At 56.8% G+C, this 60,543-nt stretch overlaps 1 protein-coding gene and 1 long non-coding RNA gene across 5 annotated transcripts; one reads left to right on the plus strand and one right to left on the minus strand.

Annotated features, from left to right (window-relative positions):
- Window positions 1–9,478: 9,478 nt before the first annotated feature.
- On the minus strand, window positions 9,479–23,516 carry LOC123827962. Of its 2 annotated transcripts, XR_006787386.1 has the most exons (4): window positions 23,382–23,516; window positions 22,518–22,647; window positions 20,726–20,873; window positions 9,479–9,936 (listed from the first exon to the last, which is right to left on the minus strand). It is a non-coding gene; the product is annotated as an uncharacterized LOC123827962 (long non-coding RNA). The 2 variants fall into 2 exon arrangements; XR_006787385.1 differs by lacking the exon at window positions 9,479–9,936 and having other exon boundaries at window positions 18,986–20,873.
- On the plus strand, window positions 23,404–58,008 carry TMPRSS2 (transmembrane serine protease 2). Of its 3 annotated transcripts, none has more exons than XM_045852407.1 (14): window positions 23,404–23,556; window positions 32,336–32,406; window positions 34,652–34,874; window positions 39,329–39,415; window positions 40,159–40,278; window positions 44,470–44,596; window positions 46,008–46,118; window positions 49,246–49,289; window positions 50,158–50,329; window positions 51,396–51,571; window positions 51,999–52,094; window positions 54,087–54,229; window positions 54,734–54,886; window positions 56,427–58,008. In XM_045852407.1, the coding sequence occupies exons 2-14, from the start codon at window positions 32,392–32,394 to the stop codon at window positions 56,436–56,438; spliced, it is 1,479 nt and encodes a 492-aa protein (XP_045708363.1). In that variant the 5' UTR covers window positions 23,404–23,556; window positions 32,336–32,391; the 3' UTR covers window positions 56,439–58,008. The 3 variants fall into 3 exon arrangements, with proteins under 3 accessions (XP_045708363.1, XP_045708364.1, XP_045708365.1); XM_045852408.1 differs by lacking the exon at window positions 23,404–23,556 and adding an exon at window positions 27,061–27,081; XM_045852409.1 differs by lacking the exon at window positions 23,404–23,556 and adding an exon at window positions 28,970–28,990.
- Window positions 58,009–60,543: the final 2,535 nt, after the last annotated feature.

Consider the following 60,543-nt stretch of genomic DNA (forward strand, 5'->3'; position numbering starts at 1 on the left):
ACGGGGTGACCACTGTGGCGGTGGAGTTCGAATGCAACGGCTTCATCGAACGGCAGTACGGAACCAGGAATTTTTCTGTGTGACATCGGATTTTTTTACTGTGTGCAGTACAATGAACACATTTTATACCTTTAAGTGCAGATTGGACAGTTTAATCCGAGTCATTAAACCTTTTATAGCTTTTTCTTATATGAAAATGCCTTTGACGGCCACTGTCCATGGTCTTTAGGGACACCCGGCATTGTCGTGAGTGGAGGCAAGTCGCAGACACTCTAGGCCTCGGGGGTTCGGGATGAGTCCCCCCGTGTGCCTCGGTGGGGTACAGATTGTTTCGAGCTACAGGCGATGTTAGCTTCCGGCTTGAGAGGAATGTCTGCCCTCCCTCTATTTCTTTAAAAATTTTTTTTAAAGGGAAGCATTTTTTTTTAAGATTTTATTTATTTATGTTTGGAGAGGGAAGGGAGGGAGATAGAGAGAGAGAGAGAAACATCAATGTGCGGTTGCTGGGGGCCGTGGCCTGTAACCCAGGCATGTGCCCTGACTGGGAATTGAACCTGCAACACTTTGGTTCGCAGCCCGCGCTCAATCCACTGAGCTACGCCAGCCAGGGCCTTTTTAAATTTTTTAAAACTGAATGTATCGAGGTGACATTAGATAATCGGATCATATAGGTTTCGAGTGTCCACGCCTGTGATACAGGGTCTGTGCATTGCACTGTGCGCCCACCGCCCCGAGGTCTGTGATGGCCTGGGGGCGGGAGCCCTTGTTACGGAGCCTGTGGCGCCAGGGCCCACTCGGCGCGGCCCACCCACCCCTCTGCTCCACGTCCGCCCCACGGAGGCCGCGCGCGGGTCTGTCTTCAGCCCGCGTCTTTCTGTTCTCTCTTTGTGCGTGGGGTGGCTCATCGCTGTGTGTTTCCAGACAATGAAAAACTTCAAGCTACCGCACCTTGCAGCAACCTCTACGTTCCTCTTTATGTTTTCTGCAACATTTGAACTCCTTATACGCACGTATCTGCTGTGTATTACCAGAAAAAGATCTCAGAACACAGATCGGGAAGGAGGGACATCGTCTGCTGTCGCCTGACGCGACCCGTAGAGGCAGAGGACGCAATGATCATGATGGACCCCGGCCACCGTCCGGGACGCACCCTTTCTCCTGGGCTCCCAGCACCGCCCCTGTCGCGGGCTGCTCAGGCTGCTGTGACCCAGAGCCGCAGACCGAGCCTCTGAACAACGGAACCGTGCTCTGTTGCAGCCCTGGAGGCTGGGAGTCAGAGTCGGAGGTGTCGGCCGAGTTGGTTCTCCTGCAGCCTCTCTCCATGTCGGGCCGATGGCCACCCTGTCCCCATACGGGGTGGGTACAGGGTCTGTGCACGGGCAACCCGGGGGTCACTCTCTTGGGCCCACTTCTCCTCTTCTTATCAGGACACCAGCAGGTAGGACTAGGGCCTGCAGCCCCGAGCTCCCTCCCTGCTCCGGACCCTACTGTCCCCTCCCAGGTGTTGGGCACGCACCGCAGATCTACCTTGTCCACAGCTGAGCTGATGCTCTCCCCCCCTCCCCAGACCTGCCCCATCTCACCTCTGTTGAGGACAGCGCCATCCTTCTGCTCGGTCAGGCCGAAACCCCGGAGCGTAGCCCCGTGCGCTGTTCCTGTGCAGCAATAAGGGGGGTTTCCTCTAAGTAACCGAGCCAGGCGGCGGGTAAATCAAGGCACGGACAGCTGTAATCCTGTAAGGTGCTCTCGGACTGCGGGTCTGTTCTTGCTCCTGGCTCCTCTGGCTCCTGCAGCAGCAGAGGCCGGGCGGGCTTGACGGGGTCCAGGTGACGCCTTCCCAGCAGGTTCCCGCTGGCTCGGTGGGCAGCGGAGCCGGTCGGTCCCGGCAGCAGCCCTGCAGGGGTTCCGGCGCCTGCGGAGGAGCACAGAGCGGGGTTTACTCGGCAGCCAAGGCAGCGGCAGCCTTGGAGCCCTGGGAGGGCGCTCCCGTGACATAACGTTTTGCAAACGCTGCAAAAGGAAGATGCTATTTCAGCTGCAGTCATAAGGACCGCTGTCTTTCAGCTGGTGCGCCCCCTCTACTCCGGCCCTGCTGGAGATGCTGCAGTCGCCACGGGCCTATTGGGGTGGGTGCTAAGCAGGGCTGAGTTGGGGATACCTGTCGGTAGGGATGACTAAGTTTCTGTTGTCTGCCATCGTGCACAGGTAATTTGTTGTTTACTGTGAGGTGTGGAAGTGGCTTCCAGAATGTTCCTACCACCCCCTGCCAGCAAGGGTGGGAGGGTGCAGGGCAGGCGTCTCCCCATGGTGCCCCGCACCCTACCTTGGTGGGGAGGGGAGAGTGTGTGGAGGTAGAAGCTACCACATTCGCCACACTACCCTCTCGACAGAAAATGCTGTCAGAGAATGGTAGTTACAAGAAGTAAAAAGTATGCACCCCAAAAGTGTAGTTACAGAGTTGTTATAAAGTTAGTAAAACCCTTATCTTATTTTCCCTGGATTTGTGATATTGTGATCCTGTGAACGTTTTACAATTGGTCATTTTTTCGTGGTGGCTTTTCTCGTTCTGAACAGCTGTCTGCTTTCGATGCGCTCTGGTGTGTACAGTTCTGTATCCTGCTTCTTCACGAAGGTTCCCCCAAACCGTAGACGCTCCAGCCCCCACATGGTATGGGTCTGGCTCCTGGCACTGCGTGCAGGTCTCGTGTGAACAGCCAATCTGTTTGGCCACTGTTGACCCAGGGAAGGGCTGGAAGGAGCCGGTTCCAAGGAAGTCCGTCCCTCCCGCCAGCCCCTGGTTTCCCGTTCCTGCGGGCTGGGGCTGTGGTTTCAGGTTTGGGTCTGTGCATTGTTCAGTGCTTTCTTCTCTTCTCAGCGCCCCTCCAGAGGCCTCGTGGGGGAGGACACCTCACCAAGTGCCTGCACGGAGAGGAGGCGGCCACCAGCCAAGGCTGGGGCCACATCCTCGGCAGGTGGACCCCCTGCTGGAAACTGGGGGGCTGGAACCCAAACCCAGGTTTCCTGGACACTTCAGCCCTTGCCCGCGTGCAGACGGGTCTGGAGAGGGAGGTATTCTGAAATCTCCCCTGTGAACCCCAGGGGTGAACGCGCCTCTGCCCACATTTCTGGTCCGACTGGAAAAACCGGCCGGCGGGGCTCTGGGCGACTGCAGACTGCCAGGGGGGAAAGGAGAGAAGTTTCCTGAGGGAAGCAGTGAGAAAAGGAAAGGAAAGAAGTGGAATCATTCCTATACGCAAACACAGACCACCCGGATTCCCTCCCGCAGGTGCGGGGGCCAGCGGGGTGCCCCTGCGTCCTTCAACCGGACTGCGGCCAGCCGCGGCCACACAGGCCCCGGTTGGGAAGGGCCCGGGCTCACTGTGAGTTTCTGTCTCTCTGCTCCCTCGCCGAGTCCCTGATTTCTGCCAGCTCCCCGTCTCCTCCCTCTGCCGTGTCCCAGCTCCCAGCAAACTCCTAGACAGGACAGGTGACCATGCGCACCTTCCAAGGACCTGACCTGTGTGGCCTGTGTCTCCACGGCCTGGACATCACCTGGGAACCGCAAGAGCCCGATCGCCCTCCACGCTGGGTCACGTGGGTGCAGAGGGACGGAAGTCCGAGGGTCGCGCCTGGACGTGACTTCCCTGCCACCACTTCCAGGTCACGGGGTGCCGGCCTGGAGACCTCCCCAGTCTCCCTCACCTGGAGCACAGCACCCCTGGCCACGTGGGTGCCCACCCCGACTCCCCAGCTACGCTGAGGGACATGCGGTGGGCATGGGCCCCGTGCCCTCCCCTCGCTTGAATCCTGGCCCAGCCCTGACCACTGTGCAGCTCTGAATAACGTGGGTAAACTCCACCTCGTCCGTAAAACAGGGCTGATGACACCTCACTCTCAGCACCGTTCCCCAAATCCAAGGAGACCACATTCGGGAAGCACGACTCGAGTACCAAGCCCATTGGCAGATACCCTCTTCAAGCTGGAGAAAAAAAAAGAAGAAAATCAGACCGATATTCTCAGTCCATTCCAGCTGCTATAGCAAAGATACCACAGCCTGGGGGGTCAAAGAGCAAACATTTCGCTCCTGCAGCCCTGGAGGCTGGAAGTCCAAGGTCAGGGCGCGGGCAGACTCCCTGTCAGGTGGGGTCCTGCCTCCCGGTTCACAGGTGGACGTCTGTTCCCTGCGACCTCACGGGGCGGAAAGGAGGAGGCAGCCCCTTGGGGTCCCCTTTGTGAAGACACAAACCCCATCCTTGAGGGCTCCACTCTCACGACCTAGTCACCTCCCGAGGGCTTCCCTGCAAACACGGGTGCCTTAGGAGTCACGATTTCAATATATAAGATTGTGGGGAAGCCCTGGCTGGCAAAGCTCAGTGGATTGAGCATGGGCTGCAAACCAAAGATTGAGGGGGGGGGGCGGCAAACACTCAGCAGCACCTATTTAATTAAATTCCATCACAAATAATACGAATTTTAAATTTAAGTGTTTGTTGCAATTACACAATATAATTGGCACAAAGATTATATGTTCTGAAAGTGTTGACCGTGAACTCTCCCTTCTGCAATGTCTTTTTCAGTTGCTTTGGGCGCGCGTGCTGCCCCTGAGTGAGAACCAGCACAGCACCGTGGAGTCCCGCTACCCTCTCCAGCCCCTTCCCGATGCCCGGTGCTCGGTCAGTTTCTTCCTACAGGAAGTGACGTCAGGCTGGGATCTGTGAAACCCAGGGAGGCGTGCGGTTTCCTCTCCCCGCCTCTTCGTTACAGGTCAGGAGGAGGGAAGGCACGTGCACAGAGAGGTCAAGCTACCATCGGGTAGGGGTCAAGCTCTAGGTCAACATCGCCAGTGCCACGGACGGAAGTGTGAGTCTGGGCCGTACGGACAACCGGACCCGAACGCCCAGGTTCTGCGAACTGGTCCACAGGCTTCTTTCCCGGGACCTGGCCCTCGGGGATTCGATCCCTTGGGCGGGTTCCCCTCGCTGTTCCCTTGGCTTCTGCGTCCAGCTGTCCTCACCGTTCTCCTCTTAAAGCAGGAAGACTCCTTGCCTCTCCACCTTCCTGGGTGACTTGGGGCCTGGAGAGCCCCTGTTCGCGAGTCTGGACAATTGGCAGATGCTGTCCAAGGATGATGACAGCAGGCTGCCCGTGTTCAGCACCTAGCAGGCACGGCGCTGTGGTCCTTACACACCCCGCGTCCTTTCGTCTTCCCAGCAGCCTGAGGGGCGACACTCTTTGTCCCCCGTTGTGGAGGACGGTGAGAGAATGTACATAACAGCGCCAGGGCTGGACTTGAAAAATCCACATTTGACCAACTTGACATGCCCACGCTGGTTGGCCAGGCCCTCCTTAGTGGGCACCCACCCCTTGTTTCAGTACGGAGGTAACTGTGGGTCAGAGGTGTCCAAGGGGCATGTCCTCACGGGGGGAGCTCCAGCAAAGCCATCTGCTGAGTTAAGAGTATTGTGAACGGCCGGGAGTCAACCCGATCATTTGCTTCTCTCTCTGCCTCTCTTCCCGCCTCACGCTCTTCTAGCCAACACGCCCTCCTGCTCCTGCGCTGGGAGGCTCCGAGATGGGTTCTGCTCCCTTCCCTCCCCCAGATGCTCTCCCCTGCCCACCACCTGCCAGTCCCCTTAAGCTTGCTGCCCCTTCCCCTGACATGCCACCCAGGCACCTGGCCCAGGTGAGCCCTCTCGGACTCCCCACTCAATGGTTCTGTTGCCCATCCACCACATGTAGAAGGAGAGTCCAGCTGGCTTTCGCCACGACTTGGAAAATACAGATGTGACCCTTTGACCACTGGTCACAGGACGGAACTTAAATCTACTCCTCCCTTCATCTCCACGCCGAGGGCACTGCAGGGACGGCAGGCTGAAGGCCAAGTGGGGAGCTTTGTCACAATACTGTGGCACCACTCCAACTTCAAACTCACTGTCACAGCGTCAGTGTCACCGCCAAACTGCAAATGAATGGCTGTGAATATGTCACTTCTTTCCCGATGGTTTTAAAATGTGACTTAGTAAAAGGCAGCCAGCAAGACGGCGAGCTCTGGAGCATGGATTATCCAGGTGCGGCCCCCGGAGGCCAGGGGGACAGACACCCCTGGTGAAGTCGCCTCGCAGAGCTGACCCTGTCCCTACAGATGGGGCCCCACTAGAGGTGACCCCCCTCAAGGGGGGGTCCCCATGCCCAGAGACTACTGGAGGGAGGGACAGATGTGTCTTGGACCTTGGGACCACTGAAGCAGGCTCTCTGAGGCAGGGCCCAGAAATGTGAGAATGACTGGAGACGTCTCACACACACACACACACACACACACACACACACACACACACACTCACGTGAGCACGTGCATGAGAGGTCTGTCCAGAAGGCATCCAGTCATGTACTATGAAAAATAGAAACATTTATTAAAGAAGACACAAGATATAAGACACATTGTACATGGGACAATGATGCCTCAGTCCCCTTCAAAGTAGGCACCTTGTCACCTCACACTGTTCTCCCAATCGCTGTCAGCTGCCCCGTCATATTTTCCTGCATCTCATCGATGGTCTGAAATCTCTGCCCTTTCAAAGGTGATTTCGGTTTTGGAGAAAAGCCAGAAGTCACAGGACACCAAATCTGGGCTGTAGGGGGGCTGAGTCACCTGGGCGATTTGATGTTTCACCAAAAAACTCTGCACGAGACGTGATGCATGAGTGGGCACGTTGTCGTGATGAAGCTGCCAATCACCAGTTGCCTGTAGCTGTGGCCTTCTGAATTACTCGAATAGTATCCGTGGAGGAATGTTCAAGCTTAACACTAAATTTGATGTGGATTCATTGCTGTACTCGCTCATTTTGAATGCGATGGCCACACAGTACACACGCTCACTCAACAGCATCTACTGCCCCCACTGACTGGTACAGAGAAGTCGTCATTGTTCACACATGCGCATTCCAGTCCACTCTCCTCGGTTGCCAGGTTACCTTGATGTCGCACAAACAGTTCTTTTTGCAGTAACAATGGCTGGAATTTTTCCGGCCCGACCTCATACGCGCATATGACCTCTGTGATGGCATTTTTTCTAATCTTCCAGGGCGGACCGACCCCTCCTCTGAGTGGCGCATTCTCCTGTTCTGTGTGTGTCAGCTGTTTTCCTGCGTTCCCTCGGACGAAGGTGAGGTCTTGCTGGTGCCGAACTGTCTTCTCTGCAAACGTGGCGCTGAATTCCTGTGCTCCGGTGCGTTGTGCATCGACTTCCACCGTTTCCCTGTCACAAAGCAATTGTGTCATGATCTTCACGTTCTCGGGTCACCTCCCTGTCATTCCCGGTGAGGCCACAAATGCTGTTACCGCTAAAATTCCGATGTCTCACTCGGTCTCACTGACCTGAGCACGTCGGCACGGCCACCTACTCCCGTGCGGTGGTGTTATTCACGGCTTCTTGCGTGGCTGGACAGTTAGATATGGATCCGTATATTGTCTTACAGTTTCATGGCCCCTTCCTCGTTCCGAGGGGAGCTGGCCATGGAGGTGACACGTGGAGGGAACTGACCGGAAGGGGCTCTCTGTGGCTTCGTTTATCCACCAGCTCTAGAAGAGCCTTTTAGCCAGTGCCGTGTATTTGTAAAGGCTAGGCAGTGAAGGGAGGGAAGGATTTGCTCAGAGGGCAGGGACCTTCCCTTTTCAGGGAGAAAGGGAAGAGAGAGAGGGCGGGGAGGTGGCGGCGAGGGTTTGCCGTGCACACTAAGTGGAGACTAATTAGTTTCAACTTCCTCTTGTAGAGACGGCTGATCGCCCGCACCCGAGGGGATGTAAGTCTGCTGGGCACATGGCCACTCCACCGGTGTCCTGAGTGGTGAGACCCCTCTATCAGCGTGTGGTGTCCTCTGTCACAGCTCGGCCCACGGACGCAGCTTCCGCCCCATCCGAATGGTGAGCCCATGGTCAGCCCCGTCTCCCGGGCTTTCCAGAGAAGCTGGAAAACTGGATTTTACATGAAATCTCCCAATTGTGAAATGTCAGTTTCGATGTGTTTAGAATTTGCTGCGTTTCTGTAGTAAGATACATCATGCCTGGTTTGGCCCACGGCGACCAGTGAGATCAATCTGACATTGCCCGACACATTTTTGGAACGGGGCCCATGCTCTTTCTTCTGACCTCTGGTCATGCATGTAAGTCGAAGAACAATTAAAGTCCAAAACTGTGACTGAACTCCACACACCGTCTCCAGGAGAGTGCTGCGTTAGGGTTAGTCCCTCCCATTCTACAAACGGTCCCTGAGCGGGACGGTGCCTGGATGAGGAGTCTCCGTGTGAGTTCGTTTGGTGGTTCCGCCTGAATTAGAATAAATCATCCTTTCCCCATGGCATTGGCTGGCGTCTGCTGGGAAACCGTCAGGGAAGAATCCACATCCCCGGTGACAACCCGAGTGGAAAGCATCCCCTCGGGGTGGGTGGTTCACAGCCCGCACAGCACACAGGATGGCTCGGGTGCGGCTGCACCTCCCCAGCCCGCGCCAGCCCTGGGTTCGTCTGATCTGCCTCAATCTCTGCCATTCTGAATAGGTTGGCGTGATCTGTCTCCGCTCGTTGCGACAGATGAACACCTCGTATTTGCCCAGCTCTCCACATTCACAGACTCTCCTCACGTGCTGGCCAATCTAACCCGCCGTGGTCCGGAAATCTGTGGTTTCGCCGAATTCTCGGAGGACCTGGTTCTCAGAGAGATTCAGCTCTCTGCCTGGGAGACTGCAGGAGTTAACCCCTTCCGAACTCCAAGACTCTGACCTCAGGGCGCCCTGGAGGTCGGGGTGTCTCACCCCGTGTGACTCTGGCCGTGTGCCCCCTCTCCCTCTCCACAGGTGGGCGCCCTCACGCCCACCCCAGCACCCACAACCCACGCCGCGGCCCCTCTCCAGCCCCGCCCACGACATCGCCAGCGGGTCCCTGGCAGAGGGGTTCAGAATGAGTCACCTCAAAGCGTACCTCCTCCGTGCTATGTGGAACAGTTCAAGGTAAAAGCAACAAAGACCCTGCAGGCTCGAGAGGAATTTCTGCTGCCCCATGTACTACTAAATACTGGAAGAATTTAAATGAGGGGCTTGGCCCGTGATACACGTATCCACAGAAAGGACGTTTTACCTATCTACGCGGCGGGGCAAACTACTAATCACTGAACTGTGCTCCCCCTGCAGCGACCTCCCGAAGCCCCAGGTGCCTTCCCTCATCCTTAGCTCAGCACGCTCCCCCGTCCCCACACCCCCTTCCGTCTCCGACCCCCTCCTGCACGCGGGGCTCCAGGCACGTGCCTGTGGTTAAGTCGGGTCATTTTCTCTTGCCGATCTGTCTCCCGTCTTTCTGATGGTTGGTTAGAGCAGCCGGAAGAACCGAGAGGGTGGAGGAACCGCCTCCCCAACCCTGGGGACCACGGCTCCCCCCATCATGGGCAGTCCTTTTCCAAGGCCGTGGCCGGTAGAGGAGAAAGTGGATTTTTGTGCTCTTCCTTCCTGACAGCAGAATGACCTACTGTTTCACCACAGACGTTTTGAACCCAGCGCCGCAGGCATTACCAACGGGAACGTGACCACTGTTTAATTTCTTTATTAGCTTTGTTGAGTGATCGGTCACTGTCTAGCTACACGACACTGGTGCATTAATTGTCAAGAGCAGGCTCTGTGGTGAACGACTGAGACAACAAGACCAAGCCCAGGTCATTAGTCACAGTGACAAGGCAGAACCCGTAGTGACGGGGCAGGGAAGGCAGGCGAGGTCTTTGGAGAACTGGGGTTCAGGTGAAGTCACGGCTTGTGGGGTGGAGGAAGGGCAGGGCAGGCTGCAGTGGTGCTGCAACAGCCGAACGTGGTGGAAACAGCCAGGCTCGGAGTCTGAGGCAGTGATTCAGAGACGCTTCACGCCCTGACTCGTGTGGCTCCATGGGCTGGGCATCGTCCTGCAAACAGAAAGGTCACTGGTTTGATTCCCGGTCAAGGCACGTGCCTGGGTTGTGGGTTTGGTCCCCGGTTGGGGCGCGTACAAGAGGCAGCTGGCCCACGTTTCTCTCGCACATCGATGTTTCTCTTCCTCTCTTTCTCCCTCCCTTCCCTTCTCTCTAAAAAATAAAAATGAGAAAGACAGTGTCTGGCAGAAGTAAGGCCTCCTTGAGTGTGGTTGGTAGGGTAATAATATGGGTGTAATGATTGATAGTTTAACTTGAACATTTCACCTAAAATGTCGTATGGTGTACTTGAGTGTCATATTGTGTTACAGAATTACATGCTTTTGATTTTGCAATAAAAGAGTTTGTAATAAGCCCTGACTGGCGTAGCTCAGTGGATTGAGCACCAAACTGCGAACCAAAGGTCGCAGGTTCAATTCCCAGTCAAGGCACGTGCCTGGGTTGCGGAACAGGTCCCCAGTAGGGGGTGTTTGAGAGGCAGCCACACATTGATGTTTCCCTCCCTTCCCCTCTCTAAAAATAAAGAAATACAATCCTAAAAAAAAGAGTTTGTAATAAAAAAAAAAGAGGGGTGTTATTTGTGCCGGACTCTGTATACACATATACTTATTATCATATGTATGGGGTGGGGCAAAAGTAGGTGTGCAGCTGTGAGCATGCAAAACACTGAGTTTATTCTTGTATTACTATTTCATTATTGTGTTATTTTCCATACAAACAACTGTAAACCCACTTTTGCCCCACCCTATGTGTCTATAGGTGTGTGTGTGTGTGTGTGTGTGTGCACACATGAAAATGTGTATGTGCACACACAACATATATATCATGCAAATATGTGTGTATGCATGCACATATGTATACACATGCATTTATATTTAAATTGCGCTCTGCATGTCACGTATTCAAAATCAATCAAACTAGAGGCATTCGAGTCCAAACGAACTGTGCCACTTTTTGATCAGTTGTGGTTTGTTTCTATCGCCATCCCTTTGTCTCTGCTCATAAATGGTGACAGCTGAGGACAGTTGCCACCGGCGCATCCTCGTGCCCCGGGACATGGAAGGAGGGCCACGTGGTCACTGCAAGCTGGCGGCCACCTAGAGAGTCCCGGTCAGCTCTGGGCACATGGCCCCCATCCCGAAGGCCTCATGCCACCGCGCACCAGCCCTCACGGGCGGGACGTGGTGTGTCTCTGGGCGACAGGGACTCGAGGGTTTTCTGAACCTGGCCGTGACCACGAAAACAAGGATGACGACAGAAAACAGGTGCAGCTCCCTGAACTGCCTTCCGGGCTCAGAGCGGCAGCAGTGGGTGGGAGGGGCCTGGCGAGGGCTGATACATTCAACAGCGGCGACTAGAATGATCCCGGCTGGCTTCATTGTTTTTCAAAATTATCCGTGTGCTCTTTAGCCAGAATAAAGAAATCATACATAAGCAGAGAAATAAGCATGTTTTATGATGAGAGAAACTTGTGGGGGGAAAAAACTTTAAGTTTTAGAGTTTTAAGAACTTGTTATGAATGAAAAAATTATTTTTAATACTTCTCTTTTCAAAGAAAGCAATGATTCAGATCGTTGGTATGCCAGAAAAAGCGGCTGTGTGGGGTGGGCGGGAGAGGGTGCAGGAGGGTGCAGACCCGGGACTCACATCCGGGGCCCCGTGTGGCCTATTCCATGAATGAATTTTCTGGAAATACAGTTGCATTTGATACTATATTTTAATTTCACTTGAAAGACCTAAGTAATATATATTCTGAAATGAATAACAACTGTACTCTTATTTAGAAACACATTTTCATAAAATTCTTTTTAAAAAGGAGGGTGGAAGATGATTTTTGGTGCAACTAAGGCTTAAAACTCCTCCCCTGGGTTTCAGTGAGCCCCACACAGAGCACACCCCGCCCCCCCACACTCACCGAGACCCTCACAGGCCCTTCCCCTTCCCCTGGGTGGGCGGGGCAGGGCAAGCAGGCGAGCCACGCAGGTGTGAAGTCACCTTATCTCTGCTCCGACACCCTCACAGATGCCCCTGCTCCGAGGTCGAGCCAGCCCTTTGGATGGATGGCACCTGGAGGCCCCAAAGTCTGACCCAGGCTGCCCCAGGTTTTCCAGCTGCTGCACAGGTTCTTCGGGGGAAATCTGGCACCTGCTCTGCAAAGCAGCCCCATGCAGAGGGGGACAAGGACGGCGCTCAGACCCGGGGTGCTCTTCCCACCGTGGTCCCCACCCCAAGCATCCACTCCATGGTCCTGTGGCACCCGCCCTGGCCCAAACGTCTCCGAGCACCTGTAGAATTAGCGTGTGTGTGTGTGTGTGTGTGTTCACTGGGGGGACAGGAGGGAGACGCAGCTCCTTCTGTCCACCCTGTGGCCACTCACGGCCGCCCTCTCCCCTGCCCCCTCGCCGAGACCGCCAGCGGGGCTTTAGTCTTCGGCCTCCCCCCGCCCGCCCCCGGAAATCGCGTTGCTTCAAAGAAAAGGATCCCTATCAGCGGTCTCCCCTTCACGCCTCACCCGTCCTGGCTTATCTGACTTGGCATTCGAGGCAGTGCTTTTCAGAGAGCCCAGGATGTGGGCTTGAAATAAAAGGGCCGAGGCTGACCTTTAACGAAGTTTGCTTAACAACCGGCCGTGGCTGCTAGAGCCAGCGCCGCGGCCTGTGCGGGAGGCAGCGCCGCGAAGGGCGCACCAGGCACCCAGGCGGGCTCAGCTCCCACGCTGTGCCTAGGCGTGTGCACTTACACCAGCGACTGCCCAAAATGCCAGCATGCAACAGTGTGATGAGAATATTCGTCCTGACATGATGAAAAAAAACTTGTTTACTCCACAAGGCAGAAAGGACAGACTCCAAGGCTTGCCGAGGGTGGGGAGGTGCGGGGCTCTGGCAGCCACAGAGCCTGCAAGGGTCCCGGGTGGAAACAATGTTGGAGACCACATGGAGCTGGACACGCCCCAGGCTGAGGCCGATGGGTCCTCCATCGGGAGTTCATTCCAGAACAGGGTAGTGAAGAATGGATGCATGCACGTGATGGAAGGAAGTGAATCCCTTTGATTTATGCCTCTTAGAGCCCAGGGAGCCACCTTGAAGGTCTAGACTACGTCACAGGAATGAAGCAGGTCCCAGTAAGGGAGGCACTTTGCTAAAAGCTACCACTGGTCGTGTTTTAGAGGAAGGTGATGCGTCCTGGGTACTAGTAGCAGCAGCAGCAGCAGCAGCAGCAGTATCACTACTAGTAGTAGTAGTAACAACACTCCTAGTAGGAACAGCAGCAGCAGTAGCTGTAGCAGCAGTAATAGTAGCAGTGGTAGCTGTAGTAGCCACAGTAACAATAGTAGTAGTGGTAGTAACAGTCCTACGAATAGCAGCAGCAGCAGTAATAGTAGCAATAGCATTAGTAGCAGCGGCATTGATAGTAGTAACAGTAGCAACATTGCTACTAGCGGTAACAGAAGCAGTAGCAGTAATGGCAGCCGTAGCGGAGGCAGTAACTGGGTGTTCAGGAGGTGCCAGCTACCCTTTTAAGCCTTTTAGATATTGTCACTCATGTCAACCTAACTACATGGCTATGAGGAGGAAACTGAGGCACCAAGAGGTTCTGTCCTGTGCCCGGATTCCTGGGAGGCAGGAGGTTTCCTGAGGGGTGTGTTGGGGGCACCCCTCTGGGGACCGGAGGAAGCAGAGTTGGGCAGAGGAGAGCATTGCGCTGAGGTGTAGTCACCGCAAGGGCCTCAGCCACCACCTGGGGGGCGTGGGGGTCCCGGTCTGCAGCCACTGGGTGCAGACCGCCCGTAGAGAGGGGCAGCGGTCCCCAGCTAGGTGGTGGCTCTCTTCGGGGCAGCGTGTGTGTAGGGTGGGGTGGGAGAGGGTGGGGATGGGATTAGGGTCAGGGTGGGTGCTGGCGATGGGCATTTGGGCACAGGCAGCCAGGAGCCACCCAGCGTGGAATCCAAGAGTCCGTACCCTTGGAGGTGCCAGACTGTGTCACTTGTCCCCACATCCGGGGCAGGCCTGTTAGCTCAGGAACTTACTATCCATAGAAGAGAAACCGCACAGCCGCATGCAAGGAGCGAGTCACAAAGTCACGTGAGAGGCCAGAGCGTGGTGTGTCAGTCCACCTGGTCCCCCGCTGGGACAGGGGAGGTCTACAGGGGGGCGGTGGGACCTCCACCCAAAACCCTTTGCTGTGTCACAGGACACCAGCCGGTGAGGGCTGGCCAGGCCAAGCCGAGTCCAGCTCCGAGGAGCTTGTCCGACCAGAACTCTGGCGGACGGGGACCAACCCCCTGGGAAGCCTGCCACCGGCCCAAGGCCAGAGAAGCCAGTTCCGGCCGAGGGAGGCCTGTGGCCTCGCGGTGGCCCTGGGTCACTGCCGGGCACAGTGGGGATGGCCCTCCCACCTGAGGAAGTCCCCCAGGGGCAGAGCTGGGCCACCAGCATGTCTCAGGACTGCAGCGCAGTGAGTCCTGGTCCATCCTGCTGGACCAGGGGAACAAAAGGGCAGGTGGCCACCAAATGCCACCTCTCCTCCTCTTTCTGAGTGGGATTTTTTTGTTTGTCTTGCAAGGATCCCATTTTCCCTCCATCTTTAGGAGTTGGGTGCGCTGGGGACAAAGTTATACATAACTTGGCCCCCAGAGCCAGGCTTAAGGGGGCATGCCAATCTCAGTGAGCGCCTATTAGCTAGCACCCAGATGTGGGGAGTCTCCTTGTGGAGGAGAGGGCACTAGGGCGTCAGGGGGGACCAAGGTCAGACACTGGGACTCCGGGCACTGGAGGAGGCCGTGGAAAGGGGGGTGGCGGCTGCCGTTGGCCCTCCCCACACCTGTGCACACCCTTTCCCCTACGACTATCTCCCTCTGGCTCTTCAGCCAAGGGGCCTCTGGGCTTTGGGGTCCCTGGGGACAGTCAGGGGGCAGGGGCCCTTCCCAAGTCCTGGTGACAAGAGTCCAGGCCTCGGACAGCCGCCCATGAGCCAGTGGTTCCCACAGACCCACCCCTGGCCTCAGCCCAGTCCACCTGTGGGACAGGTGCAGGTCAGGTGCTGTCCCTGAGCCCGTGTCCTCAGCTGCAGAGCGAAGAAATCAAAGTACCTCTCTCTCCACGAGTGTGGGGACGGGCGCAGTAAATGTTTAATAGAAGGTAATTGTTCTTTTATAGGCCGGAGGCCCAGGACGTGCTGAGCCTGGGGCCAAGCCTTAGAATATGCTTCCACCATGACGAACGACAAACACCAAAACCTGTTCTTGTCTGAACCGCTGGGATCTGCATTCCTCCCGAGAACCTGCCAAAAGCACGTGGCTGTGCCCGTAGGCCCCCGGGGGGGGGGAGTGGGCGAGGGGCCTCCACCCCCTCTTAGGGGCACGCCGGAGGGCCCGGGCTCACCAAGAGGTGGCTTCACGGGGCTTCTGAAAACACAGTGCGAACCCCCTCTTGCATTGTTGTCCCTAGGAGCACATTCTCTGGGTCCTGCACCCTGTCTCTCAAGGGACTAGTTAATTCTTTTTTGCTCACCCGACCATGGGTACCCACGAGACTCCTGCAGCCGGTTAACCTCCGACCTCACAGAATTACTGTCCCTGTCTTAAGCAGCATGGGACCAAAGAACAATAGTTCCATTGTTCCTACCCCGGGATTCATTTCCTGGCACAGACCCTTTAAAAACAGTTCGTCCATGATTATGCATACATCGCTTGTAAAATAATGAAATAGTCCATACGCACGACAGAATGTGGTTCTTGCAAAGAGGTATAAAAAAATAAAGCGACCACCTATGGCATCCCTGTGCAGGCTGAGAAACGGATCGTCACCAATACCATCACGCCCAGAACCCAGTTCCCGGCCCCGTCCGCTCCTGCGAGGGGAAACCGCTACGCTGAATCGCGTGTCCGTCCGTTTCTTTCTCTTTCAGTTTCACCGTGTAGGCGTGTGCCTCTGAGCACGTTGTCATGTGGTGGCGAATATTTACAGGGAGGCTCAGTGTTGGCGGGACTCGTCTGTGGCGGGGGCAGCTGGGGCATCCCCGCCTTCCTTGCCGTACGGAACCCCACTGTGTGAATGTACCACCGACGCCTGTCGGTATTTGGGTGGTCTCCAGGTTTTTTTGCAGGAGAAACAGTATTTCTGCGAGCATTCCCGTGGGAGTTCCTGAGCACGCTGCAAGAATCTTCAGGGCACGGACTTAGCAGTGGAATTTCTGGGAGAAATGTTGCATCTCTTCGACACGACTGCATGAGACTGGGCAGCTTTCCACAGCGTCTGGGTCAGTCCAGACCCTCCTTCTTTCTCTTGCCTGTCCCCGCACCTCCCCCCCCACCCTGACTAAATTTTGGCCATGCACGGTGTGGAATAACTTTACTTATTTTCGCCAGTTTAGCCCTTCTTTGTGTTTGGAGTGAAATAGACACTACGTGAAGTTTACTATTCCAACCGTTTCTAAGTGCACAGCTCAGCGGCATTAACAACATTCCCTGTGCAACCATCACCACCGCCCGCGTCCAGAACTTTCCACCCTCCCGAACTGAAACACTGTCCCCAGTGAACGCTCACTCCCCGTCCCCCACCCCCAGCCCCGGGCACCACCACCTGCTTTCTGGCTCCACGGGGTTGACTGCTCGGGGACCTCGCCTAAGCGGACCGGCGGTGTCTGTCCTTCCTCGTCTGGCTCACCTCGCTCAGCCGGATGTCCTCCTTGCTGTTTTCCCCGTCCCGCGTACTGTAATGAGGTGTGTCCGGGTGTCGTTAGAAGGAGTTGGCTGGAGGATTTGACCTCTTGCCGCAGAGGGAGCTGACTAGCCAGTCTCAGTAGGATTCTGAGGCCGACGCTTGAAGATCACAGGGCAGGGGACAGAGGCTGTCTCAGGCGGCTCAGGCTGGCTGGTGAAATGCCATGGGGTGGGTGGCCGAACCAACGGACATTTATTTTCTCGCAGTTCTGGAGGCTGGAAGTCCAAGGTCAGGGTGCCAGCTCGTTCCGTACCTGGTGAGGGGGGCTCTTCCTGGCTTGTAGGTGGATGTCTCCTTGCGGCGTCCTCACATGGCCTTTCCTCGCAGTGTGGACGTGGAGAGAGAGGCGGACACACACACACACACACACACACACACACAGATCTATTTTTCCTATAAGGGCCATCAACCCTATCGTATCACCCACCAACCCACCCTACGACCTTGTTGAACTTTAATTCCCTAAAAGCTCTATCACTATATAGATCCCCATATAGTGATACCTTAGGGTTAGGACTTCAACATATGACCTGGGGCAGGGGGGTTATTATTTAGTCCGCAGCACATATAAAATCAGGGAAACCAGACAAGCTGGGACCCATACACATGAGCTGAAGCCCGCAAGGCCAGACTGTAGCCCTGACCTTGAGGGTTTCCTGCAGAAGCGGGGGGTGGGGGGTGGGGGGTGGAGGGAGGGAGGTGGTGGCGGGCTTATCATCGAAAGAGCTAAACACACAGCCGGCCCAGGAGCTGGGCAAGCTGGGCAAGCTGGGGATCTGGGGGAAAGGGGGCCGTGCAGGCCTGACCACGGCCTCGTGGGAGGAGGTGAGCCTGCTGACCGGCATCAAGGTGTGGGAGTGAAAACTGGCCCTGGTTCACTTCTGCCCTCCAAATCTCCCAAGATCTCTCTCGGTCCAGCCTAACCAGAAATGCGTCCTGGTGAAGCTGTCCCCGCGCAAAACCACCGCATCTCCTAAAAGTTCCGACACTGTGTTTTCACATACGGTCTTCCACTCACCCGCGCTGATTTACACGTGTGATGGGACGTGGGATGCTGACTCCGTGTTTTCCCATTTGGACGATGGGTTCTCCCATGGGACCTCTGCACTGATCTGCATGCCCCGCCCCCCCGCCCCGTGCCCTGCTTGTCTCCACAGACTCCTGAGTCTGTTTCTGGGTGCTCTGTTCGTTCCCTCACTGCTCTTTGCCCTACACGAACACCCTTTCATAGTTTCCACAACGACGTTGTCACACTCGGTCTCTTACATTCGATTTTCTGAATGGGATGGCTTAGTTGGGAATAATCCCGCCAAGTCTTTGCTGCTCTTCCACTGTGTCTTGGTGATTCTTGGCCCCTTATTCTGTCTCGCTCTGGCACATTTATTTTAGGCTAAGCTCATCAATGCACTCCAAGACACATGTATTTGGTTGTAATGATATTAAACCCATTATGTCGATGTAAAGAGACAGTTGCTACAACATTGTAGGTTCTATAACATTGTACCTTCTACACACGATTGCCTATCTCTCCATTTATTCAGTCTTCGATGCCTCTCAGTGAAGGCTTATACTTTGCTCCATAGTAGTTTTCACGTACTTTGGTAGATCTACTGAACTAAGGTAACACATTTCCTGTTGCCATTTAAGTGGTATACCTTTGCAGTTTTTCTCAGTTTTTTATCACACACTTGAAAGATGCAGACAATGAGGAGATTGGTACAGGGAAAACCTGTACCCTCTCCTCCCAGACCCAACAGTTATCAGCATTTTTGCACATGTGGCTTTTTCTTTTTCTTCTTTTTTATTTTTTAGATTTTATTTATTTATTTTTAGAGAGGGGAAGGGAGGGAGAAAGAGAGAGAGAGAGAGAGAGAATCAATGTATGGTTGCCTCTCACATGGCCCCCACTGGGGACCTGGCCTGCAACCCAGGCATGTACCCTGACTGGGAATCGAACCTGCGATGCTTTGGTTTGCAGCCCGTGCTCAATCCACTGAGCTACACCAGCCAGGGCTTCACTTGTGGCTTTTTCTTGATGAACCATTTGAGGTTAAGAGGCAGACAGTGTGACGTGTCTCTTCAGAGTGGCATTCTCCTACCAGCTCACACAGCCATTTGCACAGTGAGTGGTACATTTAATATGTGCATTCCTAACGCTTAGTTGGTGGTATGGAAGAGTGCAGGTTATTTTTGTGTATTTCCTTGGTACTCATCTGATATGGGCAGCTAAACTTTCTTAATGCTCATGATTTTCTCTTGATTCTTTGAGGTTTGTGTGGGTATACAATGATATCTTCAAATAATGACAAAATTGTCTCTTCTTTTGTAATTCTCACTAGTTTAATTTCCTTTTCCTCATTGGCTACCAAGGCTTAAACCTTCAGTACAATGCTGAGCTGAGTGTTTCTAGAAGTAATCTTTTTCTTTTTCTTTTTTAAAGATTTTATTTATTTATTTTTAGAGGGGGGAGAGAGAAAGAGAGGGAAACATCAGTGTGTGGTTGCCTCTCAAGCGTCCCCTACTGGAGACCTGGCCCACAACCCAGGCATGTGCCCTGACTGGGAATCGAACCCACAGCCCTTTGGTTGGTAGGCCAGCGCTCAATCCACTGAGCCACACCAGCCAAGGCATCATCTTTTTCATATTATCAATAAGGGTATTTTGTGGGATTTATACAGATGTCTTTCATCAGGTAAGAAAGTTTTCTTTTACTTCACTTTTGCAAAGGACTTTTTGCAAAGTCCTTCTGGACATGTGTTGAATTTTATTAAATGTTCGTTCTAAATATGTTAAGATAACTTTATAATTTTCCTGTTTGAATGTGTTACTGTGTCGGGCTATACCGAAAGCTGCTTTTCTAAGTTAAAGCAATATCACAATCCTAACATAATCCAACTTGGTCATAATCTTTTTAGCACATGGTTAGATACATTTTCCTAATATTCGTTTGGGATTTTACATTTACATTTATGAGTTAGGCTGGCTTGTAATTTTCCTTGAACTGTCCTTCCTGGTTGAGGCATTGATGAGTTGAACAGTATTTTCGATATTTCTATTCCTTTGAAGAATTTTTGAAACCCTGCAATAGCGTGGTTCTCAATTGTTTCTGAGAAATAACCTGGAAAACCGGCTGGCTGATTACTTCATGAAGGTGCCCATCACTAAACTTGCTCATGGCGTTCTTCGAATCTTCTACATTTTTACTGTCTTGTTCTGTTTGTTTTGGTGGTTGGTTGGTTGACTTGACCTTTCATGACCACGAGGGAGGACGGTGAATTTATGAAGGTCTTGTCGTTCTAGACATTTTTTCTTCAAATAGTTTGGAGACTACGTTATCAGGTATGCACAAGCTCATGACTGTTACATTGCCCCAGTGACTTGTTTATCTTATCATTGTAAGGTGATTCTCCTTACTCTTAATGCAACTTTTTATTCTAAAGTCTGTTTTGTCTACTCTGAGCAGGGCCAAACCAGCTTTCTTTTACATGTGCCCTTTCTACCTATGTCTCATAAACTTACAGCTGTCTTAAAAAGTAGGTACTCTGATCATTTATGTTAAAAAAAAATTCTGTTCATATAAACTGGGCCGTCTGGAGTGCTTGCATGTATTATGATCATCGACCTGTTTGTATATAGTTCTACATCTCCCTTCATCTCGTTTTCCTGGGTTCCGTTTCACCCTTCCTCCCCCGCCCCAACCTTCTTCTTTGCTTTACTGCCCTCGGTGTCATTGACTTTCCCCCTTTATCCCATTGTTTCTGCGTTAGGTTCAGACACAATCAATATGCACTCTATTTTCATCCTTTCGTAGTCATCCTTTTAACAAAACATTCTACAAAGTCTAAAGTTAACCAGTATGTTTCTTCTTCTCCAGAATAATACAACCATTGAAATGCTTTAATTTTGTTCATCCAGCTAGGGGTGATACTACGTTTTCATGCTGTTATCTTCCAGCATTTCACTTCTAGTTTCTGTTGCTGTCATTGTCTCCTTACCTTTACAAATTAAACATCTTCGATGGTGTTAGTTTGTACTGTCCATATTTGGTTAGACTTACCCACCTTTTTACCATTTTCTTGGTCACCATTTCCTCTGGCATTCCCTTCTGGGATTATTTCATGTTTTACTGAACTTTTCAGGTTTCTTTATTGTGGTCAGCACTGTCTCGATTTGTCTGGAAATGTCTCTTCCCTCCTTCCTGAAGGATACCTGTTGTATAGGATGTAAAATTCTAGGTTGACAATCACTTTTCCCCAACAGTTTAAATATTTTATTCTACCATATTCTGCCTTCTTTTGGGGGATATTTTGTTTCAGGAGTTGTTTAGATCTCGTCTTTATTTTGGGGGGTTCTGCAATTTCACTATGTTATGTTTAACTGTGGATTCCTCTTTTTTTTCCTGCTTGGGATTTGTTTTGCTTCAATAATCTAAAAATTCATGACTTTCATCAATTTTAGAAAGTTCTTAATCATTATTACTTCAAATATTGTTTCTACCATGTCCACTTTATTATCACATTTAGAGACCTAATTAGACATATTTTAGATTATTATATCTATTCTTCATACCACTAGGCTTCTATGGCTTCGTCCCTGTACATGAGTATCTTGGGGTTTATATTTCATGTCATTGATTCCTTCTTCAGCTATTGAAAATGTGCATTTTTTAATTTCTAGAAGTTCTCTTTAGTATTCTCTCCCCATTTCTGCCAGGTAATTTCAAACAATCTTTTCTTCATATTCATTTTTTTAGATTCTCCCTTTTACTTTATTTAAATAGCAAACATGCTTACTTTCTCATCTGTGTCTAACAATGGCAATATCTATTATTATATTGCTTGCTGGTTTTGCCTACTTTTATGTCTCATTTTAATTGCTTTTAACTAAATCTCACTGTGATTGTGGCTGGTGTGGGGATTTCTCCTGGGTGAAAGGGTGTATTAGTTAGGGTCCTCCAAAGGAAGCAGAACTGATGGGTGTGTGTGTGTGTGTGTGTGTGTGTGTGTGTGTTACAGGGATTGATGCACGTGACTGTGAAGACCCAGAAGGCCCATGACCTGTGATCTGCAAGCTGGAGAACCAGGAAAGCTGGTGAGCCCAAAGACCCGAGGACTGGGGTGCCGATGGCTGAGGGCAGAGGAGCAAATGCCCCCTTCCCCTGCCCCTTTGGTCTATGTAGCCCCTCAAAGGATTGGGAGACGCCCACCCCATTGGGGAGGATGGATCCTCCTCACTCAGTGTACTGACTCCATTGTTAACCCCCTTCCTAGCACAACCTCGCAGACGTGCCCCGAAAGGACAGTTGACCAGCTGTCTGGCCGTCCCTTAGCGCAGTTGATTGGCATGTGAAGTTAGCCGTGCCCGGCAGTGTTCCACTAGAGAGGACACCATGAGTTTGCTTCTGCCGTGTGCCCCGGGCACCGCCAGTCTAGGACCACTGGGTGGGTGGAGGTGGCTCCCCGAGCTGGTGGTCTGCTCCTGGGGGGCTGTGGGTACCCCAGCAAAAATTCCAGAATGTTGCCAAAAGCAAGGGAGACGAATGTTGAAGAAACAACCACCGCAGGAGGGTGAATGGAGAGACCCACACAGACTCCCCCGTGTGTAGCGGGCTTTGGGGCTTTGGGGGAGCAATGGTGTCCTTCACTCCTAGGGGGCTCCAAGGCCACTAGTCAAAACAGATGAGAGAACTGCCACCACAAGAGGGTATGACCTGTTTGGTCTGGAGGGTCTTCTACTTGGGACAAGCTGGACACCGGTGAAGTAGGAGAGGAGGGTAGGACTGGGGGGACCGCAGGACAATCCCCGATTGTGCATCTCCGGGGGAGGGCCCAGGGGCCGGGTGGAAGAACTCACTAGGGAAGTCCAGCTCGCAGGGAGGCCAGGCCAGGAAGGAGCGCTGAGCCACGGCAGCACGTGACTTGGAATGAGGTCGGTTTTCTTGTGTTTCCGCCTTATTCTGAAGCAATCCACATTATTTGGCGTACTGCAAACAGTGTTGGAAGGAGTCTTTTAGTGGGGGCTGCTGGGTGGCGGGCAGCCATGCCTTCTGGGCTAGCTAAGGTTGATCTCTCTCGCTCCCTTTCCTCGCCCGCTGTCCCCTTGTCCTTGGTGGGCGGGATGTCCCAGAGCCACTTCTGGGGGCGTTCCGAGGTCGGGGGGGGGGGGAAGGGTCTTAAGACGTGAGGGCAGAGGAAGGCGGCTCAGGAGGACCACAGAGGGTCCTGCGCACGCGGCGCCGCGCCCTCCGGCGCTAGTGCCCGGGTCGTCGGTCCCCAGCGGCCGACTCTTGGGGTCCTCGCCGCCGGCGCAAAGGGCAGGCGGGGCTCGGGGACCTGGCTCGGGCCGGCCGTCTACAGGAGCTCGAGAAGCAGCAGCTCCTGGTTTTACCAGGGGTCTGGCCAGCGCTGGCCGGAACCCCTTTCTTTCCTCAACCCAAACGGAGTCCTAGGGCTGGAAGCGCCCGCGACAGACTAGGTCCTACGGACTTGGGGAGGGAAACGCGCTCCTCTCCAGCCCTAAACCGCGGGCGGGGAAACGAGGCCCAGGGGGCATCCCGGAGCTCCCTCTAGGTCCGGCCGCAGGCCAGGGCCAGGAGCCCGTCCCGGGGCTTTCCGTGGGGGAACGCCTCCTCCCGCCGCCGCCCGCGCCCCGCCCGGACCGGCCCAGCGGGAGCCGCAGCTCCGGCCCGCCCCTCCCTGCGCCAGAGGTGACCGGTACCTGCACGGGGCGGGGGGTTGTCGTCCTGGGCACTCGGACACCGCCTCCTGGGATTAAAGCGAGAGCCGGGGAGGGTCGGAGACTCCCTCGCGGGACCGAGGAGGCCAGGAGCTCTGTAGGAGGCGGAGGAGGAGGAAGGACCAGGGGCGGGAGTGCCGCGTCCGGAGAGCTGCAGGTAAGCGTCTCTGCGCCGGGTGCGGGGTGAGGGCTCCCGGGGGGCAGGCGGAGGACCTGGGCGCCGAGCGTGACCCCGCACTCGGTGGGGGTGTGGGAGGTGAGGCCAGGTGCGCGCAGCGCGCGCGCGGCAGGTGCCGGACACGAGGAGCTGAGCGGGGCGAGGCGCCCTCCGTGGAGCCTGGGACGGCCGCCGCGTGCCTGGGACCCCTTGGCGCGCCGCTCGGAGGCCCCTGGCATCACGCGTCCGGGGCAGGTGGTTCTGCGAGTCCCTGGCCAACTGGTCGAAGGAGAGGGTGCCTCGGGGGTCCCTTGGGCGGGTCATTTCGGTCCGGACCGGCTGCTGCGCCACTTGCTCTCCGTGGCCCCGAGATGGGGACCAGGGGTGCACATTTCTCCTTCGGGAACGAGGAAGAGGAGGGGATTGTGGATCCTTTTCTTTGTTTCGGGAAAATCTCTGCAGCCCTGGAGTGTTACCTGAACTCCTGTTTCTTGGTTCCCTCCCGAGGTGGGGAGAAACTGGAAACCCGCAGAGATGCCCCGAGCGATACGGCCGGCGCGGCGGGGGACGGTGGGGAAAGGCTCCTGCAGGGTTCCCGCGCGAGGCACGAGCGGCTGGGCCGCCCCCGGGGAGGGACTGCCCTTAGCCCGAGCCCATGGCCGCGCCCCGGCAGCGGCGATCACAGCCGTCTACCTGGGCACCGGGCGCCCGCCGGAACCGGTCGGGCGGAGCAGTCCTGGACTTGAGGCGCGCGCTCCCTGCACGGGAAGTTGGGGCACGGGGAGCGTCGGTGCACCGCCTGTCCAGGCAGGACTCCGGACAGTGGCCCGGCGGCAGCCAAGCGCACCAGCCAGGCTAGTGGGCAACTTGCTCGCGGCTCCGCGGTCCCTGCGGGAGAATTGCTTTACAGCCTAAAAGTCTGGGCGTCCGCTCCAAGGGGCCCTGTTTGCGGGTGGCCCCCGGGCACTGGCTCCTGCCCAGGCATTTGCGTGTTCGAAGTCACGAGCGGGTGGGGCACCGGGCCGCCCCGCCTGAGGGTGCGACGCCGTGGTCCCGAATCCGGTTTGGGATGCACGGACGACAGACCTGGTGGGGGTTGGGGTGCCCGAGGTCGGCCTGCTCGGCTTGGTTCCCCAGGGCTCTGCCTCCAGGCTGCGGCACCCCTCGATTCAAACACGCTCGGTATTCCTGGGGCTAAGGTCAGGGGCGCCCACAGGCGCGCTGAACCTTGTGTTCCTGGTGCTGGCAGCTGTGGAGAGCTACTCAGAGAATGGAAAATTACAGAGACAGCAAAGAGGAGTTCCAAGACGTTTAGGAAGTCTGAAGTGAGGGGAGGGTTGTTGACTTTGCCTGGGAGGTGGGAACCTTCACCAGGAAGTGAGAATGAAGCCAACCTCCCCCACCCCGGACGAAGGGTGAGGACAGGGAATGTGGCTCCAAGGACAGGGGACCTAAGTGTGCAGGCACCGAAGTAACCCGGGCTCCTGGGCCATCCCTGCTGCTGAGGTGGGGGGGGTGGTTCTGATAGGCCAGGGGATGGGGAGCCCCCTCCCCCAGGGATTCACCAGAGCTTGGGCCCTGCTCCCCCAGCTTTCCCACAGGTGAGGTCTGCCTCCACCCCCCACCCCAGCAGACCCTACTGGGCAGGTGAGGTTAGAGCCGCAGGCAAGGGCCCCACTGAGCGAGCAAACACTCAGCGCCGGGCCCCCTGCAGATGGGCCATTGAAAACTCTCTGTTTGTCCAAAATAGCAACAGGGGAGCAGCAGGGTCCCTGGCTCTTGGTCTGCACATTTGTTTTGTTCCCGGGCGACTTCCTTTGTGTGGGTGTCCCCAAGGTCAACCTTGTAATGAGGTCGGGCTCTGTTGTTCCTGGAGTGCCTTGGAGCTTGGCCCCTCACGCCCTGGCTGCCCTGCCCTGCCCTGCCCTGCCCTGCCCCGCCCCGGGGTGGGGGGGAGGGGCGCCTTGGTTGTAGGAGCAAATTGGGCCGCACTGATATTAGGATAACAGCCCATATGGACGCGGCACTTTCTTTCAGGCGGGCGTTATTCCTTCCCTATGTAACGCCGTGGGGAGGAAGCTGGCAGAGAGGCCGGCCGACGTGTCCAAGCTCCCCTAGGGCACCTGGGGATGAGGGCTGGCCATCTGGCTCTTGCCTCCCTTAAGGAAGGGGGGGCGGTGAGCGCATGAAAGCCTGTGGAGAGGAGGAGGAAGGGATGCTGAGAACAAGGCCTGGGGATCCTCACGGGAAAGGGGCTCGCTTGTGGGCTGGGCTAATGTCCCCCTAAAACCAGCCCCCCCTGGGCCGTGTGCTGACCCCTTCCAGTGTCTCCCGGCAGTGTGTCTGGGGCTCCTCAGTGGGCCCGACCATCCTGGGGGAGGAGGCATCCCGGGACAAGATGCTGGTGACATGTCTAGTAGAGAGAGAAACCTAGACGCCCACAGGACATCGTGCCAGGAACAGTCGTCATCTTATAAGTGTGCTGACTGTCCTGCTGGGCCCAACCTGGGGGTGACGGGCAGTCCGCCAGGAAGCACAGACCAGCCAGCACCCGGCTGGCTGGTGATTCTGACTTTTTTCCTCCTAAACCTGCTGCAGGAGTCCTGGGGGCCAGGCAGGGGTGGGGGGAGGGCTTTGTAATAATGTGGGGTCATTGTCCTGGTTCCAGCTGCTGCTGCAGACTCTGGGAGTGAGGAGTCTATTCTTCTAAATCTTCCTGAAACTCCCCCTCCTCTCTAAGCCTGGGGTGTGGAAGCAGAAAGGGAAGACAATTTATCGACTGGTTGGTTTGGGTTACTGAAGGATCGGAAGCTGTCCCAGCCGGGGAGGGGTGCGGAGGAGGGTCTGGAGGGGCGTTGCTCCCTGCCCTTCTCTCCCGCTGCTCTGGGTTCCTCCAGGGCGGCCCCACCTCCCGCAGTTGCTGAGCCACTGGTGCTCTCCATGGCCCTTCCCTGCTTTCCAGGGATCCCTGAGATTGAGTGTGGCCCAGGACCAGTTAGGTGGCTGCTGGGCATGGGCCTAAGAGATGAGATAGGTACTGGGCTGGCTGTACATAGCCAGGGGAGCTCTGGCTGGCGAGTCCTCAGGGCAAGTGAACGCTGGTATAAGGGGAGGGGACACGGTGCCCCCGTGACCCCCACTACAGGGGAAGCCCCTGAGGCTAGCAGAGGGCTGGGCTGCTTGCGCAGGTGACCTGGGGACCGTTTGGAGCAGGAGTCTGAGGTCGGGAGGAAGAAGAGCCCAGCCGGCCTGGGACCCGGCTTGCCCCGGCCACCAGGATGTGGTCAGGAGATGAGGAACTGGGACGTGGGCGGCGGGGGGGTGTCGTGGGCAGCCGCAGAAGCACCTCGGGAGGGAGGAGGACACTGATATTCAGGAGGGGGAGTGTGAAGAAGGGAGGTGACCCCGAGACACGCTTCTGCTCTTATTAGAGGTGAGTCAGGGAGGAGCAGGAGGGAGGAGGAAAGGACTTGTTCCAGGGGACAGTGGCAGGCGTGTTTGGTTTCGGCGTCCGGACAGACGGAGGTAAGGCCTCAGACATCAATGCGGGGGGAGGCGGGGGGCAGCGTTGGGCGGAATGGAAGAGGGGGTGCGGACGCAGAGATGTGGTGAGGAAGACAGAATGTTCGGAGGCACCAGGTGCGTGCAGGTGCGCCTGCTGCAGCCTGGAAGGGCACGCAAGGGCAGAGCCGGTGGAAGAAGGAGGGGCACGCGGGCAGGCCGAGAAGACAGGGTGCGGGGCTGGCGGTTTGGGGGACACTGCTGGAAACGGGTTTCCAGGTGAGAGCCGGACCCGGAGGCGAAACAAAGCCCAGTCTTCATTGTCGCCGGTTCGTTCGCTCGCGGCGCGAGACCCAGTGTCGGGTTCCCTTCGGGTCACTGCCGTCCAAGGGGCCTTCCTGGCCGGGCGCCGCCCCGACCTCATTTCAGCCGGCGGCCTGGGTTTTCTAGGGACGGGGGGCTTCGCTCTGCGAGTTTCTGACCACACAGAAAGCAAGGGCGTCCCGTCCGGCCTCCCAGCGGAAGCCCCATTCTGGTCTAGAATATTCTTGAGAAGTGATCGTTCCAGTATGAAATCGGACATTTTTCGGATCGATAAGGTGACATTTGAACTTTCTCCTGATTGAAACATGGTTTCCCTGGACTGAATTCAACTCGCCTTCTTGATACTTCTGACCATTTCGGTCCTGGCCTCGTCCTTTGGGGTCACCCAGAGTCAGTGGGGCCCCTCAGGTACAGGAAGGTGGGTCCCAGCGGCCCACACCGTGTCGGGACCGAGCGCTGCCCCCCTCTGTGGGGCGTGTCCTTGTTTATGATGTGATCCCCATTTCCCAGACCGACAGGGGCGAGGTCTTTAGCCAGTGGCCTTTGCACACATGCCCCCCCGCCCGAGAGACCCGGGGCTCCATCCCGTCAGGGGCGCACTCCGTTCCGGGCCCCTGGACCTGTGGGCTTTGTCCGGGTGCGGAAGCTTTCCAGCTGCTCTCACGTGGCATCTGACTCATTTTGCCTTTACAAAACACACACACACACAAAACAAAACACTGGAACCGTTTCTTTGTAGGATACTAGCTAGACTTAAAACAAATAAAAATAAAAAGGGACCGCACCCAGTGCCTGCCCTAAAGCATGTGTGGGGACAGTGAGGCCCTCATCAGAAAAGGCCTTGGGATGTTGCAGGCAATGCCTCTCCCGGGGTGACGTCCGTCTGCGTCTCTCGTCACTGTGTCTGTGCCACTTGCCGACGTCCCCTGCACACGTGTGTGTGTGGGGGGGGGGACTGTTGCGTAAACCCACCGCTGCTGCTACCTTGAACCGTGTGTGACGTCCCCACAGGCCCGAGAGCGTCACTTTGTGGAATGTGGTTTTGCTCCACACTGGAGACCTAAGGGACTCTCGTGGGCCATTTGCTCACTGGGTAGGGGGGGACCTGCTGCGGTCGCTGGCTTTGGAGTTTGAAGAAGGGACATAGAATCTGAGGCCCCGGGAAGGTGGGGCTTGTCGGCCTGTCACCCCTTGTCACCCCGGCCGCCCCTTGAAGGTGCCCAGTGGGGCTCCGTGCCGGAGCGGATGCATGCGGGGGGTGAGTGGTGACACCGGCACAGCCTGGGTCATAGGGAGCACCCCCGAGCCCCTGTGTGGGAACCGGCGTCTGGGAGGCCGGGTTTGCTTGTATCAGTTCGGGGGTTCCAGAGAAGGCTCTAGCAGACCGTGTGCTGGGCTGTCCAGAGCGAAGACACCCCGAGAAGAGACTGCTCTGGTTTGGCAACAGCTCTGTCGGGTCACGGGGTGCAGCTGGTGGGAGTCCACGGCACGATCGCAGGTGACTCAGGCGTGACTGGGCTCCCGGGAAGGGAGGCCCACAGCGGACCGAAACGAGACCTGTTCTGTGGTGTGACTCACCTGGAGGACGGTGGAGCTGGCGGACAACAAGGTGCGGTTGGGACCTTCGAGGCACGTTTGCTTCTTTTGTCACTTAAAGGAGAAGTGCTTTATTGTGGCTGGCATTTGGAAGGAAGAACAATCGCCCGTGTCCTTTAAATGGCAGCAAAGCACAATCGTGGCCCGGTGTTCTCTCTCCCCCCCTCCCACCCTCCTGGGTCCAGGTGGCCTGGTTCCTTGCAGGCACCAGTTGGAGATTTGCTGTCTCGTGTGGGCGTGGACATGCCCTTTGGAGAGAGGAGCCGGACCCCAGGGGCTCTCTCTCCGGGTCTTCTGTCAGACCCAGTCCCGTTGTGAGAAGCGCCCCCGTGCCTGCTGCTTGGCCAGAGAACGTTATAGGCAGCCCAAGTCTGGAGCCCCGTCGCCTTCTATCCCACAGTCTGGGGAGCTTCACTGGGCACGCTCCGGGTTTGGGGTTCCAAGTTCCGTGGGCCGTGGGATCGTGGGGTGAGACAGAGCGTCCTGCCGTTCCTCCGGGTCCCCGGGATTTCACCGGACAATTCGTGGCCTTGGCTGCCTGGGTGCCTTCCTCTCTGCTAGCGGCTTCCTGGTCCCACCGTTAGGGATCCTGAATGAATAGGAAGCCTGGATTCAGAGCACCGATTCCTTTCAGAGGGCTCCTCGCCTGGGAAAGCCGCCAGTGGGATCGAATTTTCGTTTCCTGAAACTTCATCCCGACCTCTAGCGGGTGAGACAGCTCAGAGGCCCCGGCGGTGACTGCCGCCCCAGAGCAGGCGAACCAGAGGGGCGAGAAAGTTTGCTCGGCCAGGGCTCTTTTGAAAGTAATCCCAGGAAGATGACGCGTTTACTCCTGCTCCGACCAGAGGGGAGGAGTGGAGCTTCTGCGTGGGTGTGGAGTCTTAGCAGGCTCTCTCTCCTCAAGGGGCAGAGGCCGGACAGGTGTACTCCTGTGTGATAGTCACGCCATTGAAAGGCTTACGTGTTCAATGTGTATTCTAAATGGGGACCCCTCCCTCTTGCCTACTGATCAGTCCTCTTCCCTCTCACCCAGAAAGCCACTGACATTGAAAAAAAAAAAAACCTTCCGGCCCTGGCTGGTGTAGCTCAGTGGATTGAGCGCGGGCTGCGAACCAAAGTGTCGCAGGTTCGATTCCCAGCCAGGGTACGTGCCTGGGTTGCAGGCCATGACCCCCAGAAACCACACATTGATGTTTCTCTCTCTCTCTCTATCTCCCTCCCTTCCCTCTCTAAAAATAAATAAATAAAAACTTTTTAGAAAGTAGTTTAAAAAAAAAAACCTTCCAAGACCTCAGCGCTGTCTATATGCCCTTGTTCTTATGTTTTACCTATGTGAAGAGTAAATCAGTGATCTGGTGCACTTGGGGGGATCCATTCAGCGAGGTTTCCCAAAATGAAAAAAAAACATCCTCGTATTTTTTTTTCGTGTTATTTTTAGATTAATGAATCAGATGATGAGTTTGCTAAGGAGATGGCAAGGCAAGCTGTTGGCCTTGGGCTTGGCTGGGTTCTCAGAGTGGGTTGATGACACCGGTCGCTCTGGAGCGCTTACCAGAAGCAAATCTCCAAACGCCACGATCAGCCCCCTCCCCTCCCCCTGCCCCTAGCAAGCTGCAACGTCATCAGCCTTTCAGTCACTTTTGTTTAGAGGAGAAACGGTCCTGGCTGGTGTGGTTCAGTGGACTGAGTGCCCCGCTCTGAACCAAAGGGTTGCCGGTTCAATCCCGGGTCGGGGCACATGCCTGGGTTGCAGGCCACTCGCGAGGCAACCACACACTGATGTTTCTCTCCTTCTCTTTCTCCCTTCCTCCCCCTCTCTTAAAATAAATAAATAAATACAATCTTAATAACTCAGTAAAAAAGAAACATATTTCATTGTGTGTCAGGCACTGAGAGCTACACCAGCATCCATCCAGCTCCCGGCACCCACTGATGCCCCCGTAGCGGGTGTTACTATCATCGCCTTTTGCCGGCGAGGTAACGGAGGCCGAGAAGCGTTCCCTGACTTGCCCACCCAGGTCACAGCTAGTGAGGGACTGAGCTGGGGTCTGGATCCAGAGGCCAGTAGTCCCAGAGGTCGTGGGCTTAACCACATGCTGCGCTGCCGCCTGCTGCTGTCTGAGCACCTACTGTGTGCCAGGCACTTCACAGGCGGAAACTAGACAGACCTGGTCTGGCCAGCTTCCCAGTCCAGCGCGCTCTCGTTGGAATGCGGTCTCGTGGACGGGCGGTCGGTCGCCGAGGCCCTTCCTGGAAATGTTCTCTGGTCGTGGCCTGAAAGCAGGGAAGGGGCCCCGTTTGGTCCCGGGAGGGAGAGGGACGTCTGCGGGGCTTTCCTGTAGGGCTGCTCACCTTGGCGGTCTTTCCAGGTGCCACTGCGAACTATTCCCAGACGTCGGCACGCAGACGGCCCAGGGCTTTCTCTGCCCTCGAACCCGTCCCAGGGGCTAGTTCTGAATTTCTTTCGATTCTGGATTTAGGCCGGTAGATGGAGGAGTGGGTGGGTGTGGATGTGTTTTATCTTATTTTTTAAGTATGTGTTTATTAAGAAACGGGAGATTTTGTATGGCTTCTTTAAAAAATAGCCCTGGCTGGCTTAGCTCAGTGGATTGAGCGTGAGCTGTGAACCAAAGCATCGCAGGTTTGATTCCCAGTCAGGGCACATGCCTGGGTTGCAGGCCACGGCCCCCAGCAACTGCACATTGATGTTTCTCTCTCTCTCTCTCTCTCTCTCTTTCTCCCTCCCTTCCCTCTCTAAAAATAAATAAATAAAATCTTTAAAAAATTAAAAAAAAAAGTTAGGTGTGGCCTCTACCTGGTCCTAAGTCGTAGGCCACCTGCTCAGGGTGCTCGGCCCCTTCCTCACCTCGCGCCCATGGGTGCTCTCTGTGCGTCCGATGGCACCTGCTGTCACTCGGCGCCTGGCACTGCCTGCACGCGCTCGCTGAATCCTCAACGGCACACGGCAGTGCCGGTGACTGCGCCCGTCCTGTCCGAGACTCAGAGGGGTTCAGCCACTGCCCAGTGGCACCTTCAGGAAGTGGCCCCGCCAGGAGTTGGCCTCAGGTGTTTGCCTCTCAGGTGTTTGCCTCCCAGGTGCAGCCTCTGCAGAGCCTGAGGCTTTGAGTCACCTACTGTGTGCATCACCTACTGCGTGTGTCTAGTCCCCAGCTTCTCCTTTAGGCAGAGGTCACCCACGGGAGGGCGTGGCCGCACCCCCAGACTTCTGCAGCGACTAGCTGTTGGGAGGACTAGGCTGTTTGTTCTGGACAGAGGTAACTCTCACCTAGGCAGTCTGCTAGTTCTTTCTAGACGGAAACTGGTATGGAAATTACAGTCTTATCATTCTTCCTTCTAGGTCATCTTGAACGTTCCAAATACCTACCCGTACCTGATGCTGCTGATAAAGTCGGAATGGCTTTAAACTCAGTAAGTGATTAACTGCTATCTTCCTGGACTTTTCTTTGTTCTCCTCTGTTATTTCCCGGGGCGTGTGTTGCTCCGCCCGTTCACAGCTGTTTGCTGGGCCTGCACGTGATCTGGGGTGTTGGGGAAGGTCTTCTGTGTGTCACAGGTGCGCAGGAGCCAGGCTGTGGCTGCACAGCGGCTGCACGGACGGGAGTCTCAACGCCGTGGGTGGGTGTGGGGAGGTGCAGGCCCTTGCCTCGGCCCGTCGCCTCCCTGCTCTGACGTGGGGATGGGACAGAGGACTGTGTCGGCGTGGGGACAGACGGGGGCAGGACGGTGCTGAGGGCAGGCAAGTGCAGGGGCAGGAAGCGTGCAGGGCTCAGGGGCCAGCAGACCGTTGTGCAGCCTGGCTTCCTGACACACTGGGGCAGGGCAAGACGGACTGGGGTGTCGGGCTGGCACCCCGCCCCGCGTCGGAGACAAGGGCCCTCTCCTTGTCCACCGTCTGATCTCACCTGTTCATTTTACCGCTCGTGTACCTGGGAATAAGCACACTTAGTAAAGAGATGTGGTGGACAACAATTTTCTAGATCCTGTAGCTGGAAAATACACCCGCCATCCCCCCCGCCCCGACCCCACACACACCCCTTTACGTGTCACTGGTATATCTATTCCCTGGGCCCATTTTAAATGTCCAACCCCCTGCTCGGGAATCCACCAGGACGAAAACCGCGCTCGCTGCTCACGGCAGCCTTTCCCGGGTGGACGGCGTGTTCTCAGATGCTGCGGATAGAGGCGAGCACACGCACCGCCTGTTTTTTTGCCTCGGGCGCCCCAGTGAGACGGGAGATTGCATCTCGTGTGCTCTTCCGGTCTGTGCTCTGGTGGAGACGCGTAGTATTCGCACTTCCGAAGGGGAGCGTGGGTGAGCCACTCAGCCGGGAGCCTGCACGTGGCTCGTTTCTTTAAAATCGCCCTTCCCCAGAGGCTCCGTTGAAAATTCTCAGCGCTGGGTTGCCTCTGTTCAGAGTAGCCGTCCTCTCTGAGATCGCGATCAGCAATCAATAACTGGAGAAATTAGTGAGTGGGAAGAAGGTCCGTGTGGGGATCTCGGACGCTGATAGAGGGGCCAGTGTGGCCTCCCAGCCGGCGGGTGACAGAGGGGGGCTGACACGGGGAAGGTGGAAGGCCGGTGCTGTCTGGACTTGGGGACCCAGAGATTCCACCCGCAGCAGGGAGAGAGCTGCGGGAGTCTACACATTCTCCAAAAAAAAAAAAAGGCATGTGCTGCACAAGGGGATTGTGTTAGGCAGAGCTGCTGAGCGGCCCCAGCTGTAAACCAGGTGCACTCCCACTAAGAGATGGTGAGGAAACAGGATACATTTTTATAAGACAAGAGGAGCTAGCAAAGGGATTTGCAGATAACATGCATACGGAAATGTCTTAGCCTCCGTCACTCACGCGTCTCTCTGCAAAATGGGTGCGTTGATAATTCTGGCATCGCCGGCTGGTAACTCGCACCCCATTCTCCAGGTGTTGACTCATTCCCAGACGTCCATGCTTTTTCTTAACACCTGGGTGTATGGAATGGGGGAACAGGGCCCAAAAGGTACACACTGCCCGTTGTACGATACACAGACTGGGGCGCCGATGTACAGCGCGGTGACTGTCGTTAACGATACTGGATCCCGAGTTTGAAAGCCGCTAAGGAAACAAATCCTTAAAAGGTCTCGTCATAAGAGAAACAGTTGTAACTGTGTGTGGTGATGAAAGCTAACTAGATTTATAGTGGCAGTCATTTCCTAAGTTGTACAGACATCGAATTATTGTGCCACACACCAGAAACTCATACATTACACGTCCATTATACCTCAATACAAAAATGACTAGTGAACAAAGAAAACTAAAACCCATTGACAGTGAACTAAAACTTCTGGTTAGCTTTCACTCGAGGTAAGTTTAGCTTTCGGCATCACTATAGACGCCCTAAAAGAATCTGCTGACCGAGTCCAGTGTGCAACGGGACATACGGGGTCCGGCGGAAGTAACGCCTGCTCGAGTGTGCTTGGAAGGGTAGTAACGTGGGTGTAATAGTTGATAGTTTTAATTTGAACCGGTCACCTAAAATGTCACAGGGTGTGCCTGAGTGTGATATGGTAAGAAAAGCTTTTGTAATAAAAAAGGGACGTTATTTGTGCCCGACCCTGTGTTTAACCTTTAGGGTCATTGGAGTTTCATCTTACTCATCTTCTTTTTCATTGTCTAGGGATTACCATCCGGCGTCGGACCGTACTACGAAAACCATGGCTACCAGCCCGAGAGCCTGTACCCGCCGCAGCCCGCCAGGGCCCCCAGCGCCTTCTCGGTGTACCCTGCTCACTACTACCCCCCCGCGGTGCCGCACTACACCGTGCGGGTGCTGACCAACGCGTCCACACCCGCCGTGCGCACGCAGCCCAAGTCTTCCTCGGGGACACCGTGCACCTCAAGTAGGACCGTGTTCGCGTTTCTTTCCTGTGCCGGAGCCCAAGTTTGGGGTCCCTCATCTTCTCGGGTGGGCTCGCCGCTCCCCCCAGCTCTAGGGCCAGCTCTCCTGCGCCGCTGGGGCTGGTCTGTTTAACGTGCCTTTCCCCTCCCTTCCCCTGCCCCCCGCCCCCGCCCACGGCTGTGTCAAGGCTGTCTGCTGCCAGGTGCCCCCCACCCACCCCGGGGCCTTCCTCGGGAGTCTCTGGGCTGCAGAGATCTTGGCGCTCCTGGAACTCCCCTGTCCCAGCTTTGCCTCCCAGGATGGTCTTTCAGGGTGGGCCTCTCTCACTGCTCCTCGCCTGGGTGGTTTATCTTAAATAAATACAAGGTGAGCTCGGGACGCGGGAATCCGCTCTCTAGCCTTTCCTCGTGGCGCAGTTCCCTAGACACAGCCCGCGGTGGCTGCGATGCACGATAAGGATTTTGTGTTTAGGGAGTGAGGGGGCCGGTGTGGTCGTTGTGACGGGAGGCTGTCTGGGCCTTAACAACCCGGGACGGACGGACGGACCACGGACGGGCCGGCGAGGGCTGCGGGGACCAGCGCGGAGGGATCCACCGCTCTGTGTCCTCGGCTCGTCGCTGGGTCGAGCGCCTCTTGTTCTCTTGCATTCATCTGCCCACTTCGCCTTTGACTTTGACCCCTTCCTCCCGGGCCCCTTTCTCTTCTTCGCTTCTGTGCAGGGCTGCCCAGGGCGGCCGTGGACCGGAACAGGCCGCCCCCTCCTGGAGCCAGTCCAGTGGCTGCCCCGACTAGCTAGCGCTCGCACTGGCGGTGTTTTTATTCACCTGGGGAGATGTGCGCACGGGCGCGTGCGGCGCATGCTTGTGCTGTTCCCGGTGAACGGTAAAGCGGGTCTCCGTGGGCTCACCGCAGCATGCGTCCTCGGAATGCACACTGCCTGTGTTCCTGGGGGCCCGTATCCCCTGCCTGACCTCCCCCGCTGTCAGCCAGCGCCGGCCCTCACTCCCGTGTTTCTGCGTCCCTCCCCCTCCACGGGGCTCATTCCAGCGTTTGCTGCCCCCTCCCTGGTTCCTCCCCTCGGTCTTCTCTTCTCCTTGCCTGCAAGCTTCTCCGTCTCTGCTCAAGGAAATGCTGTCTCTGCGCTGATGTCTTTCTGGTGGTCGGGGTAGGTTGAGACCCCAGGTTCTCAATCAGGCAGGGGTGATTTGGACCCCCAGGGATATTTGTCTGGAGACAGTTTTGGTTGTTAGAACTGGGGTGGGGGGCGGTTGCTGCTGGCCTGTCCCGAGTAGGTGCCAGGGATGCTGCTAAACATCCTTCTGTGCACAGGATGCCCCCAAACCGAGCAGGGTGCAGCTGAGATGCCAGTTGGAGAGCTTCCTCGGACAGGGTGGTGGGAAGGAAGCCGCGGGGGAGGGGTTAAGGAAGCCCGCACAGCAGTGCCTGCCTCGCAGAGAGAGGACAGGGCTCGGAAACCAGGGGTCCCTCTCTGAGGTCAGCACCTTTAGCCGGCGGTGTTCATACCAGTGACCGAACCCCAGGCCCGCTAGGAGAGCCCACGCCTGTTTGCACTTTTCTGGGGTGGGGGCGGGGAAACTTGGTAGCTCAGCGGCTGGATAGGGATGTGAACCTCCTGTCAGTTCCTGTGATAAGAGAAGATGATGAGCCTACATGTAAGACTTCTGCATTCCAAAATTCTCCTTTAAACTCTAAAATAGCTTACTGGACTTACCTGGGCATTATTTTTTAGAACACCGTTGGGTTATAGCATATAAAACCTGCAGGGTTTGGCACCAGTAACACCCTGTTCTTATGACAAAATCTTCTATTATAAAATCACCAGCGTGTAATTCTGTAACATGACACTATCACACTCAAGCACACCATGCGGCATTTCAGGTGACATGTTCAAATTAAAACTATCAACTATTACACCCCTATTGTTACCCTGCCAACCACACTCCAGCAGGCCTTACTTTGGGCTGACCTTGTATATTCTATAAGTGGAGTGTTAGGTCTTGGAAGTATTGTTTTTTTCAATAATACACTGTTACAGTTAGTGCAGTTGCAGGCTTACAGAGAAACTGAGTGAGTGTAGACAAAGAGTTACACTTGACCCCAGAGGCTAATCTCACAGTGTGGGTTCGTAGAAGGAGGCTCAAACAGCCTGTGCTGCTGTTTCTCGTGAACCCTAGAATCCGTGGGGCCGAATCAATGATAGGCTCAATGGATAAGGACGAAGGTGAATGAACAGTAAGTCATCATGAAACTCAGCAGCAGACGCAGCTGCAAACCAGCCCTGAGGCAAGTCTGGGCTGAGCAGACACCGAGGGTGCAATGCTTGCCCACCGCAGGTAGCCCGGGGGCGCCCGCTGCCCGCTGCTCCTCGTGGGAGCTGGGCGGATTGCGTGCCCCACACCTGAGAGGATACGACCACCTAATTTAATACCCCTCAACTCTCCAGGCAAGCTGGGGTTTTCTTTCCTCCTAAATAAAATGGCATACACGGAAGTCGTACAAAGGAAACGACCATCCTTGGCCAATGGGTAGCAGAGAGAGGCCCCTTTGACTCCATTCTGCCAGCCTAAGACGGGGTCACGGTAGGCCAAGTTCTGATCATGTGGCAGGCTGGCACCTCGCATTCCTCAGACCAGTGGCCTTGACCTCGCCTGTGAGCCTGGCAGAGCCGCAGGTTCATGCCTCCCTCGCCCCCATCTGAATCCGAATCTCTGGTGGTGGGCCCCAGCCAGGAAACTGGCCAGCCGGCTCCCCAGGTGTGCTGGAGCCTGCTGCAGGCCGGAACAGACTGGAATTCGGAGAATGTGTTAGCGCAGAGAGGCGTGGCTTTGAGCCCCAACCACGTGGGTCAGCTCTGGCCTCTCCACTGCGCAGGCTAGCCCTGCCTGACTCCCAGCAGCACAAGTGTGTACTCACTTGTGCTTGCACCAGGCCTCCCCACACCGACTTCCTCTCCCGCCTGGTGTCCTCCTGTGTAAACTGAGGCAGCTGGGGGGTCTGTTTGCATGCCTTCTCCCCCGTTCCCCCGTAGCTCTCCACCTTCCTTCCCAGGAAGGCCGCCAGGAGGACCTGGGCCCGGGGGGCCGCCCTCCACGGGGGAATGGCTGGGTGTGAGGGCGCCTGGCGCTGCCCTCTGAACCCTGATACAACTTGTGGCTTACGTTCTGACCCACGACGGCATGTCAGTTAGTTTTGACTAGCGGACCCTGGTTACCTTTTCCAGAGTCTTCGCTCTTAGCAGAAAACGTTCCTGCGCTCAGACCAAAGCGCCGGTGTCAGCGCTGCCCGGCAGAGCTTGCCCCAGCGGCAGCATGGTAGCCAGTGGCCGCAGCGACCCCTGAGCACCTGAATTTACGGAACTCTGTGGTCATGGAGCCGCTGGTAGTGGAAGTGCAAACACCCACCCGTGGCTCGTGGCTGGAGCAGGCCGGCGTGGGTCTGCAGCGACCTTCACCCACAGCCCTGGGGGAGGCAGCTCTTCACCTGGACTACCACTGCCCGGGGCGGGGGATAGTTTTGGGGACTTTATTATTGTGTTGCTTATGCTTCTTGTAATTACTGAAACAAGGTACTTTTCCTCTTTCAGGCAATTTTTTACATTAATCGGTAACAATTTTACGACCATACTTTTTTTTCTTTAAACAAATTTTTTTTAGTTGTTGTTCAGTTACAGTTGTCCCCATTCCCCGCCCCGCTTGCTCTCCTCTGTCCTGCCATCCCCCCCAACATTCAGTCCCGTTTCCCTTGTCCTTGGGTCCTTTATATGCCTGTTCCTCGACTTGGCCCTTTTCCTTCTTTCCCCTGTTAAAGGCCACACTTTAAAATGGTAAAAAAAAAATTATTGATTGATCTGAGAGAGAGACACTGATTTTGTTGTTCCACGTATTGATGTATTCATTCATTGATTCTTGCATGTGCCCCGATCAGGGATTGAACCTGCAACCTTGGCACATGCAGATGACACTGTCATCAGTTGAGAATACCCAGCCAGGGTGTGACCCTACTTTTTAAAAGAGCCTAACTTTATTTCACGCTGCTTCATATCGTGGCTTCCTGCTTTTAGTCTCCAAAAAGCATTAAGTTTACTTTAATGGAACAATGAAGACGTCCTAGGTTATGTCCTTAAAAGTCACATTTTTAAGTAAAAAAGAAATGATTATTTCTTGATATGCTATATGATAAAGGTAGTGGATAAAATTTGAGAGTGTGACTTCAGAAAAAACGTTACAGAACATCTATAAAGGACACGTGGACAAAACCCAAGGGGGGTAGGGTCAAGGGTGGGAAGTGGGGATGGCTGGGGTGGGGGGATTGGTAGGGGGGAGATGGAGACAATGGTACTTGAACAACAATAAAAAATGTGGAAAAAATAAAAAATAATTTATAAAGCACCTGCAGAACTTTGCAATGAATTGTAAGCTTGTGTCTTTTCCTCAGAGACTAAGAAGGCGCTGTGCATCACCTTCTCCCTGGTGACCGTCCTCGCTGGAGCCGTGGTAGCCTCGGTCTTGCTCTGGAAGTTCAGTAAGTGTGGAACTGCCCTGAAGCTGGAGAGGGCGAGACTCCGGGCTGGGGATGGGTGCTCAGGCTGCCGCAGGGTGCTGACCCTTCCATGGCCCTGCTCTCTGGGCTGGGGTCCCTCCCACAGCCCTTCCTGACGTTTCTCTCGCTGCCTTCCCTTTGCTTCTGTTTAGTCACGGTGATACATGAGTAGCCACTCTTGGAAGCTGGCAAACCTTTGTCCGGGTCGCATGCTTCTTCCTCATCCTGTGCTGTTTGTGTGGTGTTGACACATGGGGGGAGAAGTATTTCAAGTTTACCCAGCGCTTTGGGGCACTCGGTGCCACCTGGCACTCTGAGCGCAGGCTCCCCGCCTCGGGGCCATACCTGGTCCCCTGCACCCCAGTGTGCGGCAGTGGCCACTGCTGGCTCCGCGTGCCCTCCCGCTGCCACCAGCCCTTTTCCATCAGCCTAGGGCCACGCAGACCCCCGGGGATCCCCGTGGGGCAGAGAAGAGGAGGAGCCTGTTGAAGGCCACGGTCCTTCCCTCTCCCTGAAAGGAGGGCACCCTCAGGGCTCTGCCCCGTTGGCCTGTGGTCCCGTTTCCTTCAGTATGCAGCAGCGAGGACATGTCCCTCCTTGTTCAAGTTCAGGGGGAAGTTTCTTCCCCCTTGTTTTGTGGGGTGGATGACAGAACTCTAGTGGGCGTGGGGCAGTTTCCTTGGTTTCTGAGCCTAATGGGTGTCTCCCTCCCATCTCTCTGCCAGCGGAGAGCAAGTGCACGGTGTCGGGGATGGAGTGTGGCTCCTCGGGGACCTGTGTCAGCGCCTTTCAGTGGTGCGACGGGATCCTTCACTGTCCCAGCGGGGAGGATGAGAACCAGTGCGGTGAGTGGGGGAGCGCACGCAGCGGGGGTGGGGGCGGGTTAGGGGCAGGGGGCTGGGACTGGGGGGCGCCACGACCGGCACTTGATGGTGCAGGCCCATATCCTGCATGTCAGTCCATTCCGTCATGAGTCCCTGCCTGGAGCCTTGGGTTAGCCCCAATTTTCAGAGGAGGAGATAGGCTCAGAGAGGCTGTGCTCCTCGCCCTGCATCACACAGCAGTGGGAGGGACAAGACAGGGCCAGTCCCTGGGACGTGCGCGCTCCCGTCTGCCACAGGACAGACAACGAGCAGGCAGTGTGAGGTGTGAAGTGGGGAGCACACCAGGTGTTTGTGGCTGTAACAGGGGAGGTGATGCTTGTGGGCTGGGGTTGGGCTGCTGCCACCCACACCACACCTGCGAGCTGATAGTGCCTCCCACAGTGGGCCCTGGGGAAAGACGGTCCGCTGCGTGGTCATCTTCCTTCCCCTGTGGTCGTCCTCGGCGAGCTCCCCCTTCCTGCACATCCTCGCTTCCAGGTCGGACACCTGTGTGGGGTGCACCATCTGTCCCGGCATGTGGATTCCTCCCTGAGGAGCCTGTGCCCCAGGCGGGCCTCTGCCACCTGCATGGCCACCTGTGTCCCCAGTGAATGCCTCGGACTCTGTGCCAAGAGCTCCCGGTTGGGAGTGTTTGTATTTGCAAGTGACTCACTCTTCAAACTTTCGGCACACTTTATTTTAGCGATGATAGGTAATATTTGTCTCCCTTTTCTTACATGGAGTGGGGAGTTTTGGAGGCTATACACAAACACACATGTAAAGTACATACTCGTACACACGCAGACACACCACATGTACAAACACACACTGTCATGTCCACATAGCATGTATACAAACACATTCTCATGCAGACACACCAGGTGTGTTATACACACACACACACACACACACACACAAGCCTGTTCACCAGCCACTAACGGTTTATCTTCGAGGCAACTAATAGGAGTTTTTGCTTCTCGTTCAAGCGAGATTTTGCACAAAAAAGCAAATATTGTTTGCATGTTAACGCCATTTCCCAACGGTGACCATCCTGCTGCCTCCGCGGCTCATGGCGACGAGCATCCGGGAATCGGGACAAGGGTTCCTCTCCCTTTCCCTCTGCTGCCCGAGCTCTGCGTGTGGACACGCCCCCCTCATCGTTCCCTTCCCGGGGGGGGGGGGGGTCAGTTCTGCCCGCATCTGCCGCTGGCACACGCTCACGCTGAGCCCCGGAGCGCGTGGCAGGAAACGTTCCCGGAAGTGAGCCGCCGCGTCGGAGGGTCGTGCATCTGTGATGCGCCAGGTCCGCCTCAGGGGGGCGCTAGTTTCCCTGTCGATCATTCCTGTGAAACACATTGGACAAACGTGACGTGGGCGATCTCTAGTAGCACAGACCGTGCGCATGATGTGCCTCCAGTCTGTCCTGCAGAGTGGAAATACTTTTCCACGGGGCGTTCGTCTTCAGACATAGAAGAACGCCACCCAGCCCGTGGAGAACATTCCAGAATGTGCAGAGATTTCTTTCCGAGGGCTTATATGTATAAATATATAGTATATATATATGTTCTTAACGTGAATTCCACTTCCTACGTCTATCGCTGTGCTTTCTGGGAGTGTCGAAGTGTCAGCAGCGGACGGAAGGACCCTCGAGGTGACACAGCTAACATGCTGTGTGGACGCCTGAGGTCTGCCAAAGGGCAGATCTGAGTGCTCTCCCTGGGAAGGCAGGCAGGCAGGCAGGCAGGCGGGCAGGAGGCGAGGAAACAAAGAAACAAGTTGAAGTGATGCTATGTTAATTAGCTCGACTCTGGTGATTATTTCACAATGCGCATGTCCATCGAAACACCAAGTTGGACACCTCAAATATCTACAGATTGTATTTGTCCATTATATGTCAGTAAAACTGAAAAAAATCATGATAATTAAAAAAAAAATCCTGCCTGAGACCAGCACAGGCTCTCTGGTGCATCAGCTGTCCTCCTAGTTAGCATTGGAATGCACATAGTTGGAAGGGGGGTGGAATCTCCCAAATTATCCACAAGTCAAAAATGAAATGTCTCCTCCACTTTCTTCTAAAAAATATTTTTTTAATTTATTTTTTTTTTAGAGAGAGGGGAAGGGAGGGAGAAAGAGAGGGAGAGAAACATCAATGTGTGGTTGCCTCTTGTGCGCCCCCTACTGGGGACCTGGCCTGCAATGCAGGCACGTGCCCCAGACTGGGAATCGAACCAGGGACCCTTTGGTTCACAGTCTGGCACCGAATCCACAGAGCCACACCAGCCAGGGCTGTCTCCCCTACTGTCTACCATGCTGGTTTAAGTTTTATTTTCAATTTTGGAAGTATATTTAATTCTCGTTACTTTCAAAAAGTGCGTAGACTTTATTTTTCAGAGCAGTGTTAGCTGTACAGAAGTTGAGCCGAGTACAGAGTTCCCATGCGCCCTCACAGCTGCCTTGATTTCTGATACCTTGGGTTGGTGTGGTCCATGCCTTACAATCGATGAGCCAATATCGATACATTATTATTGACTCAAGTCCTGCGGTCACGGAAGGGCTTGCTCTCGACATTGCCGACAAATGTATAATGACACGTCCCCATTTTCGTAGTGTCGTGCAGAGTAGTTTCACTGCCCTAAACATCCCCTGTGCGCCACCTGTTCACCCCCCGCCCCCCAGCCCCGCCCCCAGGCAACCACTGATCTTTGTACTGTCTCCACGGGTTTGCATTTTCCAGAATGTCACAGAGGTGGAATCCCACAGTATCTGGCCTTTTCAGACTGGCTTCCTTCCCTTGGTAACACACATGCTCGCGTCCCCCTTTTCATGGCTGGATTGCTCATCTCTTTGTCAGCCCCGAGTCCTGTCCTGTTGTCTGGGTCCAGTAGATGTATCTACCCACCCCCCACCCCCCAACACGTGGCTAGCTCACATGTAGCCCGAGGAATCACGCATCCTGGAAGCGATGGGAAATCATTAGACCAAGGCCCGTATCTCACGGAGGAGTGTCAGCCACGCAGTCCAGCCAGTGAGGAGCCGCAGATGGGCAGCGACGCTGAGGGTCCCGCAGTGGACACTTCCAGTGGCCCGCACAGGTTCCCCCCGAGCCGCAGAGCCGGGGTTCACACGACACTCTGGTCATCCAGGTCACGTGGCACTACTCTCCGTGAATCCCCGCCCGACTCCTGCCCCACAGGACGGCGTGTTCTCAGGATTCTGGGCGCAGCCGCTTCTAGGGAGAGGAAGGAGTGGGATTGGGAGGGGCTCACACTGCATTTATAAAGTTTGGTCTCTTTCAAAAGCTGCGGTTTTGGCAAAATGTGGGTGAATTTCGAGGCAGAGCCTCACGTGAGGTGCTGGGCACACCCCTGGGTGCTCTGCCTGGGTCCAGGGTGTGGGTGAGAGGCAGCCAACCTGCTGCTCGGCATGATTGTCGAAAGAGCACCTTTCAAAGCCCATGTATCTCATTCATTTATTCCTCGAAAGCGGTTTTATTGAGATGTAATTCACACACCATAAGAGCCATCCATGTACACAGTACAAGTCAGTGGGTTTTACATATTCAGATATGTGCCGCCGTCTCCGAGATCGATTCTAGAACACTTTTTGTCACTTCGGAAGGAGTCCTTGAGCTGGCACCCCCTCATCGCCCCTCCCAGCCCCTCAGCCCTGAGCAACCACCGACCCCCCTTCGGGTCTCTGCCCAGGTCCTGCTCCAGCCAGACAGTACCCAGCCGTGGGGCCCGCTCCTGGCGTCTGGCCTCTGTCACTCGGCAGTGTCTTGGGGGCTTGCGGATGTTTCTCCAGTGTCAGCGCCTCTTTCCCCTTTGTGGCCGAGGGGCATGCCATTGTGCGCGTGGACCCTCCAGGGTGCGTCCACCCCTCGGTGGACGCTCGGGTTGTCTCGGCCATTTGGCTGTGTGACTGTGCTGCCGGGGACGCCCGTGGTCGAAGTTTTGTCTGAATGGCTGTTTTCGATTCTTCTGGGTAAAGAGCCCCTTTTCAGGAGGAGGGAAGAGTTTCTTGGCATCCCTCCTGGGTGGTCAGCCAGCATGGGGCCGGGGGGGGGAAGAGGGGACTGGCCGCCTCCGAGCCCTCGTGTCCCGGGTGAGGGTGGGGCTCTCGCGGCAGTTGGGACCGTCGCCTGGGACTCACGGGCCCTCTCTCCCCTCGCAGTTCGTCTCTACGGCCCGAACTTCATCCTGCAGGTGTACTCGCCCCAGAGGAAGTCCTGGCATCCCGTGTGCCGGGACGACTGGAGCGAGAGCTACGGGAAGGCGGCGTGCCAGGACATGGGCTACCGGTGAGTGTGGGGCCCCGCAGCCTCACGGCGGGGGGGCACTGGGGCTCCCCGAGGACCGCAGCAGGCAGCAGAACCCCAGGGAAGGCCGGTGGTTCTCGCCGCCCCTCCCTGGAAGTCCCAGAGCTGATCTGTCCGGTGGGTGGCGCCCTGCCTGGACCTCCATCCAGTGCTGTGGTCCCCAGGGTCCAGGATGCTGATGGAGGGCCTCCTGGGGCGGGGGCGGGGGCTGGCGGGTGAACGGGGAGGGTCAGCAAGAACAGACCCTGCGCAACCCTCACAGCGTGCACGTGGGGGGCAATGAAGGCTATCCAATGGGCGAGAACTGACCGACCGTCGGATTGATGCAGGAGGGAATTGTTTCCTGCACACGGCCACAGGGAGGGTGTGGGAGGAGCACACGGTGCCCCCTCCCGGAGGGTCCCAGCCCGAGTCTCCCTGGAGCATGTCCAGGAGGTGCTTCTCGAGGGAAGCTGTGGGATTTTACGACGAGCGTCTCCTCCTTGGAGTGTCCCTGCGTGACCGCTTGATGAGAACATTGGCATCTTAGCTAATGAAATGCTTAGAAATGCCACCCCAGCCCTAGCTGGCATAGCTCAGTGGATTGAGCTCAGGCTGCAAACCAAAGTGTCGCAGGTTCGATTCCCAATCAGGGCTCATGCCTGGGTTGCAGGCCATGGCCCCCAGCAACCGCACATTGATGTTTCTCTCTCTCTCTCTCTCTCTCCCTCCCTTCCCTCTCTATAAATAAATAAAAATCTTTAAAAAATAAAGTCACTTTAACATATATTTCAAAAGAAATTAAAAAAAAAAGAAATGCCACCCCTACTGCAGGGCTGAGTGAGGTGGTGAGGCCCCGCCCCGCCCAGGACCCTCGTTGACAATGGGGCGTGTCTCCACATCTGTGCGTCCTGTCAGGTCACAGCGCACACATGTCCTTGTTCCCGTTTCTCGTTTCCTTCCTCCTTATTTCCCCCCACTACCATTTAGTCCCCTCACACGCCCCGCTCCCCCTCCCCCCCGCCACCCCCAATCCCTACGCTCTTGCCCATGTCCAGGAGTCCTTTTTCCCTTTCGCTCGGTGCCTCCACCCACTCCTCTCTCCCCCTCCTGCCTGAGCTGTCCCCCTGCTCTCCATCTGTGAGTCTGTCCCCATGTTTGTTTCTTTGTCCTCACCCAAACCAGATGAGAACCCTGACCGGTGGAGGAGTCGACCTGATGCTTCAGGTGTATCAGATCGAGATGGTCCTCACACGGTCCCCTCTTTAAACGGTGTGATCTTGTTTTCCAAGACGCAAAGGCGTTCCTCTGCCCCTGAATCTCATGCGGGAGGAGTCTTGTGACACACAGCACAGGAACTGGGGTCGCTTACGACTTCCCCGTTCTTGTAAATGTGATTTTCCGTCCTTTTTAGGAACAGTTTTTATTCTAGCCAAGGAATAGCAGATGACAGCGGAGCCACCAGCTTCATGAAGCTGAACCTCAGCGCCAGCCACAGCGACCTGTATCAGAAACTCTACCACAGGTGCTGTTCCCATCTCCTTTGAACAGTTTGCGATGAGACTGGCAGGGGGTGGGTGCCACGGGGCCTCGGGGTGCCATGGGGCCTCGTGGTCCCCAGCCTGGCCTTTCCTAGTTGCGACGCTGGGTTTGGCTGAGTTCTCTCGGCGAGGGTCCAGGCTCACGCGCCATTTCGTTGTGCCCTCTGCCCTCCGTGGTTTTGGGTGACGTGGCAAAATCGAGAGCCCACGCTGTTCTCTTCACTATCTGGATGTTAGAGCGTGCCTGCTGTGTGTCGGGGAGGGCCTCCAGAACCAAGAACACCTCCGGGTCACAGCAGGGTGACCCGACCACCCGCCTGCCGGGGACTGGGCTGGGTTTAGCACGGAAAGTCCTGCTTCCCAGGAACGCCCCCTGTCCCAGGCAGCAGGGACGGTGGGTCTCCCGGCCCCAAGCCTAGTGTCAGGTGATGCCCTGTGGGGTGCGAGGAGGGAGCATCTAGTTCCATTCAGCCAGCGCTTCCCGGACCTCCCAGCTGACAAGCGAGCTCGGTCCCAGTGGTTCTGGGTGGGCTGCCGTGTGTGCCCGTGTGCCCCGTGGGTGGGAGTCAACCCAAACCTCCGGCCACATGGTTCGTAGCTTAACCTGTTAGGAGGGCAGGGGAGGGGTGGACTTAAGTGGCTCAATTTGTTTCGCACCTGTTTAAATTGTTTAAAATGTCCACCGTCTCCTCAGGGTCATTACCAGCGGAGGCCGTGTTCTTGAATGTAAAAGACACAGTGTCCATTGTGAAGGAGCCTTCCTCAGCTCCCAGGTCCCTGTCACTCCCCCCAGGTGGCTGGTCAGGCTGTCAGCTTGCCACAGGCCAGGTGCTGTTTTAGGGAAGGGCGAGTTAATCACTCCGCCCCTCCTTTCCGCTGAGTGGGAGGCTGGGGGCAGGTTTGCATTCCTGGCGACAGACGGCTGGCTGAGGTGGCTGGGGGGCTGGCTTCCACCGAGGTTGGCTGTCCCCGGGGGAATGTGACAGGGCGAGCCCTGGAGGAGGGGCGTGCGCAGCCAGGTGTGCCCAGGAGAGCCCAGGTGAGGTGCGGACACCGCAGCCTGGGTGCTCCCTCTGAGGGCTGAGTGTCCCTCTGTCTTCCTGGGCTGAGCGGGGCGGGACGGCACGGCTGCGGTCTCCCAGTGTGCGCTCACTCAGGGGCCCCGGCCTTTGGGGGAAAAGAGGAGACGGTCATCTCCTGGCACGTGGTGTCTCCTGTCCGTGGCGGGGGTGGCGAAGACTTTCCTTCGGGTCCCAGGAGTTGCCCTTACTTAGATAGTGTGGATGGGAAAGGGGCCACCTACAAAGCCCGAGGAACTCGAGGGAGGCCTGCGTGGCGGCCTTACGAACTCGGAGATGGAAAGGAGCCACACAGGACGGCCTGGAAGTGGAACTTTCCGCTGGAAAGGAGCTCAGGGCAGGCAGTCCTGTCCGCGGGGCGGGCGCCGTGTGTCTCCCACAAAGGCCAGTCTTTCCCGTAACTGAGCCCGTCTGTTACCTTTCTGCATCTCAGAGAGCATACTGTGTAACAGACCTGTGGGATGTCACAGTGATTTGCTCCCCCCCCCAGGCCCCGGACCCCTCCAAACACAAGCAGCACAGAGTAGCATGTTAACTGTTAACTGTTAAATACCCTTTACTTGCTAACGTAAGCAAGTGTGTCTCTGTTTTCTCGGTCTTATCCCATCCAGAGATCTCTCCCCTTTGCTTCCTCCCACCTCCCTACTCTGCCATCAGTAAATGTCACGGAGCCCCTCCCGCCGCCTCCTTGGACTCGGATGCGCACAGGGAGGCCCCTCTCCACAGCCTCTTCTCAGTCCGCAGAGATTTTGCCTCCTGGCCTCTGTGGTCAGTTGGGCTCAAATAAACTCATGAGAAATTCTTTCCAGTTTGGACATTCCCTGCATTGACAGCATCTGAGTCCCTCGCCTCCTAGAGGGGTTCACCCGAGGGGCCGCTCGGCGGTGTTGCCTCGTGGAGGGGGATCAACCGCAGGATTCTTAGACAACGCCTTGTCCTGGGAGTGCGTTCCCTTGGCATGGCCAGGGTCCCTCGGCCAAGGAGCACCAGGACTCCCCTGAAGTCCGGGGGACCACGGAGCGTCTCCGTCGGAGGGGTTGTAAAGAAAGGACTTGGAGGGGTTGGGGCTCTGTTTGGGTCATTCAGGGGAAGGGTCCGAGAAGCAGGGGTTCGCTTCGGATGGGCCGCTGTCAGGAGTCGAGGGTGATTCTCGAGTTGGCGTCTTTGGGCTTCTCTTCTCAGAAGGCGTGGCCGGAAGCCAGGCTGCCCCCGGGACTGGCGGGCGGGCGGTCACCGGTGCAGACCAGGCCCCTGGTGCGTCTGTTCTGGCGGGAGCCTGCAGGGGGCGCGCCTGTGGGCGGGCCACACACGGTGTTCCGTTCCGCGTCCAGTCGGTGTGCAGGGGGGCGTGGCCAGGGGCGTGGCCAGCCGTGCGTGCTGGAGGCGGGGCGTTCTCTCCACCTCCTCGGCACATCTGGAGGAAACTCGCTCTGCGACCAGATGCACGTGACTTCTCTCTCCTCCACCGCCTCGAATGTTTACTGAACCAGTGCCTTTCTTTTCTCCTGCTCCCGGGCAAGTAATTGATAGTGTTGTTTTCTGTGCCAGAGGTGTAAAGCAGTCATAAAAAAAACCAAAGTTGACCCATGGTTCCCTTAAAAAATTAGAGGATGATTTTAAATTCCAGATTAAAAATAATGTCTTCGCGCTCTCTCTTCCCCCCTTCCTCTCTTTCTCTAAAGAGGCAATGAAAAAATGTCTTGGGGAGGATAAAATAATAATAATAATAATAATAAATAATAGCTGACGTTGTTGCATGCTTACCCTCACAACCACCCTATGAACTGGTGCTGTAATTGGCTCATGCTGCGTATGGGAAACTGAGGCACGGAGGTTCAGTAACTTGCCCACGGACACACGAACCCATGCTCCGCGTCTGCCCTTCACCCCTGCGCACTGCGTGGCTTCGCTCTCCCGATCCAGCCCCCAACCACGGGTCCTTCCACGTCTCGGGAGGCGGGGGGTGGGGACGTGGGAAGAAAACGTCCGTTCCTGCGCGTCCGCGGCCAACGTTCTCGTCCTTCTTTTGCAGTGACGTCTGTTCTTCGAAAACCGTGGTTTCTTTGCGCTGCATAGGTAAGGGGGTCCTGCTTCCCCTTTCCGTGTTTCGAGAAGGGACACGTTCTATACCTTCGGACACGTACCCGTGTCTTTGGGGAGGTGGAGGGAGAAGGGGCCACACTCCTGCGCCACCCCGAGGTGGGACCGGAGGCCTGGGGGTGCCCCCCCCCCCCGCTGGGTCTGGGTCACTCAGGGTTTCCGAACCTCCTGGCAGCAGGGAAGGCTCTGCCCCTGTGCGCCCTCTCTGGGATGGCCTTGTCCCGTCCTTTTAGGGGCTCTTGGTCCTGCAGCCCGGATTTTCTGATTGGAGGGGCGAGACTAGCAGACACTCCCAGGGGCCGCATGTCCCAGCGGTCCCAGCGGTCCCGGCTGGACCCAGCCGGGATGGGCTCCAGCTCCTTTAGGCACCAAGAGAGCCTGGTGCCCGTCCCGCCCTGGGGTCTCACCAGCCACCCGCCTGCTGGGGAACGTGACCCGCACGCAGGAGGAAAGGCCTCCTTCCCTTTGTTCAGGGACCTGGAGCATTCGGCCGCTCCGGGTGATCCCAGGGCCGTGGTCATCCAGGAGCGCCCCCTGCTGGGCGTCTGGAGTCTCAGTGGCAGCAGAAGTGGTACTTCCCGGGGTGGGGGTGGGGGTGGGGGTCCCAGGTGGCTGGAGCAGTGTCCCGCCATCCCTCTAACCAGAAAGAAAACTAGGACAGGTCCTCTACAAGTCAGGCCCGAATCCAGCTGAATGAGAGGGGGCGGCCGCTGTCCGCCAGCTCGGCGGGACCTCCGGGACGGGAGCCGTCGGGGTGCACCCTGCGCAGGCAGGGGGCCGGGTAGGGCCAGGGGGCTCCCAGGTTCTGCTCCCCGGCCAGCTGCGTTGTGCTTGTCGCCTGCAGAGTGCGGGGTCAACAGGAAGATGGGCCGGCAGAGTCGCATCGTGGGCGGGGCGAACGCCGCACCCGGGGACTGGCCCTGGCAGGTCAGCCTGCACGTGCAGAATGTCCACGTCTGCGGAGGCTCCATCATCACCCCCGAGTGGGTCGTGACGGCCGCCCACTGCGTGGAAGAGTACGTGCGGGGGGGGGGGGCTCGGCGGGGGGAGGGCTCCCGGGTTCGAGGTGACTGTGGTCGCCGCGTGCCCCTGGGCGAAGAGGTCTTGCGACCTTTTAAGCTCCGGTTTCCTTGTGTATACTTGGGGGTCCTGACGGTGCCCCCTTTGTGGCGTCGCCCGGGAGGGTCGGATGGGCAGCTGCAGGTGAAACCTGGGGCCCGGCCCAGCCCGCAGCCAGCAGGCCCGCGGCACCCGCTGCAGGCAGGGCTCTGGGGGCGGGGGTGCAGGGAGCGGTTGGGAGCTCACTGTCCTTTCCTGCCATCTCGGGAGCTCTGGATGATCCACCTCGGAGAGAGCCACTCAGTCACGCTCGGAATTTGGGGGTCACATGTCGAGTTTTGAGGAAACCTCACTCACCAGAGCTGTTTTCCTGGTTCAGAGTGTGGCTGGGCCGGCTCGGCCACGTGACCCCGGGCAGCTCACTCGCGGTGTCTGAGTGCGGTGTCTGCACCCGTAAGGCAGGTGCGCCTGCTCCCCGAGACCCCCGAGGGCTGTGGCCAAGGCTGGAGGGAGGAGCGGTGCTCATTCCCCAAGCTTGTCCCCTCCTTCCCTCCCCGGGATTCAGATGGCTTGCCAGGGCTTGGGGTGGTGCTCTTCATGGGAAGCACCCAGACAAAGGTGATGCCTGGATGGCTGTAGACCTAGGGTCTGTCCATCACCATACATTTATGAAGCACCTACTGTATGTCGGGACATGCCCTAGCCTATATAGGTAGGGACGACCCGGTCTTGTGGGAAATGAGGTTTAAACCTCAGAGGGGCATTTAGGTCCAAGAAAAAACATCCTTGGAATGGCTGCGGCTGGCCGAAGCTCTGCCCAGGAGATGGAGCCGGGGCTAGAAGGATGGAAGGTGTGGTGGGGCGGGGGAGAGCCCGAGGCCTCTGGGCCTGTCCCTCTGGCTCGGACGGGGGACGGCCGGCCGTGTGGGTCCTGGGACCCTTGGCTGCAGCGGGAGATCCCCGAGCGAGAGCGTGGTGCGCGCGGCCCCCAGGCGCTGAGTGGCGCCCGTGTCTGCCTCCCAGGCCGCTGAGCAACCCCCGGTACTGGACGGCCTTCGCGGGGACTCTGAGGCAGTCCTCCATGTTCTACGGCGACGGCTACCGGGTGGAAAAGGTGATCTCTCACCCAGACTACGACTCCAAGACCAAGAACAACGACGTCGCTCTCATGAAGCTGCAGACGCCGCTGCCTTTTAACGGTGCGTTCCCTTGTACGCGTGGGGCCCGGGGTGTGTGCGCGGCTCTGACCGACTCGGAAGGAGAGGCTGATTGGAAAGAAACGTGCGCTGTGATACGCGGAAGGAAGGCATTGGGGTTGAGTTGGGGGTGGGAGGGGGCGGTGTGCAGGAGGGCTGGCTGACAGAAGTGCGCTCCCCAAAAGCCAGATCGCCCGAAAACGTGCCCCTGTGTGTAGGGGAAGCAGCGACCGGCGCGCTCTCCTCCACGGCGGGTGGTGGTTTAATGGATGCAGGAGCTGCAGTATAAAGGGTTCCGACCACCTTGCCCCACCACCCCGGGCTGGCCGGTGCTCTGTGGGGGGGTGGATGGTCCTGTGCAGCGCGGGGCGTTCCGCAGGGTCCCTGGCCCCCGCCCACCAGCTCATGGTGCGTTCTCCTCTTGAAACAGACAGAGTGAAACCTGTGTGCCTGCCCAACCCTGGCATGATGCTGGAGCCAAAACAGCCCTGCTGGATTTCCGGGTGGGGGGCCACCTCCGAGAAAGGTGAGGCCCCCGGCACGGGAGTCTGCAGGTCCCGTGACGCGCGGCGCTGGGTGTGGGAGCGGGAGGCCCGGTTTCCATCCTGGTGCCGCTTCTGAATGATGTGGGTTGGCTTGGGGCATTCCTCCATCTCCCCACCTGCTGACGGGGAAACATCCCTCCCTCCCTGCTTCACACACCGTGTTTGCAGTTGGGTCCCGCGGAACACCGTGCGGAGACTGCTTTTCATGGGGTAAAGGCGTTGCAAGTGTGCGAAGTGTCCAATCTCCCCGTGGTCGTGTTTTGTGGTTGCCGACAGGCCACCCTGGAAGCCAGCTGCCCTCTGATGGCTGAGGGGTGATGGACTCGATGGGGGTGGGCATGCGTGGCCCGCGGTGGCCTGTGTCCTGACCCCCCAGAGAGGGAGAAGGAACTAGAACCCCCCCGCCCCCAGCGTAGGCCGGCCCCACGCCCTTCAGTTGTAATTTCCTCTCATCTCAGACGATGTTCAAAGGCCGGGGTTCCGGCTGTTTCCTGTCTGTGGAGCGAGGAAGTGCCCCGTGGAGCAGGGGAGCATTGATACATGGTTGACACCCTTCTTCCTAGAGGCGTCCACGGCACACACACCCTGAGTCCTTAGAACGAGGTGCAGAGGACAAGGGCTGGGTGACGTGCGGGCTTTTCAGGAGACGGTGGCGGTGGGTCCCTCGTCTGAAGGAAGTGACTACAGCCGAGCCTCCGGGCTGCAAGCCGGGCCGTACGGCAGCCGAGGTGCAAAGGAAACGCAGCAGACCATTCCGTTCGTGGAGCACCCGCTGCAGTGGGAATGCACGGTGGACAGAACGAGACAGAAATCTCTGTCCTCAGAAACTTACTTCACTTCCCCACACGGGTGTCTGAGGCAGGATGTGGTCGGACAAACCGGAAACCTAACTGTGGCTGCTGTGAAGAGGTGGGGAGGCGAGGGGGTGGTCATGGAAGGCTCCTTGGAAGAGGTGACGTTTGAGCTGACATTCTAACGACAAGAATGTGTAAGGAGCGGAAGGGCCAGTGTGGCCGGAGCAGGACAACCCACCCAGGGGTGAGGGGCGGGCTTGTGTCAGGCTGTGTAAGTTATTATGCTCAGGACACTGGCTTTTGTCCCCTGCAAGATGGGGAGCCCTCGGCATTGTTGAGCAAGGGCGTGACATAGTCTGATGGCTGTCCCAGAAAGGATGTGGGCAGGGGTAGGCAGAACACAGTGGTGAGGGGACCCCCGCTGTGGTCCTCCACGATGAGCTGACCGCCCAGACCTGGGTTTGGGCGCAGAGGAGGCAACCGTGGAGATTTGGGGCAGAGCCACCAGATCTGCTGGTGGAGGGAGTGTCAGCAGGGGCAGGAGCAACGAGTCCAGGGAGGACGGCTTCCCGTTTTGTGGCAGGAGCCCCAGGGTGGTGGCGCGCCCTATCCGAGCCAGGTGGGGGGGGGTGCCGGTGGGAAGGATGGCAGTGGGGGACGGGCAATGTGAGGTTCGCTTGCAGCTCCGTGAGCCTGTGGCGCCCAGAAGACAGACACCACGTGGGGGCGGCAAGGTGGGAAGGGAGGGGTGGGGACAGCAAGTGCCGGTGATCGTTGGGAGAAGCTGGAGAAGCGGGACAGCGTGGGGAGGAGGCTGTGGGACGGAGAAAGGCCGGCTCGCTGATGGTCCAGGGAAGGGGCAGCCGTGGGGAGGGGGAGCAGGTCGCTCCCCCAGAACCCAGTCCCTGAGTGACGGCTGGGGGTGCTCCCGGAGCACGGGCGGAGTTCCACAGCCCGAGGCAGGATGTCTTCTGCCGGAGACCAGACCCCGGAGCCGCATTCGGCTCCGGCCCGGCAGCCTGGAGGACAGCCCGGGCTCCCCAGCAGATGGCTTGGGAGTCGGAAGGAGGGAGGGGCAGGGACAGGCCCCCCCACCCTTTCTAGGGTCTGCCGTGCGTGTCCCCAGGAGGGGGTCCACTGTTCCCGAGATCCCGCCCCAGCACGGTCTGTCTGTCTCAGGAAAAACATCGGACCTGCTGAACGCCGCGATGGTGCCCCTGATCGAGCCCGTGCTGTGCAACAGCAGATACGTCTACAACAGCCTCATCACGCCCAGCATGTTCTGCGCCGGCTACCTGCAGGGGAGCGTGGATTCCTGCCAGGTGACTGCGGCCCTCTGCTCGACCTGTGGGCTCGCCCATGCCACTGAGCGGACGAGCTTCCTCTCTGCCCCCACGAGAGAGAGGGCTCCGTGTCGCCGGGGCACAGAGCCCGCTCTGGGGCGGCTGGGGGACATCGTGGCAGCCAGCGGTCACGGCGTTAAAGGCTCTGTACTATCAGCCCCCCCCACACGCCCCTGCTTCCTCCGGGAGGGTTTTTAACTAATTGTCAGTGGAAGAGAGAGAAGTTTTTGACTGTTTTTAAAATACAGACACCACCTGATTTAGTAACTCTCGGCTGACCTAGACTGCAGTTCATTGCTGTGGTATAGTCTCTTTGGGGGCCTGTATTGTATCCTGTGACCTGTTGGGGGAGATACGAAACCCAGACACCCACGCGGACGTCCTGCTGGGAAGCCCACCTGATCCCCCCCCCACGCCTGCGCCAGGTCAGTGGTGCATGCGCCATTGTGCATTGGAACTTCTGTCCCTTGCTCCATCCCCTAGGGTGACAGTGGTGGTCCTCTGGTCACTTTGAAGAACAGCGTCTGGTGGTTGATCGGGGAGACGAGCTGGGGATCCGGCTGTGCCAAGGCCAATAGACCAGGAGTGTATGGGAACGTGACAGTATTCACAGACTGGATTCATCGACAGATGCGGGTAACTGTCCCGTCCTCCAGACTGAGACGTGGTGTCAAAGCCCGGGTGTCCGTGAGCTGTGGCCCTGCTGCGGGGGGGTGGGGGCTGACCGCTGCCCACCCGTCGGCATGACGCAAACAGCGCCTGTCTTGACAACGGTTTGCATTTAGCATCACCTGCCCCCCACCCACCCCTGCCAGTGCCCCCTGTCACTACCGGTTGGCCTCCCTTACGTGCTGCCCCGTGGTGTTTGGACGAAAAAAACTGGGGGCTCAGCTTGGCAGGGGAGCTTCACACGTGGGCTTGGGCTCTGCTCTGTGTGCCCCGCCGGCCTGCACCGTGCTGGCCCAGCGGGCTCCCCCGCACCCCCTCGAGTGAAGGGCAGAAAGCACAGGGGCTCAGATCAGCCAGTCAAGTTGTGGCTTTGCCCCATCCTTCTTTGGACTGTTGAGTGCGCCCTGGGCGGGTCCCGTAGTTTGGGGGTGGGGAGCAGTGGGGGTTCTCTTGTGCACACAGAGGTGGTGAAGGTGGGAGGTCCCAGGGGCTGCCTGAGACCCCGCCCTCTGGGACTCCTGGCCGGACCGCGCTGCTCAGCAGAGGCCTCTGCCCGGGCCAGAGCCAGGCGCCGTCCACCCCAGGCGTCCACGACCGGCAGTCTCCACCGGTTTCTGCCCCTGCCAGGGTCGGGCTGCTGGGGAAAAGAAAACTTCTATTTGTATCCTCTTGAGTCTCCAGTCTGGGGAGGGAAGGACAGGACCTGATCTGGCCCTCAAATAAAACCATGGGACCTAATACCTTCTAGTGACCACACCTGTGGCTGGCCTGTGCGCACCTGGCAAAGGGCCGAACGCTGGGAATAGACAACCCAGCTGTCCCATTGCGGGCTGCGCGGCAGCGGAGGGAAGCGGGTGGGCAAGGGTGGGCCAGGTGGTGAGCCAGGCCAAGGGGTGGACTGCTGTCCAGTATGTGAGAGGGCAAACTGCGTGGTGTGTCCAGGGCACGGCCGATGGCTGGGCACGGCCAGAGCACCCAGTTAAAGGCTAGACGGCAGGAGAGACCATGGGCCGGGAGCCAGGCTTGTTAAACACCTGCTGTCTCTCGGTGACCAAGTCAAGCCTGGTTTTCCCGGCGGAGGCCCATGCCCCAGCTGTGCTAAGCCGTGTGCCTCCCCGCACACACCCTGTGCCCTCCTCCCTCGACTGTTAGCCCACCTCCCGGGCCTTCATGCTGTAGGGCAGGGGTGTCGAACTCATGTTCACCGGCGGCCGCATCCGCCTCGAGGTTGCCTTCAGAGGGCCAAAATAATTTTAGGACTGAATAAATGTAACTATTCCTTAAGAGTTCAAATTACACTCGGCCCTCTGAAGGCAACCTCGAGGCCTGTGTGGCCCCCGGTGAACATGAGTTCGACACCCCTGCCGTAGGGAAGTCCTTTCCTGTTGGCCCATTAAGCTTGCTCACGTGGTGTGTGAGTGCCGCGCCAATCTAAGGCGGGGGGAAACAATTTTCTCCTTTTGTTTATCTCAAGACAATAACATCCTTCCTTCTTCCTTTTGAACAGGCGAACAGCTAATGTGTCCAGCCCTGTCCTTGACACGGTTCCACCAGAAAATGAAGGGGCTGACGTTTAATTCCCTATGCATAATCATGTATTTTTAGAAATGATTCAGAGGTCCTTTCGTTTTGATTAAATAGTAAACTTGTCTGTTTCTGGCACTCTTCACAGTTCTGTGCAGAACCACGGTGGCTGCTCCCTGGGCCTTGGTCCCCGACCCCTAGTCCAAAAGGGGTGACAGGTCAGGCTGGGTGTGGGTGCCCAGGGCCGACGCAGGGCAGAAGGATGGAGTTTGCCACGGGCGTCTTGCCTCCGAGCCCACCCACCACCCGGGGGATGCCCGTGGGGCTGGGGACCTCTCAGCCACTGTGGCATGGCTTGAGACAGAGCCAAGTGGGACAGCCACCCTCTGGAGGGCCCTGCTACAGAGGGCCACTTGGGGAAGCCCCAGGGCCTGTCCCCACCCCACAAACGTTTTTCCTGATCATTTTTTAAGTGCCTTCTTAACAGCCCAGGGTGGTGGCTGGAAATAAAGGGACCAGCCCTTCATGGGTGATGACTTGATTGTCACTTGAAAGGGTATCAGAAACCTTTTCTTCTTCTTGGGGCGTGGTGGTGAGTGTCCAGACAGAGCCCCTGGAGCAAGGACCTCCACTGCCCACCGTCACCGCTGAGCACTGCGGGGCGGGTGGTCACCGCCCGGTGGATGCGGCTCCACCCTGGTGCACCAGCCTTACCCCCGCCCTCCTCCCTGGCCCGCCTCCCGGCCTCCCGGCCTCCTGGGAGATGCGCACGCCCTGTGGTCCTCCCAGCGGGGCCGAGTGCACAGCTTGCTGACCCTCTTCTGTCCGCTAGCCACAGGCACCTGCGGTCACCTGGGGAAATCAGGGATGTGTGATTCAAGGTACGCTGTTTCCACGGAACGTTTCCACACGTTACTACCTCATCGCGCACGGAATCTGGGCTGTGATGCCTCTCAGTAGTTGCTACCTTTGCTTCTTTGAAATGATTACCCTTGCCAGTTGGAGCTGCTTTCACGAGTGACTGGCTCCTAATTTCATGTTCTGGAAATGAGTTTGCTGAGGAACAGCACCGTGCTTACAATGAAGAAGACAAAGGTGTATTTTGGACTCCGTGCAGCCCCTCCTGGGCCCCTAGGTTCCCCTGGAGAGAAGGGGTCGTGCTTGACTTTGGGGGGCGGGTCCATGGTTTCCCAGGACTACGTCCCCAGAGGTTCCGCTTCCGGTTCCGCTTCCGGTCCTGCGCACTGCTTTCCAAGAATGGAATGATCCTCCCGCTAGGAGTCAGAATGGGAGGTTTCACAGCCCGGTTCTCAGGACCCTCGGTTCCTCGGGGCTCGGGGGGCAGCGGCGTTCCCAGAGGTCTCCCCGACACGCGGGGCACTGAGGGGCCCGCCCCCCACGCCGGTTACTGAACGAACCTGGTCACGGTGAGAATGTGTTCCTCCGCTGGTGCGTCTTTTTATTTATGTGACCCCCGCCTGGCTTCTGTTTTTGTATCTTATTGAAACTGTAAAATTGAATTGTGAAATGTTGTACAAATAAATTATACTTTTTTTTTTTCCAAATGTCTATCGAGTCTTTGGAGCACCCCCCCCCCCAACCTTGGCGGAGGATGTGCGTGTGCAGATTTGCGCCGCAGTCCCAGAAGCATTGCTAGTATAGAATTGCGCGTTAGGACTGAATTTTAGTGAGGGGGCAGGCTCACAAGTTAGAGGCCGTGAATGATGGTGGAGTGTGCATCTGAAATGCCCACGTGGACACTGGACCGTCTTTTCCGTTACGTTTTTCACTTCTGATTCCTTTTGTGGATGGTTTTCCCTTAGGATGGGGCTGGCTTCACTCAAAAGACCTAGCCAGAACGCCGAGACAAGGGAAACGCTGATAGTTTTGTATTTGAAGCTTTATAAAAAAAAAAACAAGTGAATCTGCTTGCTATAAAATGACCCGAGATACTAATAGTGAAGTGCCAACAGGAGTATTACCGGAAGTGCGTCATTTGTGCCGGTCCTGGTGTGGCTTCTCGCAGCTGGGCCCGCAGGAGGCGCCTCGCCTGGAATTAAACATGCCCCACCTGGGTTCACCTCCTGCTTGAGCTCCCGGGGCCAGCCTTCCGGCTTTACCCTGGGGCCTGGTCTGTTCGCGGACCAGCTTCCCTCCGTTTTAGCGGTCCCGATCCGGCTCTGATTGCAGAGCCGCCTTCTCTTGGGACCAAGGGGTCGTCTGGAGCCCGATTTTGTCAGGAACTGCAAACCCCAAGACCACAGTCCTCGGCTGCTGTGGATGCGCAGGGAGGGTGAGGTGGCTCCCGGAGCCCGCGTCCCCGATGCTCTGGGCGTTTCCAGAGAAGGCTGGAATTTATGCTGCTTCTAAAGCAACATTGAAGAAGTCCACGAAGGTCCCAGCTGTTTCATTTTAAAAGGATTAGCTCCGTAAACAGTGGAGCGTGGGTCCTCACTTTGCTGGAGACTTGTCACTCTCCTGACAGCCCCCGCGCCGCACAGACCACCGAGGCACCCCCCTGTGCTGCCGCCACTGTGCCTGGTGCAGGGTCTGACGCCCGGATCGGAGTGCTTTCGGCTTTGCTTTTGCTTGGGAAGGACAGTGGCAAAGGCAGGGGCCCCGCGGCGCCTTGGAGGACACCCACAAATCCAGAAAGGCATCTGAACAAGGGCCCAGCATCTCCCACACACACCTCCTTCCTTCCCTCGCACAGCGTGCATGAAGCCCCTGCAGCACGCCGGACCGTGTGTTCTGGAAAAGGGAGGCTTTTGGCCAGTCCAGTTCCCCCCAGCCCCTCACTGTGCTCTGCTCCCACCTCAGCCCGATCCCGTGGGTCAGCCGAGCCCCGGGTGTGCCTGGAAGGCTCCATGAGTGGGCATCATTAACGTTCGGGTGTATCCTGCACAGGTTGATGACCTTCCAGCTGGTGGGTGCTGCAGATGGGACAGTAGAATCTGGGGGTGTCCCTCATGGGTGTGGGGCAGGGGTGGGGGACATCAGGGGCAGTTCAGCCCTTGGCCCCAGTCCTGCCGCCTTTGGAAGGAATCACCCAGAGTGGACTCCATGGCTATTTCTTCCTGTGTCCTGAACATTTGAGAGGAAGGACAGTGAACTTCTCACTTACTGATGGCTGACAGTACAGGCCTGGGAGATCTCTGGACACCTGCTCTTCTTAGCCAAAAGGAAAGATTGTGAGCACCTCCTGGGTCCCCTTCAGATTTATCCCCTGCCCCCATCCCTGACCCACCAGGTAAATTCCCATCTGGAGCACACATTATGGTCTTTCTTTTTCCACCCTCTCTGGGACTACCAGGACATTTATAACAGCAAAGAACCCTTGGCAACACTGCCACCCGTGTCCCTGGCCTCCCAGAACCTTTGCTCAGTGGTGAGGACACCTGGTACTGGAGAAGTGACTCAGGCCGGCCACGAGGGGGCACCAGCGCTCAGGCACCAAGGCGACAAGCTGGCCCACTCTCCTAAAGGGACGGGGCCAGTACTGGTCTGGGGACACGTGCACTGCCTGCTTACCCTTGTTCTTACACAAGTCTGTGCATATTGGTATAGTGTTCCCTTTAAATATGAGTCAGGCTGGCTCCTGCGAGCGCTTGGTCCTGCGCCAGCCTGCAGGCGTTTGGCACCTGGGAGAGGCACAGAGGTGCTGCCCTGGAGGTGCACGGTTCTCCTGGCATTCCCTCTTGTATAAACAGATTCTCACATCGTCCCAAAGCATGGAGCAGCACTGAGCGTCAGAAGTGATCTGGTTGGGGCGGGGGCGGTGATGGGAGGGGACAGTGTAACTAAGCCCATCTCTCCAGCCCCGACAAGCGGTTGCCCGGCTTGGCCAGAAGCCCTTCCTTTCTGGACACCTTGGCGGGAAGGGCTCCCTCTGTCCCTGCTGGTTGTGCAGAGTGGGTCTCTCCGGAAAGCCTTCGCTCACGGGTGGTCCTCTTGAGCACGGCTGGCACACACCTCCTCCCTCTGCTTGTCCCCTGGCCTTCTCTCCTGTAGGCCTGAGATGCTTCAACTCACTTTAAAGGACATGGTACAGGTCCTTTTGGACAACCCCCTCCACCCCCAGCTACAGCCCCATGGTTCAG

Source organism: Phyllostomus hastatus, unplaced genomic scaffold, assembly GCF_019186645.2.
Source record: "Phyllostomus hastatus isolate PE091 unplaced genomic scaffold, TTU_PhHast_1.1 phas_contig_948, whole genome shotgun sequence".
Lineage (NCBI taxonomy): Eukaryota > Metazoa > Chordata > Mammalia > Chiroptera > Phyllostomidae > Phyllostomus > Phyllostomus hastatus.

Excerpts from the sequence above, each read along its gene's own strand:
- TMPRSS2 (XM_045852407.1), top strand. Across the intron at positions 34,875-39,328 it reads GGGGACACCGTGCACCTCAA|AGACTAAGAAGGCGCTGTGC; the intron begins GTAGGACCGTGT and ends TCTTTTCCTCAG. Across the intron at positions 50,330-51,395 it reads GCCGCCCACTGCGTGGAAGA|GCCGCTGAGCAACCCCCGGT; the intron begins GTACGTGCGGGG and ends TCTGCCTCCCAG.